General features: G+C 38.2%; 1 protein-coding gene across 2 annotated transcripts; it reads left to right on the forward strand.

Moving 5' to 3' along the window:
• The first annotated feature begins 7958 nt into the window (after nucleotides 1-7958).
• On the forward strand, nucleotides 7959-57451 carry SLC9A6 (solute carrier family 9 member A6). 2 transcript variants are annotated; one of them, XM_011382404.2, is made up of 17 exons: nucleotides 7959-8008; nucleotides 8143-8367; nucleotides 17454-17653; nucleotides 19077-19154; nucleotides 19436-19512; nucleotides 19817-19929; nucleotides 22204-22309; nucleotides 28439-28580; nucleotides 30090-30195; nucleotides 30486-30574; nucleotides 33255-33368; nucleotides 36519-36630; nucleotides 37535-37688; nucleotides 43083-43113; nucleotides 45374-45453; nucleotides 51178-51283; nucleotides 54764-57451. In XM_011382404.2, the coding sequence occupies exons 2-17, from the start codon at nucleotides 8199-8201 to the stop codon at nucleotides 55034-55036; spliced, it is 1950 nt and encodes a 649-aa protein (XP_011380706.1). In that variant the 5' UTR covers nucleotides 7959-8008; nucleotides 8143-8198; the 3' UTR covers nucleotides 55037-57451. The 2 variants fall into 2 exon arrangements, with proteins under 2 accessions (XP_011380706.1, XP_011380705.1); XM_011382403.2 differs by having other exon boundaries at nucleotides 7964-8367.
• The last annotated feature ends 14638 nt before the right edge of the window (nucleotides 57452-72089 follow it).

Here is a 72089-nt window from a genome sequence, read left to right on the forward strand (position 1 = left end):
CCTTACAAATGCAGTTCTATTTAAAACTTCACGATCAAGGAAAACCAGGAAATAATCTCTCTGTACTTGACAGGAAAGTACTTCTTTCTCCACCACTGGGAGGCAACAAGATAGAACAGATAGTTGAGCAAAAAAAAATCTTAAAGCTTTGTTTTAGCTTCGATAATGGTCAAATTGAAATTAACCTTTTCGGGTAACCTATTAAATTACCTTTTCAAATATTAATTTATCTGAAGCAGAAAATGATTAGGAGGTTTCTTAAAGGATCTGAGACCTTATTCCTTTTTTTTTAAAAGATGAGATTGTGGGAAAAAAGATAGAGCCAGTAAGGAATCTGATATTTGTATAAGCCACTGATATGTTATCTTAGTGTTCAGGGAAATAACCTGTGTATGTCCAGGCATTAAATTTTGTTCTCTTCACTACCTTCTTAAAATGCATTCCCCACTCTCTTCCTTTGACTCTTACTCATGTACTGAGAGCAAAAGAAACTACACTAGTTTCATATTTTCTAGAAATAAGTGGTTAACTCATATTTATGGAATGAGATTTTGTCTTACCTGTGGATCCCAACCTAAAAGGAAGCCAAGATATTTGTAGTCGCAGTTACCACGGACCGGACCATATCGTTCAAATAAGTACCTTGGGTACACTCACACATTGTTCTCTAGGTCTGAGTTAATTTCAAAGGTGCAAAGTACAGCTAGTGGCAGCACTGTTTTCATGAGCTCTTGGAACGAAAGTCAAACCTCATAAGAAAGAGCATTTAAATTCCTAGGTAATGCCAGAAATACCTTTAGTTTTCTCAAAGAAATGGCCATTTTCCATATGCACAGGAGATAATGATGTGGATATTATTAAAGGTGGGAATAATGATCTTTAAAGCATGTTTCCTACCCAGATGTTATTTATGAAGACTCATTTCATTTCCCCAGGATGGTCAGTTGAAAAGAGAAACCAATGCAATTCCAGAATTGTCTTCAAGTTAATTAACTTTTTTACATGCCACCAAACTACACAACTTCATATACCACTCATCTATGTCTCCATTTTCCATGCTGATTCTCCCTCCACCTAGCACACTCTGTTTCTTCCTACCTGGTTCAAAACTCATGACTACGATAGGCATATATTTATTGAGGGTACTAAACCTTTCTTCAAGGTACTTATATTTATTACAACCTCCCTGGGTAACAAATTCAAGATGTTTACTACCTTTTGGGTAAACTAGTATTTTCAATTTTGATATTGAAATTGCATCTTCTCATTTATTTTCTTTACAAAAGTGATGTGTGCTCACTGTAAGAAATTCAAATGATAAAACAATGTATTCCTCTTAAAGAAAGCATTAAGTGGTTTCTTGGTGTTTCGAGATTTGAATCTTCATAAACAAAACTATGGTACTTGATTCAGATCTTTAAGGTTTGTTTGCTGGAAGGTCCGTAATACCATGGTTAAAAATATATACTCTGGAATTAGATTGGGTTTGAATCCTTGCTTCTCTATTACTACCTCTGAGAGATTGGACAATTTACCTAACTTTACTCTACCTCAGTTTTCTCATCTGTAAAGTGGGGATAATAATAGTACTTACTCGATAAGATTGTTGTCAGGATTGAGAGGATATATATAAGCTGTTTAGAATAATCTTACACATAGCAAGCACTCAATAAATGTTAACCATTATTATTATCGCTGTTTCTGCTGTTGACTCTTCTGGCTGTTTATCTATACTGAAGTTCTTTATTTCTTTAGTCTTACCTACAACATCATTTGTTTCTCCCCTTTGATTATTTTAATTGCTCTCCTCTGGACTATTTCTAGCTTTACTAATATCTCTCTTAGGGTTTCATTACCACATCTGCACAAAGTATCTTAGGTTACTTGTCTGAAGTTAATATAATTATTCATTTCAAATAGCCTGGATACCAAAAATGACACAGAAAATCTTATTTGCTTTTTTTTTTAGCACATTGGGCTGCTCTGTTTGGAAAAGAAACTGGAAACTCCAGTATAATTATGCTGGGTTCTAACTGATAGTTGTGACCTAGCCTTTATTCTACTTCTTGAATATAGGCATTCTCTGTACTACTGCCTTAAGACTGGGTCTTTTTCTACCCTCTCTTCTTTGGGAGATGATTGTTGGAGTAGAAACAATCTTCCTCTGCAGGAAAGAGGCATGGAAGAGATGATGGAATGCAGAGTACCCATCGAGGCATTAGTTTCATAAGGGAGAAGAAAACATCTCTTCCAGTGAGGCTGGAGGGGAGGAAGAAAGAATTGACACTGATGAGATGTTTAAGTAGATTGCAGGGTAAGGAAAGTGAGGACTATTTTTTTGAGGATCTTGATTTCCCCAGTGAAAGAGGAGGCAAGGTTTGGATTCCAGGCGACTTGTCTGTATGAGTATGGAAGTCACTCAGGGTGATGGCAGGGCTGGGGTGGAGGGAGCTGGTGGTGGGGAGAAAAAGCTGTGAACCAAATGCCCAAGTCCTCTGTGAATGTAGCGGAGCGACTAGGGAGCCATCAGAGGACAGCAACAAGGATAGGAGACGTTGTTCACCTTCTGTGAAGGGTGGAGGAGTAATGAGCTTGGAATAACAATGGGGAGTAAGCCAAATGCCAACTCCTCTTTCAGGCCACATGATACAGGGCGTGAGTTGTGTATATGTGTGTATGGGTGGTGAGGAAATGACTTGAAACAGCTTCAGAGAATGCAATGTCCCTGGTGACATTCAGGTACTGTTAAAAGAAAGAGACGGAGGGAGCATCAGTGCAGCAACTGAGAGGGTTGGGTAGTTTGTTCATAATGGAGGGCATTCCAGAGAGTACACAACAAGGATTGGCAAGGAGGACAGTAGTGAGAGGAGAAAGTGGTAAGTGAGAGTCAGAAGAAGCATAAGGCAGTGTTCGGTTGAAAGAGAAGTATATTCTGAGAGGAGCTGAAGGCTCACGAGGATTGGCCCTCTTGATAGAATATTGCCATCTCAAGATTCCTCCTGGAACTCTGATGTAAAGAGGCTGCTGGTGATGCCTACTAAGTTGCTGTAGTCATTTAAACAGAGGTAGAGTCTGGGGTGTGAAGACTTGCTAACTATGGTCAGGAAAGCAAACTGTGACTTTGTTTTTTTTCAACTTCCAAACACTGGGATACCAGAGGGGGCGGGGGAGGTAGATGGGGTAAAAGTGGTCAAATATGTGGCAACAGAAAGAAATATAACTATGAGAGGTGAACATACAATGTAAATAAGTATATGCCTTACTGTTAAAATGTGCAGCTGAGACTTGCTGAATTTCATTAACCAATGTCACCATTAAATCTATCAATCAATCAGTCAGTCAAGACACTAGGAGAAGGAAAAATGGTTTTGTGCTGAGTCAAAACAGGATTGGGTGGTTAGGTCTGAAGAAGCAGGTAAAACTCTTTGCTAGTCTTCTGGGGTGACCAAGATAGATCTGGAAGTGGGCAGTGGGGAGACTGGGGAGGATCCTCACCTGGGGTTCTTGCATCTACAAAGCCTAGCCCTGTGTGAACAGGCCAGTGTGGTTAGGCAGGAGTCAGGGCATAGGGCACATGTGGTAACAAGTTTTCTTGAGAAGGCACAGACAGACCCAGGTACTAAGAGGAGAGAATGGGATGACAGTCACTGGGACAGTTCTTGAACCAACTTGAAGTTGAACACCATTCTAGCACTTTTTTTTAAACTCACTGTCCTCACAGAGCTTGTTAGTGGGAGTGAGTTTACACTAGGGCAGCTTGGAGTCGCCCGAATGTTACTTGTTTTAACCAGGAGGTTATATCACCATGAGATGAAAATGTTTGAGAATCATGAATTCTAGGCGGAATGATAGGAATTGGATTGATAGTGGTACCATTGATGGTATGAAAAATTTGAGAAAGAATAAATGTTTGCAGGGAGAAAATAATGAGCTCATTTAAAAACATTTTTTTTAGTTTTTGAGATAGGTAGGAGCCTGAACAGGATATGTATCCAGTATCTAACAGGTAGAGGCCTGAAGGGAGGATGGCAGGTCGGGCTTGGAATTTACGGTTCATTTATGTGGAGGTAGAAACAAAAGTCTAGAGAGGACAAAAAGCCCACATAATAAGGAGTGATCTGAGAAGTACAGGGAAAATAGGAATCCACTGTTCTCAGAGAAGTGAGAACTGTGAAAATTCTGGTATGTGAGATTCAGAGGCTGAAAACAGAGAAAATATCCTTTGAGGAAAAGAGCTGAAAGATGGTGCCAAAAGTGACTTCTGTCAACCAATGATGATTGTTGGTGCCATTTCAGCATCGACAGGAATCCCTAATTTGGGGTGTGCCAAAGAAGGAAACAATTCAGTGCAAACAGCTCAATTGTGATAGAGTACAGCTATGGAACAGCTCAGTAGCATTACAGCTCAATTATGGATGTGAAGCTGGCTATGGGGTGGGCCCTGGGGCAAGGTCTCTCTCTGGCTAGACTGCTTGCTTAGGTCCATTCCCCAGGGAAACACAATCTTCAATCTTTGGTGGAAAATGGAAGTGTGTTATTTGAGCCAGAGTAATGCTGTCTATACAGGGAGAAATCCCTCCTCCCCAGGTCCCTGATTGGCCTGTCCTTATGTAAATGAGGACTCCAAATCCTCTAGTTTGATTGGTACAAAAAGCACTGTCCTGACTGGTAAGACGAAATGCTAATCAGGAATGACACGCCCAAAGGGCAGACAGGGCAGGCACCAGAGCTTTGCTAAAGGGAATCCTGCTCCACTCCATAGAGTCAGCCCCTGCACAACAGCTTCTTCACTGCAATCATGGCCATTCCTTACAAGCAATCAGCCCAAGGGTCAATCTCTTCCACTGACATGCAAATAGAAATCAAGGCTCAACTATAACAGGAGGGGCACACACAATCCACACAAGGGACACACCTGGAACACTCAGCTCAGGTGACCAGGGAGAATGTGCCACTGGGCCCCAAGTGCACCTACTACATAAGACCACTCTGCAAAGACTGAGAAACATAGCAGCTCTACTTAATATATAGAATCAAACATAGGAAGGCAGCTAAAATGGGAAGTCAAAGAAATGTGTTCCAAATGAAAGATGAGAACAAATCTCCAGAAAAAGAACTAAACAAAATGGAGACAAGCAATTACCAGAGTTCAAAACACTTGTTATAAGGATGCTCAACAATCTCAGTGAAAACTTCAATAAAGAGAAGGAAACATAAAAATGGAGATAGAAAACATAAAAGGGAATCAGTCAGAAATGAAGAATGCAATAACAAATGAAGAATACATTAGAAGAAATCAAAAGTAAATTAAATAAAGCAGAGGAACAAATCAGCGATTTGGAAGAGAAGGTATCAGAAAACATCCAATCAGAACAACAAACAGAAAAAAAGAATCCCTCCTAAAATGAGATAGTTGAAGGCACCTCTGGGACATCAAAGGTATCAACATTCACATCACATGGGTATGAGAAAGAGAAGAGAGAGAGCAAGGAATAGAAAACCTATTTGAAGAAATAATGATGGAAAATTTCCCTAACTTGGTGAAGTAAATAGACATACAAGCATGGGAAATGCAGAGATCCTAAACAAGATGAACCCAAAGAGGCCCACACCAAGACACGCCATAATTAAAATGCCAAAGGTTAAAGACAAAGAGAATCTTAAAAGCAGAAAGAGAAAAACAGTTCGTTACCTACCAGGGAGTCCCCATAAGACTGTCAGCTGTCTACGGCCATGCCACCCTGAGCATGCCTGATCTCGCAGGTTCGGGCCTGGTTAGTACTTGGATGGGAGACCACCTAGGAATATCAGGTTCTGTAGGTGTTAAAAAAAAAAAAAAAAAAGACTGTCAGCTAATTTCTCAACAGAAACTTTGCAGGCCAGAAGGGATTGGTAGGAAATATTCAAAGCGATTAAAAGCAAGGACCTACAACCCAGATTACTCTACCCAGCAAGGCTATCATTTAGAATCAAAAGACAGATTAAAGAGCTTCCTAGATGAGAAAAAAATGAAAGGAGTTCATCACCACCAAATCAGTATTACAAGAAATGTTAAAGGGACTTCTTTAAGAAAAAGAAAAAAAAGATAAAAAATATGAATAATACAATGGCAATAACGACATATTTGTCAACACTTAAATGTAAATGGATTAAATGCTCCAATCAAAAAACATAAGGTGGCTGAATAGATAAGAAAACAGAGACTCATTTCAGATCGAAAGGCACACACAGACTATAAATAAAGGTATGGAAAAGATATTTTATGAAAATTGAAACAAGCAAACAAAAAGCTAGGGTAGAAATACTTATACCAGACAAAATAAACTGAAACAAAGGCTATATCAAGAGACAAAGAAGGATCTACTAATATCACTTGTAGGTATTTATCTGAAGAAACCCAGAATACTACTTTGAAAGGTCATGAGCACCCATATGTTCATTGCAGCATTATTTACAATAGCCAAGATATGGAGGTAACTTGGGTGTCCACCAATGGATGCATGGATAAAGAGGTGGTACATATATAAAATGGAATATTAGCCATAAAAAGGAATGAAATCTTGCCATCTTCCACAACATGGATGGACCTAGAGGGTATTGTGCTGAGTGCAGTAAGTCGGATAGCGAAAGACAAATGCCATATGGTTTCACTTATATGTGGAATCTAAAGAACGAAATAAATAAAAACAAACAAACTCATAGAGACAGAGAAACATTTTGAGGGTTGTTTGGTGTGGGTGTTTGGGGAATTGGCGAAAAAGTGGAAGGGATTAAGAAGTACAAATTGGTAGTTACAAAATATGGGAATGTAAAGTATAGCATAAGGAATATAATCAATAATATTGTAATAACTATGTATGGTGTCAGATGGGTACTAGATTTATTGGGGCGATTACTTCGTAAATTATATAACTATCTAATCACTATGTTGTACACCTGAAATTAATATAATATTGTATGTCAACTGTAATTGGATAATAAAAAATTATTTTTAAAAAAGGAAAGAAATGCTAATTAGGATAAAGCTGTGCAGCCTGATTGGACAGGGAACAAATCAGTCCTATTGGTTGAAATAGGATACCAGGACCTCCTGCTCAGATGGCAGAAACACAGTGTAAGCAGGCAGTTCAGTGCAAGCGGCAGGTGGCATGCGTGAGAGGCCCTGTTTAGAAATGGCTTCCAGGTTTTAAAATTTGAGCCCAGTTAGCCATCAGGACTCCTTCCTGGTAGGCGTCTTCTTTCTTAGGGTGACCCTTCTGAGCTGGCGAAATTTGCTTTAAGACAGAAGGGAAACAGAGCAAGAGGAGAAGGAAAGATGGGCCACACCACAAAAGATTTCTTCTTCCAGGGGAGTGTTTTGGAGAATGGGTAAATTTTAGTACAAACCAGTTGAATCTTCTCTGCGAGATTGATGAGTTTTTCTGTCAGGTTCCCAATGTGAGAGATAACTTTTATCAGATGTTTACATCTAAGGAAAGCTCAATATACAGACACATTCATAATCCTTGCCTTCGAGTCCATTCTTCTACGAGCTACTACAGTGTTGTTTTTCCCAATGAGGACAGAACAAGGAGAATCCGATTTAAATTACAGAGATGGAGATTTAGACCACCCCCAAGGGAACAACTTCTTATCCTGTTAAGAGACACTGGGGCACAATATTGAGATGTGTTATGAAAGATTCCCCCGAGAGCTCTAAGAATAGAATCAAAGTAGACATAGTGCAATTTGTAGCTGCTTGATTACGCTGAGCCGAGATTTCTTTTCCAGAAGACAGTGGGCTAGATTCGATGGCCTTCATTCCCTGGCAGTGCCTGAGTGTGCATATTCGGTGCTGGGGCAGCTGGTGCGGAAGGGGTGGACAAAAGTTAGCTCCATGCAGAGCTAACTGGAAATGTTGCGGCCCCTTTAAGAGCGGCGGCAGAGGCGCGCGTACCGCCGGCTTCCCTGGGGCCCCGCCCCATTCCCGTGAGCCCTCGGGGAGTGGTCTGACCGCGGGCGGCGGCGGGTGAGGAGCGGGGCGGGAGGCGGGGGGAGTCATGGCTCCGCGCGGCTGGCTGCGGGCGCCCCTCCGCCGCGGTGTTGGTGGCGGCGGCCCTCGGGCCCGCGGGCTCACGCGTCCGCTCTGGTTGCTCCTCGCAGTGGGCATCTTTGGCTGGGCCGGGGCTTCGGACGGCGCTGACAGAGCGGCGAGAGCCATGGACGAGGAGATCGTGTCTGAGAAGCAAGCCGAAGAGAGCCACCGTCAGGACAGCGCCAACCTGCTCATCTTCATCCTGCTGCTCACCCTCACCATTCTCACAATCTGGCTTTTCAAGCACCGCCGGGCCCGCTTCCTCCATGAAACCGGCCTGGCTATGATTTATGGCAAGTGCCTCACCTCCACGTCCGTCCCTGGCGCTCCCCCTTTTTCTGCCCGCCGGTTGCTTCGCCTCCTCTCCTCGCCCTGCTTGTCCTATGTTGGGCTCCCTTTCTGATTCCTTCCATTTTCTGCCTCTCCCCCTCCCCCACCCCATTGCTCTGCCTCGCCCCCATTTTTTCTGCTACGCCCCCCGGTTCTCTGCTCACCCTGTTTCCTCAGCCCCGCCCCCCATCTTTCCCTGCCTCGCACCCCCTTTCCTTTACCTTCCACACCTTTTATTCCCCTCTGACCCCACCCCCTTTATTCTTCCTCACCTACATGCCTATGCCTACCTAGCTTGGGACCCACGACTGAGGATGGGAAGGGAGTGGGTGCGGTGTCTCAGATTGGTCTGAAGACTGGGGGAGGGGAAGACATTTCTCTGGGGTGTCAGTTTGTTTAGGGTACACTGAAGCTGCAGTAGTATGTATCTCTACTGCTCAGAACCTGTGTTCCTTTGGAGCCAGTGTCCGCCTTTACCCATCACCCAGTTCTTGCTACGCCCTGTCCTTTCGAGGTAGAGAACGAAGACCTCACTCCCATTTTATTTAGTCCAAGTTAAAACCAGAACGCGAAAGAAGCTAAAGAAGGCTTAGGCATTTTTTAATGACGTTCTGATGTATTATTTGTAATATCTGATATGCATATGTATGGTTGATCCTTACAATTCAGGAGTACCAAGGTGAGGACAAGGAAGAGTTAAAGGTCTTCCAGCAGTGTGTTGTACTATACGATGGACGGTTCAGCCAAGCAGACATTAGGAACCCGCATATGCAGTATGACTTGCTAGTGGCATGAGGTTATTGACGGATCTTTGAGTAAATGGCTTCCGTTCTTGTGCCTTGGTGTGCTTTTTTTTTTTTTTTTGAGGTTTTTTATTTGTTTGTTTATAATTTTTTGGTCATGAGGAGAGACAGGCAATCAAACCACAGGCTCAGAGGCATTTTGGCCTATGCTGGGGGCCTCATGAGAGGAAAAGATGCATATTGCCGACTCTTAATCTAAGATGCCTGTGAGGGTATACGTGACTGAAGAGATGCCGGTAGACAATCCTTTCTGTGCAGTACAGGGGTAAAGATTATCTTCATTTGGAACAGGCTTAAACTGATGAGCTTGTTGAGCTTTATGTCTCAGACTTGCAGATAGGTACAAAAAGACATTTTCCCACGTACCTACCCCCAACTCTTTCCAGTAAATACAGGTTTCTGAAATGTGCATCTCAAGGGTAGCAAGGAAAATGCATGAACTCAGGCTTATTTTTCATTTGTAAGGTAATACAATTCTAAGCCTCTCTATTCCCTAGGATTCTTAGTTTTTAGACATATTAGTTTTCATTTTTTTTTGAATTTTATTTGCAGCACCCCTTAAGCTAAATTGACTGGAGAAGCTATGCATCTCTATTTAATTTCTCTGGATAAGAGTTTGTGGTTTATTTACTATCCTCAACAAACGTTTGCTAATCAGCCTACTATGTATTGTGCACAGAAAATACAAAGAAATATAAAATCCCCGCCTCCAAGGAACTTATCCTTCTTGGGTAGACAGATCATAAAAAGAAAATAATGGCATCTTAAATTCAGTTAAATGCCAAGTGAGTATTATGATGTTAAAATAACCGATCACAGAAACCTCTTTCCTATAGAGAGAGATAATGTGATGTAGTGGTTTAAGGTGCAAAGAAGTCTGAACTTTTTTCCTGTTAAGGGCCAAATACTAAATATTGTCAACTTTGTAGGTCACATAGGTCATAGGTCTCTGTGTCTCTGTTGCATTTTCTTCTCTTTTTTTTTCTTTTTTACAAACCTTTAAGAACATAAATACCATTCGTAGCTTTTGGACCACATTAAAACAAATTTCCAGCACCTGCTTTAGAGTCAGACTTGGGTTCCTGTCCCACTGTTCTAATAGCTCTGTGTGATCTAGGCAAGTCCCTTACCCGCATTCACTGTCATCTATAAATTGGGAACAATGAAAGTAGGATTATTTTGAGGATGAAATGTTTTTAGCTTAGTACCTGACTCCTAAGTAAATGCTCAATAAATGATAGCTATGATACTATTATTATTGCTGTTATATTGCTGCATTTTCTCAAGTTTGGCTCAGAACAGTTCTTTTAATTACTCAGTCTTGTAAGTTAAGAGGAAAACCGTATTTTTTTTTTAAATCAAACAGAAACTTAGAATTGCTCTGAAAATATTTGCTCTTTGGTAGTTGATATCACTAACCTCATCTACCTCTTGAGCTGAAGTCAAAAAGTAGGATTACTGATTGCATTTCCTGATGCTTCTTAGTTAATAAAAAGTGATGGGGCACCTTGTTAGTATTTTGTGAAGGAAAAACAAGGGTATCTCTTGTGAAATATAAAGTGGAAGAGTGGTTGATTTGCCACAACTTGATATTCTTTAGCCTGTCTCATTTTCTTAGTTTAGGCAGTGGGACCTGTGGACAAATAGCCGCCTGACTAACTCCCAAGTTCAATTTGAGAAGAGGTGGCATTGGGTCAAAGTAGTTTCAGTACCATGGAAATTGGCATTTTCTAATTCTAATTACTGCCATTTGCCTTTTCTTACGACTTTTATACCATCATGGCTGTTATGGTAATATATGATTTTAAGACCTTTATTTTTCAGCTCGACTTCCAGGTGAAAAGGCTTCTTACTCTGGGAATGTCCAAACCTCCAAGATTCAGCCCACTGAAGATTTTATTACTGTGCTGTTGATTTAGCTACCTAAATCCTGGAAACATGCTATTTAAAATAAGCCTCTCATCTTTTTTGAGAAGCAAGGGTAAAAAAAAAATACTAAATCGTCATCGTGGTCAGTTTGTACAATGTTGAAGCACCAAGCATTCTCATTGGAGTAGGTTGCTTAAGCTTAAAAGTGAGTCTCTGGTAGTAAAAATTGTCAGGATAGTTAAGTAAGTCTGAAAAGTGACCACTGACTACAGTGTGCTTACAGATGGAATAAAAAGCCGGACAGGGAAGAAGTATTTGTTTTGCCTTAAAGTTACAGCATCCAGAGTCCTAGGCTTAACTAATATGATTCATCAATAAATATTTACTAAGTTCCTTTGATATATGAGCTATGGGAAATACAGATGTGAGTCATCATCCTTGCCTACAAAGCACTTACAATCTAGTGATTTAAGAGGTAATATTTATTGAGCCTTACAATGTATTAGACACTGCTAAGTGCTCTATAAGTATCACTTCATTTAAACTTCATAACAACTCTGTGAGATAGGTACTACTACGTCCCTGTTTTATAAATGAGAAAATTGGAGCACAGAAAGGTTAAATGACCTGCCTGGAGTCACATAACTTGTAAGTATTGAGCCAGGATTCAAATCTAGTCAGTCTGGCTCAAAAGCCCCATTCTCTTAGCCCCTAACCATATTGCCTCATGCTAAAACGATAAAACTTAACTATGAAGAAAAACAGGTTAGTATTATCATCAGCTATGTTTGAGGAAGCTGAGATTCACTGAGGGGTTATTTACCCTAGAGTCACCGACTGGAAATTGATGGAGCCAGAATTCATATATCTATCTAAATTCCAAACTTGTGCTTTTACTCCTACACCATACAATACTAAATGTCATAAGATAACATCTGTAGGGAGATAATATTTGAAGTTGTGGAGGTTTGGAGGTGGATTGTGAGGGAGAGCTATGCGAAAATGGTGACCTAAACCTCTGGAGAAGTTAGTACTGACATGAAAGTGAAGAGATGATTAGAAAATTATAGAATTTGGAAAAAGAAAACCTGGATTTCAACCCTGTCTTTGTCACTTAATGCCAAATCGTGTTGGGCAAGTCATTTATTCTCATTATAGTTAAGATAATGACAGATTTATAGTAATATCTATTTCATAAGGATATCAGATCAAATAATATATTCAGAAACAATTCAGACAGGGGTTGGTTCAAAATCTCAGGTGAAAAGATTCCCTTGGAAAAGAGGTTGATCTTTCCTGAGAGGGGAGCTTAAGAGAAATGAGTTCATTGAGATGGAGAGGCATGGAATTGAAGTAGCTTATATCAAATGACCTCTAGCTTCTCAGAAACATAGGCAGTGAGATTGGAGACCTGAGAAGGAGCATAAAGGTTGGAGGAGCTGTAGGAGACAGATGATTGAACACGTAAAATTAACCAAGGGTCAGCAGAAACCTTGACTTTTTGGCTATCTTGAAGTTGAGCTGAACAATCTAACAGCACTGTTCAAGAAGTAGATAGATGTTTTATATATATGTACATATACACACATGTACATATATAAATATATATACATGCATTTTAATATGTAGAAATTTTATCAATTTTGACCACACTTAATACCCCAGTGATGTTTCTTCCATATTTTTGACTATCAGAGGCTTGTAGTGTGATAAGCTGGAAGAATGTGTTGAAATCTATTAGAAAACCAGTTCTATTAACTGTAAGACTCATATAGTGGTGAGACTTGGGAGATACTGAGTTCTTTATCCCTGGGAGGGTTTCTAGCACAAGAGGGTCAGGAATGTGTAGAAAGGGTGGGACCTCTCTGTTTCATGAAAGATCTCTATGGTTGTATTCTTTGTTGCCTGTAAGTGGTCATTTTAAATTTTATGATATCAATATTGTTTGTGCCTCTGCCTACGTGGGAAGCTAGAAGTTTCTGCCTTGTCTGCTTAACAAAGCAGTCTTTTTGTGTATGTTCTTTTTACTGAAAATTGCTTTAACTCCATGATTAGGATTTGACATTTCACAGAATCCAAATTAACTTGACCTGTCAACTTTATTCAAAGAAATTCCAATTTTTCAGATGTCTGATGCTGTAATAAAAGGATCTTGGTTTTTTCCAACCTATGCAATTATTCTCTTTGCTGATGTTTTAACTGCCAAGGTGTATGTCTCAAATTTGTCCAAGTGCTGAGTCCTCCTCAAGGCACCCAGTGAAATTTCAGCATCAGGTCCCAGTACAATAGAACCAGTGGGTACTGTTCCTTACACAGTTGGGCTTGGGGACATGGGAAGAATTTTGCTGCTGTTAGTGTTTGTGGTAGCTTAACTGTGGTTTCTGCACATATATAAGTGGGCAACTTGTACTGAGCCTCTTAATTAGAAGCTCTTATGGGGTAATAGAGAAAAGAGTTGTTACTATATCATATAGGCAGAATGACTGGATCTATAGCTTTTTCTCTCCCAAATTATGTTTATCAAATACAGTAGATACTCAGCTGTCACTTTTTAATTTTTTTTTTGTAGTGAGATATGTTCAAAGTGTATCTTCCACTTATATTAAATTTGAACCTTTGTTAAAACATTTTTTAAAGTCGATGTCACTGTACTGTTCACCAGTTAATCATTGCTGCTCACTTAAAAAAAAGTATGGCTATAAATTGACTAGAAGGATCCCTCATCTTCCTTTCCCCCTTCCTGACCAACTAGTGCTCTTACACCCCCTATTTCTGTTTCATCACTTCCCACGCCGGTCTGCCTTCTGTCTCCACTGTTCCACTGAAACCGCTGTTACCAAGGTCACTTATGACCTCTTTGTTGCCATCCCCAATGGACTCTTTTTTTTTATTATTTATTGGGGTAACATTGGTTAATACAATTATATAATTTTCAGGTGTACATTATAATTTGGCATTTGTATATTCTGTTGTGTATTTACCACCCAAAGTCTAGTTTCCTTCAGCATCCATATATTTGATCCCCTTTACCCACTTCACCCTCCCTCTACTCCCCTATATTTGACCCCCTTTAACCATCTACCTTCCCCCTCCTCCCCTACCTCCTACCCTCTGATAACCACTAGTCTGTAATCCATGTGTCTCTGTTTGTCCTGTTCATTTGTTGCTTTTAGGTTTATATCCCACATATAAGTGATATCATGTAATTTTCAGCTTTTTCTGTATGGCTTATTCTGCTTAGCATGATTATCTTGAGGTCTATCCATGTTGTCGCAAATGGCAGTTTTTCATCTCTTCTTATGGCTGAGTAATATTCCATTATATATATGTACCACAGCTTCTTTAGTCAATCATCTATTGTAGGACACTTCGGTTGCTTCCATATCCTGGCCACTGTGAATAATGCTGCTATGAACATCGGTGTGCAAATATCTTTTTGGATATGTGTTTTCAAGTTTTTGGGGTAAATACTCAGTAGAGGGATTGCTGGATCATATGGTAGATCAATTCTTAGTTTTTTGAGGAACCTCCATACCGTTTTCCATAGTGGCTGTACCAATTTGCAGACCCACCAGCAGTGTTTGAGGGTTCCTTTTTCTCTGCATCCTCTCCAACATTTCTTATTACTCATCCTGTTGATTATAACTATTCTAACAGGTGTGAGATGGTATCTCATTGTGGTTTTGATTTGCATTTCCCTAATAGCTAGCGATGTTGAGCACTTTTTCAAATATTTGTTGGCCATTTGCCCAATGGACTCTTAATGCCTGTCTTCCTTGACTTTAACTTTGTCGGAGCATTTGCTTGTTTTCATCACTTCCTCCTCTTTTCTTTCTATTCCTGTATCTTTTCCTTCTTAGACTCCTTTATCAGCTACTTCTCCTCCACCAGGCCTTTAATGTTGGCTATTAAATATTGGGATAAGCCCAGACCTATATCTATAGCCCTCTTCTCGTTTGCCCTCCAGATAATCACATCTGTACCTGACACAACCATCTTATGACTGCCAAGTGTGTATCGCCAGTTGAAATAACCCTCCTCCTTCCTTGAGCGCCAGATCCCACATACTCAACTGTGCATGTATCACAGGTATATCAAACTCAGCAGGTCCAAAACTGAACTGCACATTTTTCCCTGTAAATCTGTTCCCTGTCTCACTGAATGGCCCTGCTATACACCTGGTTGCTCGGGCCAGCTTACCCACTGAGTTGCCAGGTCAGTTTAGGCTCGCTTAGTCTTTCATCCCCCTTCTTCCCAGTCTACTAAGTTACCAAATCCTTCTAAAAGATAATCCCTTCCAAAAATCTGTCTCCCTACGTCTACTCTCTTAAGTTAGGCCCTAACCTCATAATGCCTGAATCACTGCTGTGGCCTTCTATCTGGCCTTTTTGACCCTCCGTAGTCTAGACCAGTCTTTCTAAAAATAGAAATCTGATGTCAAGCCCCTGCTTCTAACCCTTCTATGACTTCCCTTTGCTTTCAGGATAAAATCTAAACTCCCTTCCTCAACATGCGAGGTCTTTCATAGTTCAGCTCTCGTGGATCTTTTGCACCTCAGCTCTTGTCACTTTATATCCCAGCCATACTAAACTCCGTGTGATTCCTTGAATGGGCTGCGTTCTTGCAATCTTCCTTGACTGGCTATGTACTAGTATTCCGTCTTCCTGGAAGACCTTTTCTTTTACTTTACCTGCTTAGGTAACACCTTTGGAAAGGCTTCTCTAATGTCCCATTCCTTCAGCCTTGGTTAGGTACCTCTTTTCTGTCTTTATAAGACCTAGATACATATGTATCTATCATAATTGTTTATTTGGTCTGAGAGCTACTGGACCAAAGAACATTGATTGTTTTTACCTCTGAACCCTGGGAACCTACTTAGCATAGTACTCCATTCACATATAGTAAAAGAATGTCTGGCTGGTTAGAGTGAAAGGAGACAGGAAGGTAGAATGTAACTACTAGGGATATACTGTGCATCTTGGAGTTAAGGAAAGTTCCAGAAGTTTCAGATTAATTTGCAGTTGAGGTATACCTCTATAATGGCATATTATTTGACCATAAAAAGGAATTAAGTTCAGATTCATGCTATAGCATGGATAATCCTTGAAAACATGCTGAGTGAAAGAAGTCAAACATAAAAGGTCACATATTGGGGGGTGGCTCCATAGTAGAGTGGTTAGCACATCTGCTTTACACACTGAAGGTCCTGGGTTCGCACCCCAGGTGGAGCCACATACCATACCCCAGGTGTGGTGTGGCAGGCCCCAGCTTCACACCGTGAGCATGTGGGAGGAGACGCCCTGCCTTCAGAGATCCAGTTCTTAAGGAGAAACGGCAACATCCATAGGTCAGAGGTGGAAGTGAGGGGGGTGGGAATTAAAGAGTGGGGAAAAAAAGGTCACATATTGTAAGATTCTATTTATATGAAATGTTTAGAATAGGCAAATCTATATATAGAGAAAGTAGATTAGTGATTGCCAGGGGCTGGGATTTAGGGTGGAGAAAATAGTGACCACTAGTAGGTACAGAGTTTCTTTTTGGAGCAGTGAAAATGTTTTAGAATTATGTAGTAGTGATCAAGATACAACTTTGTGAATATACTAAAAGCCACTGAATTATACAGTTTAAAAAGATAAACTTAATGGTATGTGGATTATATCTCAATAAAGCTGTCAGTAGACACTTTGGTCGGTGTAGCTTTATAGTACTTAGAACATTGTATGTATTTGAATATCACTATGATGATACAGGTAAAATTCTGGCAATATATTGACATCATAGTTCCAGAATCAGGACTTTTATTCCATGTTTTGATTTTGAAGCATGTATTTTAAAATTGAAATTTGACCTTTAAATGGAACTCAATCAATCTACAAGTGTTATTAACTTTCCAATTTGTTAAATATGTATTATTTGGCCAGCCATGTGCTTTTGGAATAACTTGAGACATGTATGTGTCTTGTGTGAGTTGATGGATGGGATGGTTAACACATTTCTAATGCGATTATACTCTCAGGTTGGGATATGTTGGAGTATATTCTGTGTACAGATGATTCAAAGGTATTTTCTCATTTTGTTACTTTCCTAATCACTTATTCATATCTTGATCTAGAAAAGCAACGATATGTGCAGTTACCCTAGAGAATGTTTTCCTCTCTCCTGTCTCACAGGATTATAGGAATATTGGACTCTTAGATTTGTGAATTTAGTAATACTTTAAAATGTAACTGCATTCCATCTAAAAATTGATTCTGAACCACAGGCGACTATTTTAAGAGATTTTTCTGTTATTATCAATCCAAAGGTATTGTGTTGGGTACAAAAGAATAGTTTCTGCTTAAAAGAAGAACTAATATTGTTCTTTTATTTTTTTCCAGGTCTTTTGGTAGGCCTTGTGCTTCGATATGGCATTCATGTTCCAAGTGATGTAAATAATGTGACCCTGAGCTGTGAAGTGCAGTCAAGCCCAACTACCTTATTGGTAAACGTTAGTGGAAAATTTTATGAGTATACGCTGAAAGGAGAAATTAGTTCACATGAACTCAATAATGTTCAAGATAATGAAATGCTTAGAAAGGTAAGTTCTTAGTTAGAGGGAGTCTTTGGGTTTTTTTAAAGTATATAACTAGCAGCAAAGTGATTCAGGAGAAAAATAATGAATTTTTAATGATATTTAATATAATTAGTCTTTTAAAATGGAATAAAACTTCAACGAATGTAATGCTAAGGAAATGGACATGTCTGCACATTTCATCTTCTAATTGAGGCTAAGAAATATAACCCTTTTTTTTTTCACTCTGTGATGTTTGCAGTTGTAATAAATGGTGACCAGTATAGAGTTAAGCAGAATTTATAAGTATTTCTTTTAATTTGCAGGTGGTCCTTGGGAGTTTTGTAGTACTTCAGCACGTTGAGTTTACTTGATAATACCTAAGATATTCTATTAATATTTCTTTGAATTTTTTCTTGCCTTGATGGTATTCTGCACTGGGGACAGTTTAATCTTTCTTTGATTCACGATCTGGCACAACTTCAGGGCTGCAGTCTGAGCATCAGTTGTTGTACCATGCTGTACATAAAACTTTATTTAGGAGGTTGGGGTGCAGTCTTACTGGCTCCCAGACATTCTTGGAGCTGCTTTCTCCTGTCCCCCTCATAGTTTCTATCCTGAAGCTTCTCAGAGTCTCTTTGTTTCTACCCACCCTTGGCCATTTGCCTCCACTTCTGTCTTCTGCATTGGTAGTACTTGACTTTTATAACTACTTGCTTGTGTTCCCGACTGTCTTGAGTGCTTTTTAAAACTTCATATGAACTTCACATTTACTTTGCAGCAAGAGTTCTTTCCGCCTGTGGAAAATTCCAGTTCCTTAAGTTCTAGTAAATGAACTTTTAGCATAGGCATGTGTGTAGCTGCTTTGTATTCATGTCAAATCCCACTACAGCCTTATGAACAGAAGGGGGCGTCTGTATTATTCTAGGAAATAAGTATTAAAAGAAATGGTTGGATTTCGTTAACCAATGTCACTATAAAAAAATAAATTAAAAAAAATAAATAGGCTGTCAGGACTAGAAATCTGAGCTGTGCAGAAATTTTTTGCCATAATATTATGTTATATACCTTTAAAGATGTAACCTAGGCAAGGTCTGTTTCCTCTTGCCAACAATAATGCCATACCCCCAAATTTTGCTACCAGTTTTGGGTCTCTCTTATTTAAAGCAAAGATATGTTCATGCTTTCTCCTGTTTTTAAGGTTTTTAGTGTCATAATATTTTAACACACTTTCCACAGATCTGACTTAACTTGTTCCAAATATATCTCCTTATCGTTTGGTTGAGAAGTGGAACAACAGCTATCCTATATGAAATATTTTTCAGTTACCACAGTAAGAGTCTTCCCTTTCACCAGTTTAACATTTCATCTTTTTTTCCTTTTGATAGTGTAATAATGTAATATGAGGTATTCAAGGGAATTCATCTAAAAGAACTTTTTCTTTTAACAGGTTACTTTTGATCCGGAAGTATTTTTCAACATATTACTTCCTCCTATCATATTTTATGCAGGATATAGTCTGAAAAGAGTAAGTACTTTTGTATTTCATATACTTTGAACAACTTAAACTCCATGGGCTTTATCATCCTTGACACTTCAGAAACAGACAGTTCTTTCCAGGTTTTCCCCCTTCTCTCTTTATCCTTTTTAGATGCCGAAATTTATGCCTGTATGAAAATTCTTTCTCTTACTTAATCCCTTTAATGAATAATGCATTTACTATTAGCACAGCACACTAGACTAGAAAGCCTTTTCTATGTCAAATAGTTGGTAAGTATTCTAACACGGTGTAACCTTTTCTTTTGTCAGAGACATTTCTTTCGAAACCTGGGGTCTATTCTAGCATATGCTTTTCTTGGGACAGCAATTTCTTGTTTTGTAATTGGGTAAGTACTTAAAGCTTAAAACACTTTTCAGCCTTCAAATTATAATTTTAAAATAATGCGTATTTGATTTATGCAGTATTGTGTTTCTGAATGTGTCTAAGGACTTTTTCAGTAAAATGCATTCACATAGATAAATTGTTTGAATTTTCCTTAAGGCCAAGGTATTACCATATTTATGTGACATGAAATGAACTTGAGATTAGTAACAATGTACTACTGTAGACCCATGTTCTTATTCTTACTATATTCTGACTTCTTTAACAGTTGATGTTTTTTCTAAAGTAGAAATATGTTCATTGAACAGGTCAATCATGTATGGCTGTGTAACACTGATGAAAGTAACTGGACAACTTGCAGGAGATTTTTACTTTACAGATTGCCTTCTGTTCGGTGCCATCGTATCAGCAACTGATCCAGGTATGTTTTACATGAGAGTGGAGCTTAAGTACTTAAGGAACAGTCTTTTGCCAGCAAAGCACATGTGGGTATGTCTTCCTTTGGGGTGTAGAATTCATGAGCAGGTACTTGCCTTAGTAGTGTTCTTTCTCATTGTGAAGGAAAAAAACAAAATTCATATTTCCTTTTGGCTTAAGCACACATTTTTTTTTCTTTTACATTATTACATTTGCCTGTTACTGGTCCACAATTTCATGCTGTTTAGACACTGGCTATAAGGTACTTTCTTCAGAATTCTAGGTTGGTCTCTATTTCTAGTAATTGGGTATAGGAAATGAACTAGATTAGTTAAAATGGGTAATAATTATATACTTCCTTTCAAATTTCTAGAAAACTAGTTCCCTAAAAATCTTCTGTTTGCATTCAGCTATCTGCATTTAAGAGTAAGAAAAGAAGTTTCTAAATGATTGTTAGAAGGCAGTTGTGCTACTTAAAGTGTAATTTGGGGTCATTAGTTGATTTAATATTATGTTAAAGGATTGGTTTTATAAAATTGGCCTTATGCTTATAAAATAGTTTTGATATTAGCACAGCTGGAGAATGAATTTAATTGTACTGAGTTAGGTTGTAGTTTTCAGACTATAGTATTGGTGGATTTAACTGCTACGTTCAAATTATGGGCACTTAGAGAATATGTAGGCTGAGGAGGTAGAGATAGGAACATAGACTGCAGTTTTTGATCTAAGGATTCAAGTTTTCTTTTACTAGACTTTAGGACTTTAGTAGAGTTTTGTTCTGTTATACCTTTTGACCTTGTAAGTCAATCACCTTCTTTAACTGCCCTCCAGCACAATTAAAAATAGGATCCTAGGTTATCTCTAAATTTCTGTGTTAACTCTGATAACACAGGGTATTACAGGAAGTAGGAAAATATGTTTTACACTCCATGAAAGATGATTTTAAAAGATCAGAAGACATTTTATTTTTATTTTTAATTTTTTTCATAAGACATTTTAGAGAGACATTTGTGTAGTTTAGCATTTTTAAAACTGAAAATCAAGTCGCTTCCTTAAAGACTTTCAAAATTGACCCCTTATTGTTTATAGCTGCTCCCATTATCAATATGAAGATAGGATGGTTTTCTCTGTTCTCTCACTAGAAGCAAGTCCCTCGACTTTTGAAAGTCTGTTAGAAATCTAAGTCAATAGGACTGGCAACATTGCTTCAACCTGTGGTAGGAGTATTGTGTTTTGGTAGGAGTATTGTCTGAATGGCTCAAGCAAAAATCTTTTGCTTATGTAAAGTTAGGCAGTTACATTTCTTCTGAATTATAAAGGCATTAGCCCCTATAATAATGCTTTTATTTTGCAATCGTTTACTTGATAGAAGGGTGAGCCATTCTCTTTTCAAAATTCTGCAGCATCACTTCTGCCCTCCTTTTCACCTTCTCCTGGTAAGCTTTGATATTAGTATATTCCAAATAAAATGCTTTGCAGTAGAAACTATATCTTTTAAATGTAAGTTTCCTGTTTTTCGGTTGGCATTTGAAGAGGCTCTCCCATCTTCAGTTATGATAATCTTTTGTGTCTGCCTGAGTTTATTTAGTGAGTGAGCTGATGGAACTCAGCAATTAAAAGTTATAATGCAACTTCAATCTCATCTGATTTTCTAAGAACTCTTGTATAATTGTTTCCTAAAATAAGGTGTTTTTTTTTTCCTTCTCAAGTGGTAATAGCTGGATAGTTGGTTTCTTATTAAGTTAAATATAGCATCTGTAATCCTGATCATAAATTTTATCCCAACCAAAAACTAAACTTGTGTTTTCATTTCCTACCGTCTTTGCTAAACCAGTGTGCTTGAAATTTGCAAGTCAAATAGAAGTGAGTTGTAAGGCTCCAAGGAAAAAATGAAATTTGCAGCAGGAAATGCTTTTCATAATATTCTTCTTCAAAGATTAATGTTCACCCGGTCTGTAGGAAGTTCTGAATACATTCTTTATGAAAAAGAAATTTACAAGACAAGATTACTAACATTCGCATGAAGAATGTAGTCCAGCTCAGTCTTCCAAGTTTATTTTCAGCTGTTTACAGGAGAAAGGAGATATTGCCTGTACACATTTAGGGAAAAGAAAAATATTGACATAAAATTACTGAATCTTTAATATGCTAAGAGAATGTTTAAGATTGAATTTTAAGACAAATAAATGAATTTCTACATAACTATTGTAATCATCTATGGAGGAGAATGTTATATTTGTAATATCTAAATATTCCTCTGACTCTTTCTACTTGCTAGTGACTGTTCTTGCCATATTCCATGAGCTTCAAGTTGATGTTGAACTCTATGCACTTCTTTTTGGTGAAAGTGTCCTCAATGATGCTGTTGCCATAGTGCTGTCTTCGTAAGTGTTTGTTTTCTTATTATATTCTGTATATTGAATGTTACAGTACTAGGAATTGAGTCACTTACTAAATGAAGTTAATTATGAATGGAAACTTTTGAAAGAATGAGGCATTCTTTTTCTCTTGAAGAAATGCAGACTTACGGATAACATGGAAAACGCAAGGAAGAAAAAGGAAGAAAAAATATGTGCTCTTAACACCTAAAGACAATTACTAGGACATTTCCTTTTATTCTTCTTTCTGTGTGTGGTATTTTTACATAGTTGTGATTGTAGTATATATATGTAATTTATATTCTATTTTATCGTTATAACGTGAACATTTTATTTTTTAAATTAAAGTAGATTTTTAGATAGATAATATATTCATATTGTTCAAAAATCAAAATTATATAGAAAGGTAAATGTTGAAAAGTCATATTCTTACTCTTCTCATCTACCTGTCCCCCAGCCCCTTATAAGTAACTATATTTGTTAGTTTCTTCTGTACCTTAGTATTTCTTTATTCACATACATGCACACACATGAATTAATATTCTTATTTGCTTCCTATTTCTTTTAAAAGTAGCATGCTCTGTATGTTCTATACCTAGCTTTCTCTCACATAATTGTAATCTGGAGATCTTTCCATATCAAAACAGAGGGTTTTTTTTTCATTCTTTGTTTGCAGCTACATAGTGTTCTATGTACTGTACTACGAACTGAACTATAGTTTATTTAATCAGTCTCTTATTGTCGGAAACAAAGATTTTCAGTCCTTTGCTATTCCAAATAGTGTTGCAGTGATTAGCCTTGAACTTACCTGTTTTAGAAATGCGTAGGTATATTGGTAGGATAAATTTCCAGAAGTAAGATTAGTAGGTTAAAAGGTAAATACATCTGTAATTTTGTTAGACATTGCTAAATTGCCAGCCAATGGGGTTATGCCATTTTGCATTTTGACCACTAAATTATAGGAGTGCCTGTTTCCTCATAGCTTCACCAACAGAATATTTGTCAGACTTTTGTACTTTTGCTAATTCAATGATTGAGAAATATCTCGTTGTAGTTTAATTTGTATTTATCTTGTTTAATATATCAGTTCAGAAACATTTTTAATTTTTAGAAGTGTTAAATAATACACTTTTTAAAGACAGTTATTGAAATGAGCAATATTTCAATCTAATTATAAAAATTACTATACATTTTATTGGAAGGTGCTTGCAGGTGAAAGAAGGGAGTTTCAACCTCTGAGGAGCTCAGTCCTTCTAACCCAATCCTACTAAGCAAATATTTAACCCTATAGACAGTTACCTTTACTCCATACCAGACCTTTCTATGAAAATAAAGTTAAAGCCCTTCACATTTTCTCTTTATTTTTATTTGTCTCCTTAATTTCCACTTTCTTAACTATAAATGAGCAATCAGTCAGTGACTGGTTTGCATAGCTTGAGTGCCCCTATTGCCTTACCGCAGAGTGGAAAATTATCCTTTCTGAGATGTAACACTAATTTCTTAAATGTGTATAAAGATCTGCAAAAGGTCAAATCCTTTTTTGTGAATGTGATTTATTTAAATTCCACCCCCTCTGTCATATTTATTGCAATACTTTTTTGCAGCTGCCTAAAACTAATGTACATTTAATTTAAGAAATAAAGCCTAAAGGCTAGAACTAATATTGATACTGAACGTATGTACCTTTGATGACAATAGGTGCAAAATAAAAGTTTGATAGTACTTGAGGGAGGAAGAAGTGCATAGTGTGGTTATAATTTTGGTGTTATTTAAAAAATGAAGCTACAAAGATCATTGAAGCTTTCAGTACATAGGAATGTTAAGATCACCAGTGCTACCAGATGAAGAGAGTAAGGTATAGGCAGTTACTTATAGCATCAGTTCTCCATCCTACATAATTATTCTGCTACTTAATCATCTTGCTAATAAGTGTTCCTTTCTCATTGACCTAATGGATGAAGGGTTAGAAAAAATCTGTTTTGGCCCTATGTTAAACTGAAGTGCCCTGTGCCTAAGTTTTTCCTTTAGTAAAGTAACATTTCCTGCAACTTGAAGAACAGTTGAATAAATATTAAAAGCAAAATAACTCATTAAAAAATTTGAGCTTGGGGGTGTACATATCAGTGCTGGTGAAGAGTAAATGTGTTAGAAAAGGAGTGCCCTTTCTATAACGCTTCTCACAAAGGACTGTGCTCATCCTTCTATTGCCACCTTTCTCAAACAGGGTTCTGTGAGAGAGAATACGCCTTATAGAGAATGATTCAAGCGCTGCTTTTCTCAATTCTCTTAAGGATAGTGCATCACTAGTACTATTCTAGATTCATAGGAGATCAAGATTACTCATTACATACTTTGGTGGAACTCTGGTGGAGGTGAGAAGGACTATGTCTGGAAAGTATCATATCAAGGAAATTGTTAACTGTGTAAGTATCTTAGTGGAGGTGAGCAAATGAGTTCCTGCTCAGAAGCCAAGGGGAAACCAATTGTGTTGCAGCCATGGGAGGTTACTAGCTGGAGTGCTCGGTGATATGTTTATCATCATCTTTCATTTGCCTTTTAAAGTACATTAGATAGAAATAGTCTACTTTGTGTTGAGTTCTGTTGATTTGATGATTTTCTAGTGTGGATATTCTTTAGAAACAACCTTGCATAAAGGGGTGATGGGCACCTCTTTCTGAAGGACTTGTGTTTGGCAGTGAATGGGTTAAAGCAACCTTTCCTAAAATCGAGGTTGGAAGTTGTTTCTGTTTTTTGACCTGTTAGATTAGCAGTACTTTTTTTGTTAATGTTAATACTTTAATCTGGGGAAAGTGGAGTGAAAACTGGTTCGTTCCCTCATACACAGCTGTATGAGGTAGATTGGTATGTACTGATATAGTGTAGTGTAGATAGTTAGTTAGAGATAAAGTTTAAGCTTCATAGTATTCTGCCAAATAGATATATCATAATTATCCTGGAGAGACTGAAATTCCTACTAGTTTAAAATATGTTTTTCAAGATCATTTACATTTTTATAAAAGAGGAAATACTCAAATATCACAGACAAACTGTTTAACTTAACTCATTACCAGAGATTTACATATTAAAATATGTGGTCATTTTTACCTATTCAGTTAACAAGAAAAAATTGTTAATGAAAGTAGTTACTGCTGGTAATGGTCTACCGTAGTCTTTCTTAACCAGGGACAATTTTGTCCTTCCCCCCCGGGGGATATTTGGCAATGTTTGGGAACATTTTGGTTGTCATGAATGGGAGGAGGTTGCTACTGGCATCTAGTGCATAGAGGCCAGGGGAGCTGCTAAATATCCTTCAATACAGGACAGCACCCATTATCCAACAAATAATTATTCAGCTCCAAATATCAATAATTCCAGGATTGAGAAACCCTGGTGTCATAAAATGAGATCACTCATACATTGGTGTTAACATTGAAATTGATATTACCAGTACTCTTTTGTATTTTATCTTTTGTCATTATTTATGATATTAAAATTCATGTTTTTGCAATAAAATTTCAAAGTTTTTGACTTAGAAATAGGAAATTCCTGAAATTTCAGCTCTTCAGAAATAACCACTATTAAAGTTTTCATCCAGACTTTTTCTTTTAGGATATTAACATACATATAAATATATCAATAATTTTTAAGCAAAGAAAAAAGCACAGTAATATACATGCTGTTTTCACTGAGACATTGTAGTATATTAATACCTCTATTATCCCATTGTACAGATGCACTATAAATTTACCTCTCTAGTCACCCCCCATTGATTAATATTTGGCACTTTTCTAATATTGTATTGTGAATAGCACCACACTGAACATGTGTATTTGTAAATCTCCGTGACAATCATCGAAATTATTTCTGTATGATTATTTTTAGAACTAGAATTTCTAGGCCAATGGATATGATCACTAAAAATTTGAGAGATCTAGTCATATTTCCCTCCAAAAATGTAATGCAGATCTATTTTAAAGCAGTTGTGCAACATGTAAAAAGAGCCATAGGAGTAGTAATACCCTTTTTCTAAGAATGTAGCACAAAGGAAATAGTCCAAAATTTGTAAAAAGCACAAATATGTTCTTTCACACTGTTATGATTAGGAGCAAAAAATTGAGAAGCAACTTTTAAATGTGTAACAGTGGGGAAATAGTTAAATAAATTATGTTATTTCCATTTGGACCACTTTTGAAGTCTTAAAAAACCATGGTTAGTGAGACTATAATACTTCTTACATCATTGTCAGTCAAAGATGCAGAATTCAAAACCATATGTTCACTATGATTACAACTAAACATGCAATAGCATGTAACAAAAAGAAGAGAAAGAAAGAGAGAAGGAAAATAAGATATATCTGTCCGGGCAGTAGAGTGGTGGGGTGATCCCCCTGAATTGTACATTGTATTACTTTCAGAATAAAAAAAAAAAGTATTCATAAAAATGTCGCTTCCTCAGGATAAAATGTTGATTGATGTGGAAAAGGTGAGTTAAGTAAGATTTCAATCCAGAGGCTAGCATTCGACTAAAAAAAGAAAACAAGTCTCTCATTTGTTCTCAGCCCACCATGGTTTACATGTGTTCTCGTACATTTTAGTGATTAAAGCATAAAATAATGATTAGTGTGAACCTTGAGTTTCCATGAACTAATCCAGGGAAAGCAGTCTCAAGAGGCATGGTGTTAGATACTTTGTTCCAGCATTTTGAAGACTATCGCTAGAGAGAAAGGAAGTTGTCATAGCAATATCCTTTCTTTTCTCCAGTCAGTTACTATATTTTCATGTTACAATGTGGTCAGATCTGATTTATGGTGGTGGGACCCCTTTGTATGTAGATAAGAAAGCATGACATTAAAGGACATTTCATATTTATTAAAACAATATCAAATCTACTGGTCCTAAAGTGATTTGGTCACTTCGAATATTTAAATGCAAGTGTTTAAAATTTTCAGTTCAGATTGAGTCTCAGAAATTTCTAGATGCCATTACTAGAAATTAATGTTAGTGCTATATATCAATAAAATAGGTAAAATTAGGAAATTTTAGTTTGGTCTTAGATTTTTTGTAAACAGCTGAGGAGGTATGAAAGGAACTTGGTGTATGCAGTATAACAAGCCCATGTTATCGCCTTGAACCAGAAAAACATTGCAGTAACCACAGGGGGAATTCATTATATTCTTAGGAATGTGTTTTTTCTCCTTCTTTGCTTTGACATGACTTGTATGATGTCTTTGAGTCTGGAACTTTTATAAAAACACTGGTACCTCAATTAACTGAGATGAGAACTGATTTATTAATGGTAGGCACTCCTGCCAGAGACCTGCTGGCAACAGTGATTTTCTCAGCCATTTCTATTTCTTGGGGTGACTTTTCAAAGAAGCATTTTAGACCAGGTTTGGACTATGAGTTCAAGATGGGGGAGTATCTCCTGTAATTGCCTGTCTTGGCCTCTTAAAGAGTGACTTTCTTTCAGAAGCTTGAGGTGGAGGATCCAGCTGGGTATGCTAAAAGTACCATTGAGTGGATTCTAATTCCTTGGAAGGCCTTTCAAACCCTTTTTCCTATAAAAGTCCATTTCAGTTAGTGATTAGATATTAGATATTTGGCCCATTCTAGAATTCTAAAATTCAAAATGGTACTTCGGTCATCTTTTTTTTTCCCACATAGAAAATGTGGGAAATGTGACCAGGTTGAATACTGAACAATATTCTTTATATTCTTATGCTTCTGCTGGGAATAAATGGACTTTTTCATTAGTTTGTTCACATTAGTATATTAGGGCTTTTAGACAGTCAATACTAGTAAGTCTTCAACAGAGTCCAAGAAAAATAGTATTGCACAATATCTTAAGGCTGGAGGAAAACAGTTTCATATAATGGACCTTAAAATGTTCTGCTTGAAACTGTCATTTAATAAAACCCGAGTTTTCTTGCTAGCTGGATTCACTGCAGGGTGTTTAGTAACCTTTTCTCCTTACTTTGGCAATTTGGATCCAAAGATTTTATGTTTTTCCCCCCTCTGATTTCCTCTTTTAAGCTCTATATTAGATAACGTTTTTATTTATTCATTTTATTATTTTTAGATAATGTTTTCGAAATAAAAATTGTATCTAGAAGTAAGAATAATCTCTCTTTTGTAGCTCAATAGTGGCATACCAGCCAGCTGGAGACAACAGCCACACCTTCGATGTCACGGCCATGTTCAAGTCTATTGGGATTTTCCTTGGAATCTTCAGTGGATCTTTTGCAATGGGTGCTGCTACTGGAGTGGTGACAGCTTTAATATCCTTATATTTATCTTTTTTTGTTATCCTAACAAAGTAATTGAATGTCGTGTTCCGTAGTCCCTCCTAGTTCCATAGTTGCCATTGTGTTACTTGGTGTGAAAACATTAGGCAATTATCTTTACCAATAAATAATTTAATTGTTTTGCGTAGAGTTCCATGCCCTCAAACTTTCACAACAAAGTCTGATTAGACAAAATGACCCTTTGGGGCCAATATTAAGGTTGTAGATTAAATTAATATAAAGGTAGATATATTCTAAAGAGCCTCTGGGTGTTCTGTGCCACTGTTCAGCCTGGCAATTTTTTGCTCTTTGTTTAAAAGGACAAATAGGAAACATATGACCATGATGCCAACTGAACAAGACAGGGTTCCTTGGTTAGGATAGATGGGAGTTCATCTCGCTCTCACTGATTTACTCCTTCTGCTACAGAGTCCTAGGTACGCCACTAGTTTGCTATTCAAAATATTGGGCAAGCCATTCTTGTATTCATCCAAAAAACATTTCTTTATTGCTTGCTACATGCCAGTATATCAAAGATAAAAAGGCAGATATAGTGTCTGCCTTCCTGGAATTTATGGTGTAGAAGCATTGACACTTCACCTCATGGGACCTCGGTATAGAAAGGTGGAGGGTAGGGACAGCTGGGAAGGTAGGTGGGACTGGATGATCTCTAAAGAGTTTCCAGCTCTAAAACTTCTAAGATACTTTCATATAAAACAAATATTTTTTTTTTCTTTCAAGAATCTATGAGTTTTCAGCTTTGTGCTGGAAGAGACTTGTCTTAAGGCTTTTTATAGGTAAACTGAGGAAGAAAGGGGCAGTAAAAATAATTCTTATGGCTTTTTATAGGTGAACTGAGGAAGAAAGAGACAGATAGTACCTCTTCCTCATTATAAGTTCCTTGCGTACAGGGCGTATATCTTATTAACTTTTGTTGTAGTACATGTTTGTTGAAGTGAAATAGATTCCAGCTCAAGATATGTCGCAGCTTGACACAAGACCTTCCACTGTCAACTAACAAATACTTTTTATACTAGTATAAGTGAGTGATGTGCCTTAGATTCTCATTGTGGAATGCCCTGCATCACAGAAGTGTTGGAAGATTAAGTAATCATAAAATCTCATCAAAATGACATTTTTAATAAATGTAAATTGCTATAATTATGGAAGCTATCTTTCCTTGAGTCTCAAATTAATAGTCAGAGTTGGCATGTTATGTATCTGATCTGTTATTCCTGTCCTTTACTTCATGGTTTCTGGCAAGGCATTGATACCCATAAAACAATTGGGTTGACTAAGCTGTAAGACTTCCTCATGGAAGGGATGACTGCTCACTCCTCAGTAAAATGCTCATTTGAAGAGTATCTTCACTCTGGGGCCTCCTTGTGTTAGAGAGGCTGGAGACACCTTTTTTCACTTTCATGATTGGCTTGCTTTGACTATTATTTTTCCTTGTCATACTTCTGTACTCTGAGGTCTTGTTACCAACCTTAATGGTCTTACGTGACCAAGTTCACCAAATTACGGGAGTTCCAGTTGTTGGAGACAGGCTTATTCTTCTTGATGTCCTGGAGTACCTTCCTCTTGGCTGAAGCATGGGGTTTCACAGGTAGGTATTTCCTCCTTTTGATTGTAAACCTGTATAGGGAGTGACTTTGCCAGTCTTTTTCTACAAGTGGACCAACTCTTCTAGTATTCGAACACACTCGTTAGGGTTAGGATTTATGCTGTCACTTTAGAATGTAAAAAGGATTTTCAGTGGAAGTGGTTCCTCTCAACAAAGTAAGTCACAACTGGAAATGTCAACACTAAGCATATAATCTACCTCTGTTAAATAAGAACCTCAGTAGAAAAGTCGAGAACTCTCCTTTCACGTGAACTTGGAACTTGTCTTTACAGGTGTGGTTGCCGTGTTGTTCTGTGGCATCACACAGGCCCATTATACATACAATAATTTGTCCACGGAGTCTCAGCACAGAACTAAACAGGTAAGAGAAACTTTATGGTTTGTGAATAAACTTTTCCTTCCTGCAGCAAAACAGGTCTTTTCATACAGAAAAAAACAATCCTTGATCTGTTCAAAGTTATGTCTATTCATGTCAACTCCTCTTCTTTTGACTCCAGAAATAGATGGGATTGGCAGGTGGAAGGGTGACAGATATTAGGGTAGAGTTAGGTCAGCCAAATAGCCAGGAACTATTGATGTTGCTCTAGTGAGAGGTCAGTTAAGCTTCCTTTCCTGTTTTTCTAACAATGGCTTTTAAGAGGAATATTGTAGAAGCCCACTCAGGTCTGACTAGAAATATTGCTGTGTGATAGAGGTAAGATTAACTTCTGATCCAACTAGATCTACTGCTGGGTGATACAGAGATTAACTTCCTTCAGTCTTCCTTCAAGCACTTCAAAACTGTTGTGTTTCCAGAAATGTCAAAACATCGATGGTTGGCCACTGAATGGTCAGTTGTGCAGAGTACCTGAAGGAAACTATAAAAGACATAGGCATAGCGTTTTCTAGTCTTATGAGGTATATGGGACAAAGATATGAATAATATGTGATGTCAAGAATAGAAACTGATACATACTTGATTATGATCACATTGAGAAATAGAAACTTTAAGTTTTGCCTATGACTAGAACACAGTAAGATTAGCATGGAAAGGATAAAGCAGGAGCAAAGATACTTTTTCTTTTCTTCTTTTTTCTGAAGCCTCAAATTTAGTATATGACTGATGTTTTTTCCCAACCCCTCAAAAAATATTAGGCTCTCCCCACCAAGCATATACATAAAGGTTACAAATCTCTTTTACAGATTAATTCAGTGCAGTAAGTATATAGAAAATCAGCTGGTGAGGGGTGCATTTTTCTAGACAGATGGAGAATGAAAAGTAAAAAGGCAGGAATATCCAGTCTTATTGGTAATATGAAGATTGTATACATTTAAAAAACAAGACTAATAGAATTCCTAGTTGTGTTTCAGATTATATGTCATACAAGAGGTCAGAGAAGGAGGGGAATGGTTTGAGGCGTGAGGAGGTGGAACACTATTGTAGAGGAAGTGGTAAGCCTTGAAAGCTAAAAAAATTCAGAAAAGCCTAAGGGAAACAATACGGATAAAGGGAGAAATAAAAAGGCAGCTAACATTCTTGAATGGAAGGCAGTGAATTGCAGAGCAGAGGTTGGCAGACGTCAGCCAGGCCTCTCTGTGAGGTTTGCAAGCTAAGGATGGTTTTCTAAGCGGTTGGAAACAAATCAAAAGAAGAATATTTTGCGACATATGAAAGTTATATGAAGTTCCAATTTCAGTGTCCATTAAGTTTTATTGGCACACTGCCACACTCTTCCCCCCCCACGCTCATTTTTTAACGTATAGTCTGTGGCTGCTTTTGCACTATATCGGCAGAGCTGAGTGGTTGTGACAGGGACCATGCGGCCCACAAAGCCTCAAATATTTACTCTCTGGCCCCTCACAGGAAACTTTGCTGACTGCTGGTGTGCATTAAAGCAGGGACTCAGGATTCACTGTATTGTTCCAGATCCTGGTTCCACCACTTGCTGGCTGTGAGACCAAGGACAAGTTACATACCTCCTCTATAGGACCTACCTCACAGAATTATTGTGAGATTAAAACGAGATAATGGAAGTTAAGTCCTTAGCATAGTATCAGGTACATAGTAAAACTGGATAGAGTTTAGTTATTATCATTAAAGAAATAATAATAATACTATATTAAATCATTTAAAATAAATTAAATATATACTTATTTTCATTTTTCCCATTTTTCAGTAATAAGGCAACTCCAGTTTATAAGCATTAACTAACTTGTCCAAAGCCACACAGCTAGCAAGTGGAGAAGGCATTTTGACTTCTGAGCCCATGTCATGACTTAACCACTACCCGGTTTTGTAGGGCAGAGGGCTTATGTTAAAGAGCAGTGGTAGATAACTCTGATGGACAGAGAGACGTGGGTAATGGGGCCCTTGAATTCATTCAGCAAGTCTTGTATCTTTGCTCTGTTAGTAACACTTGATGAGGCATGATGTTGATTGTGTGAGGGGTGGGCAGACAGCTGGGGAGGGTACAGAGCACAAGACAACGTATAAGTCCTTTCTCTCTAAATGAGGGCCAAGACCCATGTAAAAAGTGAAATCACATAGCAAGGCTGTGATATTGAGAGTTGTCATGAAGTACTCTGTAGGGTAAAAGAATTTGGACTGGATCTTACAGCCTGTGAAGAGGAAAGTATCTTGAAACTCTCATATTTAGCGATTTGTTGGGTGGGGATGTAGAAGATGGGTGGCAGGGATACCAGTTCGGGTCCTTTTGTAGCATTATGAGCAGGAAGTGATGAAAGGTAGACAAAGGCAGTGGCAAGGACAAGGTACATTCCAAAAGAAAAATTGACAGAGTTTGGAGAAAGAGGATAAGAATGACTGGATGTGGGGTTAGAGAACAGAAGCTCATTGGGGAAAGTGACAGGCAACGTTTCTGGCTTTTTCTGTGAGACTGGAAATGCCTTCTGTACACTTGCTCCCCTCTGAATCACATATTTTTGGGGATATACTTGAACTGTACATATTTGAAGTGTCTCATTATCTTAGTAATATCCGTGTTTTCATATCATGTACCTTAATTTATTTACTGAACTAACCTTTTAAAATTTTGTTTCAGTTGTTTGAGCTTCTCAATTTCTTGGCAGAGAATTTCATCTTTTCCTACATGGGACTGACACTGTTCACCTTTCAGAGCCATGTCTTTAATCCAACATTTGTAGTAGGAGCATTTGTATCCTTTACTATGTGTTCTATTTCGAAAAGTTTTTTGAAAATTGAGATTTACATGTGTTTTCTGGAGGGGTGGTTTATAAGAGTACATTTAAATTTATAAATTTTTTCTCTTAGTATAACAAGTAAGTATTTTAACTTTTTTCTACTCTATTTTATTCTATTTTCATTTTTTTGTTTATTACACAAATAATAGTGACAGAGTGAAATGACAGAAAAAAGTCTCTTACCATTCTGACAATCTGAAAAGATAATATTGTCTGTCCTCTATTACTAAAGGGAAGACAAAGAGAGGAGATACTGGGGAGCAGTGCAGTCTGTGCCACAAGGCAACAGTTGAGGAAAGGCTGAAGAAGGCTGCTTCTCTCTCTCTGTCTCCTTGTCTCTCTGTCTGTCTGTCTGTCTCTCACTCAGTCAAGCTCATGCTCTCTCTCTCTTGCTCTCTTTCGTTGAGTTTTAAAATTCATTTCAAAGGGAGAAGCTGAGTACATGAAAGGGAGCAATCAATAGTGCCAGCCTCATGAGAAGGCAGAAGGAGTTGAAATCCAGAGCATGTGGGGAGGGACTGGCCTTCAGTAGGAGGAGGCACAACTCCACCATGGTTCCACGAGAGAATAGGTTATGCAGAGATGAAAGTATATTTGCAAGATGGTGTTCCTGTCTGATAACCTCTATTTTAATCTGTAAAGTAGGAGGTGAGATTATCTGCTGAAAGTAAGGTAGGAGCAGATAGCCCATCAGTTATCTATTATGTAACAAATTACCCTAAAATTTAGCAACTTGAAATAACAGTCAGGTCTTAACCTCACAGAGTTTCTGAGAATCAGGAATCCAACAGCAATTTAGCTGGGCTGTTCTGGCTTAAGGATCTGTCATGAAGTTGCAGTCATGCCCTGGGCTGGAACTGCACTCTCTACAGACTTCACTGGGGCTGGAGGATCCAGCCCAAGCTCACTTGCATGGCCGTTAGCTAGAGGCTTCAGTTCTGCTCCACATGGACCTCTCCATGGGGCAGCTCACAACACAGCTTTCTCCAGAGAGAGTGAGCTGAGAGAACCTCAAGATGGAAGTCAAAGTGCCTTTTATAACCTCATCTTGGAAGTGATGTACCATCATCCCTTCTACCGTATTCTGTTGGTCACACAGATGGACCCTGGTATGGTGTGAGTGGGGATTACACAAGGTTGTAAATACTTGCAGGCAGGGATCATTGGGGATCATATTGGAGGCTAGTTTCCACAAGTGACAGGAGTTTTGAGGAGAAAGTTTGGAAATAGTTCTTGTAGAGACTTGGGAGAATGAGTTGACCAAAAAAAAAAAAATGCGGTAGGATTGCTGAGTAGTATTAGGGACCCATTTGAGTCTGAGAGATAGATACTAAAAGTAGAATCATTCTGCCCTGTTGAATGACTTTATCCTGGAGTACTTAGCTATAAGCATGGAGAAAAGAGATAGTTGGGTCTAAGTTTGGGGTTTTGTAAAGTGAGTGCAAAGAAAGCACAGAGAGAAGCAAGTGAATGTCGGATATTAGAGAGTATTATCATTATGTGGCTGAAAAGAGAAGCAGTAAGAGGACTGACTGACTGACTGACTGACTGAAAGAAAGAAAAGCAGTGGGATCTTTGGACTGGAGGTCCCAGTGAGGTGGAAGAATTTTCCAAGTGGGATAGGTGAACATGAAACATGAAAAAGGAACAATTGTGGTTAGAAGGATGTCTGAATTAGTGATATTTTATAAACCACCTCAGAACACAGATTCTGCCAAATAGATTGGTAGAAATATTTTTTTAAATTAAAACTCTAAGTAGAATCTCTGTTAGAAAGTGAGTTATTACTGAAATGCCATTCTGCAGAGTCTTAATCTTCTGGGAATGAACTTCAGGCCAAAAAAGATAAAACCCCATTAATAAGAGAAGAACTTCAGCTGGAAGACTCCCATGAGATTGGTAACTTCATATCCTGCTAGTCTTTGAGAAATTTTGGAGCAGTCAAGTGGCCTGAGCCACTATAGTTAAACAGAAACAAGGCAAAAAATTCTGCCTAGGTTTCTGAGTCTGTTAGGTGAAGTTCCTCGATACAAAATCCTACCCTGATAATTGACCCTTACCAGGGAGAGTTGTTCTCTTGTTGACTGTATTAGTTAGGATATAGGTTTGGTTTCATGTGACAAAGACCCAAATTAACCAAGGTTTAAACAAGAAAGAAATTTATTGATGGGCATATTCTTACATACAGATCCTTTTGCTTTAGTCTTACAGACTCCACCCATTTCCAAACGTACTTAGGTCAGCTCTGTTTTCACCTTGTTTTGTTGTTAATCTTAGCTTTTCCTTGGTGTTCCTTTCAGAAAATGGGGTGGAGGCTATATTATAAACCTTGAAATAAAAATCGTAATTGTAAAGCAGGAGTCTCTAGACAGCAAACTGGAGGGAAAAAACACTAAAGTTGGTTTCTAGTTAAAACTATTCTGAATTCCCATTCAGCCTTCCCTTTGAAGCAGAGTGAATATTAGAAACTCGGAGGAACACATTGGGACTAGCAGCAGTGTCAGTGGTATGAGGTGTTTGAGCTGTCCTTTTCTTTTTTGTAAAGGCCTTTTTACTTTTCAATTTCAGTTGACATGCAATATTATACAAATTAGTTTTAGGTGTACACGAGCTGCCCTTTTCTTTGTTCTGAAGAAGCAAGGCCAAGCTTAGCCAATATTACTCTTCCTCCTACCAACATTGACAATTAATCTGAGTCGGCCTACTATAGTAATAATCTTAAGATTACACCAAAGAAGCTCTGCTTTTCAGTGTTTCTGTTCATCTCATGAATTTCCTATATGTTAGATCTGCTCTGTCCAATTTGGTAGCAACTAACCACTTGTGATTATTTAAATTTAAATTAACTTAAATGAAATAAAATTAAAATTTCAGTACCTTAGTCACACTATCCACGTTTCAGGCGCACGGCATGTTGGACAGTGCAGACATAGAACATGTCTATCATTGCAGAAAGTTCCATTGGACTGCTCTGTGTTAGTGCGATCAAAAGACTGTGTGTTAGAAACTGAGCTTCCTAAGATAATCTTTCACCCTCTTGAATGTAGAGTCTAAATAATATTAATAGTAAAAAGAGATAATCCTTAACCTATTGATAATTTTAGATTGCTATTTTTGTGGGAAGAGCTGCCAATATTTATCCTTTGTCACTCTTACTTAATTTGGGTAGAAGAAGTAAGATTGGATCAAATTTTCAACACATGATGATGTTTGCTGGTAAGTTATAATTCCCTCTTTGCCCACTCCAAGAAACTACTCACAATGCAAATGCCAGCTTCATTTTAAACGGAAATGATTTGCTACTGGTCATATATGACTCCCTTAAACATTAAAGTTGCAACCTCCAATACAATATTTTTTTTTATAGTGACCCATTTCCTTCACTGGGAATTTTTTTCATGTTCCAGTTCCAAATTCCCAGTTCAGAAATATGTCACATATAGTGGAGAAGATAAAGATTAATACATTTTTACACAAAAACCTGTATGTGAATGTTTACGGCAATTTTATTCATAATTGCCCAAATCTGGAAACAGCCCAATTGTCTGTGTTCCAATGGGTGAATGAATAAGCAAAGTGTGGCACATCCAGTGGAATACTACTTAGCACTAAAAAGAACAAATTGTCGATACATACAACATGGATGAAACTCAGAGGCATTGTGCTGAATGAAAGGTCACATACTATGACTCCATTTATATGACATTCTCCAAAAGATAAAAGCATCACAGTGGAGAATAGATTAGTGGTTGCTAGCGTTTTGGCAGGGTGACGGAGAGGTTGGACTAAAAAGAGGTCACGCAAAGGAAACTATTCTGTGTCTTGGTTGTGGTAGTGGTCACACACCTCTATGCATCTGTCAAGACTCATGGAACTGTACACCAAGAACAATGACTCTGACTGTAAGTAAATTTAAAAATAAAATATTGTTAAATAATCAGTGCACGTCATTATTATGTGCTAGTTCTCTTTCTATTTAGTTGTATATACTTGTGTATGTTAATGTAACGTATTTGTTCACATGGTTCTAAGTTTTTAGAATGTGCTTTATTTCTCTGAATTTATGAAGCTCACCTCGATAATGAGTAATTGAAGAAATATCTCTTCCGTTCCCTTTTAGGCCTTCGTGGTGCAATGGCATTTGCCTTGGCCATTCGAGATACTGCCACTTATGCGCGGCAAATGATGTTTAGCACCACACTGCTGATTGTGTTTTTTACTGTGTGGGTGTTTGGTGGTGGCACCACTGCCATGCTGTCGTGCTTGCATATAAGGTAAGTAGTGACTGGGGACCTCATTTTCGTATTAAATTATAATTCAGGTTATTTTTCTGTTAGTCATGAGGAAGTTTTAAGTTTTAACTAATATGTTTCATTTTTCCTTTTAAAAAGTATATAGCATGTAGTACAGAAAAATGGAAACTATGCCGAATAAAATTTTAAAAAATGCTGTTAATACTTTGAGGGATGTCTTTCCAGACCTCTTGCTGTATGTGATATATTTTTAACAAAAGGGGACAACACTATAGGCACACTTATAAACTGACTTTTTAAATATAATATAGAATAGGCACCTCTGTTGGTAAATATCATTGTTGTAATGGATGGATGTATTATGATTTATTTAACCAAATTCCTACTGTTGGACTTTTGTATTGTTTCTAGGATTTTGTTGTTACTATTGCCATTAACAATGTGAACCTTCGTACTTTCATACAACATGTGCATTTATTTGATTATTTCCTTACATTCCTACAAGTGGAATTCCTTGGTCAAAGGATATGCATATAACTAAGGCTCTTGATCTGTATTACCAGATAGGATTAAAAATTTTCTTCTATCTGAAGCCTATGAGACAATCCAGTTTATCCCAACCCTAATAAATACTAGATATTATCATTCTTTCTCATCTTTGTGATCACCATGGTTTCTACCCTGACAATCCAAGGTTGAGATTGTAAGGTCACATTCCTCAGTGCACACTAGTTAATGTATTTAGTTGGAAAGTTCCCTTGTATCTTAAGAGTTCTGCATCGTTTACATAGATACAGTAGACTATGTTGCAAAAGCCTTTGTAGATTTTAGTTCTGTGTTTGGCTGAAATGTCATTGACCTCAAGAGCTACTGAGCTTCCAGAATGTGTAGGGTTCATTAGAGAAAACAGTATTTCACATTTTATAGATTCTGTTCTCCATTTTTTCATTCTATTATGCCTTTCTTTTTCTAAAGACCAGCCAGCCCTAAATAACACTTCAAATGTTGTTGTTATTGTCTTTTTTCTCTTTACTATTCAAATCCCTTTCTCACAGTTTCTGTGTTGTTATAGTATATAATTGAAAATACACTAAAAAATATATTGTGTAATTTGTATAACCATGATTATTACTTCAGGGAGGACCTGGCATTTGTTGAGCACCTACTATGTGCTGGGCATTGTGCTAAGTGCATTTTACACATTTATCTAGTCACAATAGCTCCATTTTACAAGTGAGAAAATAGAGGCTTAAAAAATTGCGATGTTGTTCAAGGTCATATAGACAATTAAATAGTGGACAGAGAAGCCTCATCAAGAAATGAGGGTGGTAAATTTTAGAAGGGTTAAACTCCTTCCTTTTCTCAAGAGCTTGCAAATGAAGACTCTTCCTTATTCTACTAAGAAAAACTAAATTAAATGTAAGATAATTTAGGAAAAATAGTAATCCTAGCGGAGTCTCAGTGTTTAAATAGAACCAGTTCCCTGCCGTAACTGCCCTCCACTCAAACCAAACAAAATACCCACACTTACTCCCCCCACAAAATAAAACCTCACAAAAACCCCCTACTTACATAAAGTTGAATCCACCTTACCAACTTAGCAAGCTCTTTGGCCCCATCTTTCCTGTCCTGTAGCATAGTTTGGCTCTCAGTTGTATACATTACTTTACAGTCTTAGATTACTTGTTGTTGTTGTTGGGGGTGGGGTTTGGGCCTCTTCACTAGGAGAGGCTGGCATTTAAGTTTCTCTTCCTTCCCCCCCAAATTTGTCTAGTACAGTTTTGAGGATGCCGATAAGTCCTTAAGTTTAAGATTAATGTAGGCGTAGACTTCACTTTGAGTTCTTGCCCCTTCCTTTACTAACTCTGTGATCTTGAGCAAGCCCTTTTTTTAAGCCTCAGTTGCCTCATTTGTAATGTGTGTGTGGTAGTACCCACCTCCTAGGGTTGTTGTAAGGATTCAGTGAGCTAATGTCTGTAAAGCTCTTAGACAGCATTGCAAATGTGCCTTTTCGTCATTCATTCGATAAATACTGATTGAGCACCAACCATGTGCCGGGCACTGTTTTAAGCTCTAACTTAGTAGTTATCAACTAGGGATGATTTTGCCACCCCCCAAGGGATATTTGGCAATGTCTGGAGACATTTTTGATTGTCACAATCAAAGATAGGAGGCTGTTACTGGTATCTAGTTGGTAGAAGCCAAGGGTGCTGCTAAACACCCTACTGTGCACAGAGCAGCCCCCCACAGCAGAGTGATCAGGGTCAAAATGTCAGTAATATGAATGTTGAGACCCTGCTCTAGAGAGGTACGGTGGTAGTAATCAGATAGAAAAGGTCCCTGGTCTCATAAAGTCTATTCTTTAGTGGGAGAAGATGGACAATAAACTAGTAAACAAATGAAAATGAAAATTTTAGATGATATTAAATGCTATGATGACAAAATGTTGTGACAGTGACTGGGGATCAAGTATATTTTATAGGCAATGGTCAGGAAAGGTCTCTCTTAGGTTACATTTAAGCTCAGTTTACCTGAAGTACAGGTATTGCCAATTAAACTGTGAGCAGGAAGAAGAGCAATCCAGGCAGAGGGGAAAGCAAGTGCAAAGGCCCTGAGGCAGGAACAAACTTGGCCCGTTGAATGAACAGAAAAAAAAAAGTCCTCATAGCAGAAGTATAGCGATTGAAGGGTAGGTAGTAAATGAGGTGAGCAAAATCCTATAGTGGCAGGGGTTGGCAAAAAACATCCTATAAAGGGCCAGAGAGTAAATATTTTAGGCCTTGCAGGCCATAATGGTCTCTGTCTTAGCTACTCAACTCTATTGTGAAGCCCCACAGACAGTGTATGAATCAGTTGGTGTGGCTGTGTTCCAGCAAGACTGCATTAAAAAACAACAACAACAACAACAGGAGGTGCACCGGATGCGGCCTGTGGGCCATAGTTTTTGGACCCCTGCTTTCCGGTCTTGTAGGACATGGTAAAGAGTTTAGATTTTAAAATCCAATTGGAAATCTTGTAGTATTTTAAAGCAGGGAGTGACATGATCTGTTTAGCATGGTAAAAGCGGCATTCCAGCTGCTGTGTGGACAATGGATCCTCAGTGAGTTAGAGCCAGCTAGCTGTCCCTGCGTCCTTTCATAATTTGTGACAGTCACATTTGGCTCCCTGTTATTTACCACATGTACTTTGCACTTCTCTGTCTCTGAGCCTTTGCTCCTACTGTTCCTTGCCTGGAATTCTCTTTCACTCCCACGAAATGACACAGCTCAAGTGCCTCCTCCTTTTTCTCCTCTTCTTTTGTATCAGAACCACTCTTCCATTTACTTAACATTGAGTATCTCTATTACAGCGCTTACTTCAATCAGACTTGTACTAATAATATTGTTATAAGAGCTACTTAATGATGTATCAGATATTCTTTTTAAATCTTTAGATACATTTTTCTCATTTAATCCTTGCAGGAACTCTGTGGTGGTATAATCCCTGTTTTTCAAGTGATAAAATCACAGTTCATCGGGCTATGTAACTTGACTAAGTTCACACAACTAGAAAGGAACTGTGGCCAGGTTGGAACCCAGCTCTTCTAGACTGCAAAGCGTTGGGGATTATGCTCTAGTTGTTTCTGTCTCCCCCAGGAGTCTGAGAACTCCTCAAGGGCAAGGGTTGTGTCTAATTCATGTCTATGCCTTGTGCCTAGTGCAGTGCCTGGAAGATAATAAGTGCTCTCCAAATGTTCATTACATCTAATTGGCTTCTGAAAATGTTCTAAGTATTACAAACGTGCTCTCCGTAAGACCACTAGGTGTCACTTTAGATGCACAAATGTGGTTAGAGTTTCATGTGGCTAAGAAGATATTGAACAGCTTCTGGCCATTTTAACAAAGAAGAACTGAGCTTTTCTTGAAATTAAGAATCTAGTCATAGCCATCTGTTTTTAAGTACTTGACAGTGATTCACTTGCCTTCCAGATGAGGTCTTGCATCATTTTCCTCCCTTCAGTGTTACTCGTATTCTGAGATGCTACTGCTACAGCATTTCACACTGCTGTTTTTTCTGTGTTGTCTGTAGTAGTGACCTTAATCGATAAATATTTGAGCACCTATTGTGTGTCAGGGTAAAGGCCATGTCTCGATTCACCTCCGTATCCCCAGAGTGTAGCACTAGGAATACAGAGGTGAATTGAGACATGGCCTTTACCCTCACGCTCACAGTCTATTTGGGGAGACTGACAGGTAAATAACTATACTCTACTGTTCCAAGTATTATAATAGAGGAATCTAGAAAGTGCTGTAAAAGGACAAAGGAAAAAATGATTCTGCTTCAGAGGGTCATAGAATGGCTCACTTGGAACTCAAAAAAGGAGTAGAAAAAAGTGAGAGAGTGCATTTTGTTTTTTGAAGGGACAGTGCATTTGAGATAGAAGGAACAACACAAGCAAAGGCATGGAGGCACGGGAGAGGACAGGGATTTGGGAGAGGAGTAGTCAGGTATGGCGAAGAGAGGGTGTGTAGAATAGAATGAGGGGAAAGGTAGTTTGGAGTGGAGGGGTACTAACTTGTAGGGAGTATTGAATGCCACACAGACTTGACCCTCTGGGTTATAAGCTGCTCTTAAAGTCTCATCATGGGGATAACCAGTGAGTGCTGTGCTTCAGACAGCTAAATCTAGGAGAGAACTTGGCATCTGGAAAACCTTACATCCAGTTTCTACAGACACCAAGAGTCAGAACGAGGCCTGAGCTTGAGTAATTAGAATGGAAAGGAGAGAAGACCTGAGAGACAGATTAGAGAAAGAATTAACAGAGTTAGTGTGTGCTCATGTTGAGAAGGTAGAAAGGAGTCAAAGAGAACTTCATAATGAAGCTGTTCCCTGGGATATGGAAAGCAGGAATTCTAAGCAGATGAAAAAGAATTACGAAGAACCAAGGCTAATGTCTATCCATAGCCTATGAAAAAAAAAAAGCTGTAATTGGACCCTCTCTTCAGTCATCACAACAGAATGTTACCATGAGAGCGGAGAGGTCCGAAAACATGCAACTCCCTCCTGGAACTGCATTGTGCCAGCCTTGTTTTGTAACTACCCAGTAGTTCTTATTCAGTAACGGGCAATGCTGCTTTCCCAGACTCTGCTTACAGTGGACTTATATTCAGAGGAGCAAATGTTATTTTGCTGAAACTGGTAAGTGAGATTGCAGAAAGAGAATCATTAGTAGACACTGCTTGCCTGAGGATCCAAGCTGTTGCTAAAGAAAGTGGCAGGAGCCAAAAATTTATATCAACAACCAGAGAGAAGCAAGAAAACATTAACCATTCCATAGCTTCTGTTTTGAAAAAAGTAGCTGCCTGACTACATACATATGTGGATAGACTTTTTTTGGCTTCAAGATCTTATTTGCCTTTTGTGTTTCTCCTTTAGGGTTGGTGTTGATTCAGACCAAGAACATTTGGTAAATATGCGTTTGTGTTGTCCTTGGCATTTCTGTCGAATGTGCAGTTGTTTGAAAAGAAAACAGTCTGCCATAGACTTCATGCCACCACTATCTAGATCCTCTCCTGTTTGCATCAGCTTTTAACTAGCATCATTCCTGGCTTTTTTCACTGCGCAATAAAGACAAAACTGAATTTTAGACAGCATGTAGTCATCAAGGGTGACAGCTCTCATATCTGTGGGCCAACCTGGGCTTTGGCTACAGAGCAGAGCTGTCCCATAAGCGCTCCTGGATTTGCAAGTGACTGCTCTGGCACAGGGAGCCTTTTTCCATTTTGGTTTGCGCATGAAGACTTGTCTCTGATGTAAGCCCCACTCCAGCTGCTCTTCCTGTGTAACTTTCAAATTGGATGACCAGCAGCTGCCCTTGAGAGCTGCCTTGAAGCTTTGGAATCTTCAGCCAGTCTTCCCTGCCTGTTCAGGAGAATGCACTTTCTTACCTTGTGCCTCAGCCTTGCCCACATTTCCATGCCTGCTTCCATGTGTCACTTTCTCAGTTGTTCCTCTGCACCTGAATCTGGTAGATTGACTGCAGTGTAACACAGTGCCTTCTCTAGACTGACCACTCTTTTCTGGTATTTTCCATCTGCTTTTTAATGGTTTCTGAGCACTACTGAATACATGACTCTTTCTTAGACATTAGATGGGAAATCACAGAATTAGGTTTTGGAAGATGGAAAGCATCTCTTTCAAAACAATTCTTTTTCTTGTTTGAAACAAGCACAGGTCTATTTGTCTTCAGGGTGTGGTTCAAAAAAACATACAGCAGATTCATTTCCTAAATGTTAATTTTGTTAGCTGTTGAGTGATGAACGTGTATGTGATATAATAAGTACTTGCCTCTTTTGTGGTCAGACCTTAAAGTTTAATTCCATGGGCTTGAAATACCTGAACAAACCAGGCTGGATAAATTCCCATGATGCTGAGCTGCTGGCCAGGCGGGTAATAGCTCCTCAGTGCTTCTACCCCATGTCCAAACAAGAATAAAATTATCATATAGCTCAGCAGACAAATGCTTGATCACTATCTCATAACTCTCCACCTATTATGTCACCTCTATCATCACAGAGGAGAAATGGAAATGAAGTGACAGGGAGAGAGCCAGGTTGGTGAGTACAACCTGTGACATACAGAAAAAATACCATTTCTCCCTTGCCTTCAAAGCCCTATGGATGCCTTGGTTTGTTATATTGCTTATTCAATGTTTTGTGTGACCACTGGGAAGCACAGAGGAGTAGTATAGTAAGTACAGAGAATGGGGGGATTGGGTGTACAGCTGTTTATGCAATGAGGAGATCATGAGATTTATAGAGTAATTGTTCTTTAAAAAATGAGACACATATACCTACTGATGTAAAAGGAAATACTGGTGTTCTGGAGGGCATTTGTAAGCGCATTCAGTGTTCTCAAATATTTTTATATCGTGTATACATGTTGAAAGGAAGATTCATTTATTTTGAGGATCATGAAGGGTAGGAAGGAACCAAAACCCAGAATCTAAATTCTCTGCTCTACGAAAACCGTGGAACAATAGAACATATGTGCTAGAAAGGGCCTTCAAGATTCTCCAACCCTCACATTGCATGAAGAAATTCAGGCCACAGAGGGAAGAGAACTTGCCAGCTAGTTCACACCAGAGCTGAGATGAACCAGGTTGCCTAACTGCTCCACTACTGACTACACCATATTTCAATAAAGACCCACTTTATGTTTTTGGAAGCTATTTTCGAAGAGGCCTGCCTGCTATATTAGTTTTCCCTCCTAGCCTGTCAGGCTTACCATGGAATTTCCCTGCTTGCTTTCATTTTGCCAGTGTTTTAAGTACACAGTAGCAACTTTGCAAATGCCAGTTACTTTTGGGACCCATGACAAACTCCCCAAGATAGGGTTGTCAGTATGATGTTTTCTATTTAAGATGCAATTCACATTGTGGGTGTAAGCCTTTCAGATTTAAGGGGTGAATTTTCTCACATTGATTTTTTAAATGACAGTAGACTCATAAATCAGCAAGCAGCCTTGGTCATAGAAGTTTTCAGAAAAACATTTCAATTTCTTATTCCAAAGCCACAATATGTAAGCTATTAAATTTCTAATGTTCCCCATGTTGGAGAGTTTCTTATACATAATAGGCTATATTTCTGATTCTATAAAGAAACGACTGTAAATAAATGTGTTTTTATCTTTGTGTTTGTATTGATTTCTTTATTATTTGTTTGCAGGGTATTCCTGAAAGTGAAAGAAGAACTACCAAAGCAGAGAGTGCCTGGCTCTTCCGGATATGGTACAACTTTGATCATAAGTATCCTTGAAAAAAAAATGGTAGTCCGGACATGGACAATTACAATTTAATGGAATGACTGTTTTGACCATTCTCTTCCTGAAGCAGAATATAAAACCTACCTTTGGTCTTCCCTTTCCCCTTCAGTGTTGTAGAGGAGGTTATTAAAGGAAACCCACACAAATGAATTCCTCTGAAAATCCATGAAAGCAGTAGGGACTGGTTATTGCAGAAGCTGGCTGTATGAAGAGACTCAGGAGCCCTTTTGACAGACTCTTTGATATATAGGTTTATTTATTGAGCAGACTTTTAATATTTATTGTCCTTTAGCTAATTTAGTGAATCCTGAAAAAAGTATTTGTTGGCTCTTGTCACTGTACTTGCTAGAATAAAAGATGAAAGGCTGCCTTAGGAAAAAGTATGAGAATAAGATTTAAAATGTAGACAAATATTTGGTGACAGAAGGAAATCTAACTTTGGTAGTGAACTTACCGTTGAATTATACACTTGAAACTTATTTGATTTTATTAATGTCACCCCAATAATTTTTAATAAAAAATAACAAAATAGAGTGCAGTAATGTTAGATACCTCAATAGGCAGTGATATGCCTTTTTTCTCTGACCTTTCCAAAGACTGGCAGATTCTCCTCTCTATTCAGAATGCCAGTGTTTCATTGTTTGCCAAATTTCTTTCTTGTCCTATTGTAACAGTCTTCTTCACAACTATATGTTGAGTCATGTTATATTCTGTAACCTGTTTAGATCATGTCTTTTAAAAAACATTTTATCACTTACTATTTATTAAAATTAAATATTATTTGAAAATTGAACTAGGAAAAGGGACCATGATGCCCTTTCTGGATGAGATTTATCAGTAAATGAATCAAAACCTGGTTTATGTTCCATTGAAACAAATTTGGGACAACCACATAACATTTTTTTCCTTGCTTTCGCCTTTCTGGTCAAAGCCTTGTATATTTAAGAAAAATGTACTTAACACTTATTATTACAATCTACTACTTACTATATTCTGTTGGCTAAATTTTTATATTCACTTTCTGTATTACTCAAAATTAAATTACTGTATGAAAATGAAAATATAAGAATATCTGTGGTATTAAGACTCCTATTAGAGGGAGAGAGCCTGGCTCTTTAAAATTGTTTAATGATCATATCATTGCTTTTGGCTCCATTATCAGCATTTTGGGCATAAGCCACTCCCATATTTCTTGGGGCTTTTTCATCCTTCTGATTTAACAAAAATTGTTTAGTGTTTCCTTCATTAAATGTTCTGTATATTTTCTGCATAATATAAAAAATAATTAAATGATCCTAATGTAAAGAGTAGAATAATAGCTTATTTTTCTGAGTATTCTTATAGAACCAAATACCAAGACTTGTTTGACTCAGTACTACCCTATTAAATACTACTAGCCTAAGACCTGGTAATTTTTTTATTATTTTTTATTTTTCAATTGCAGTTGACATTCGGTATTATTTTGTATTAGTTTCAGGTATACAGCTTAGTGGTTAGACGTTTATCTAATTTATGAAGTGATCCCTCCGATTAGTCTAGCATCCACCTGGCACTCTACATAGTTATCACAATATTATTGACTACCTTCCCTGTGCTGTACTTCACATCCCCATGCCTATTTTGTCACTACCAATTTGTACTTTTTATCCCCTTCATCTTTTTCACATTGTCCCATACCCCCCTCCCATCTGGCAACCATCTGTTTGTTCTCTGTATCTATGAGTCTGTTTAAGACCTGGTAATTTAAAAACCTAGTGCCCTAGTAGAATTAATCATTCATCATTCTCGATTTTGTATAGCCAGATTGTTTGTTATAATTGAGATTCAATTTGAATACAGTAATGTATGTAAATCTTAAGTGTACAGTTTAATCAGTGTTGACCTATGTATACATACATGTGTGCTTGCCACCCACATAAAGTATATAGAACATTTTCAGCACCCAGAAGACATACTGTGTTCCCTTGTAGTCAGTAATGCTTTCCCCTTCCACCACCAAAAGAGCAACCACTATTCTTACTTCTGGCAACATGGATTAGTTTTACCTGTTTTTATTCATCATTTAAATGGAATCATATATTAAGTATTATTTTATGTGTTGCTTCTTTCACTCAATATTGTACCATTTATCCATGTTGTTGCCTGTATCAGTAATTCATTCTTTTTCATTGCTGTGTACTGTTCCATAGTGTGAATATATGACAGGTTATTTTTTTAACCATCTACTGTTGATAAACATTTGGTTTGTTTCAGCTTTTGGCTATTACAAATAAAGCTAAACATTTATGTATATATCTTTTGATAAAGATAGGCACTCATTTCTCTTGAGTTAGATACCTAAGAGTGGAATTTAGGGCAAGCGTATGTTTAGCTTTAATAGATATTGCCAACCAGTTTTCCAGAGTGGTTGTAACTGATTTACTCCCCCACCGGCAAGTTAAGGGAGTTCCAGTTATCTCACATGTCCACCACTACTTGGTATTTGTCAGCCTTTTAATTTTTAGCCATTTTGATGGGTGTGTAGTGATATCGCCTGTGCTTTAATTTACATTTCTCTGATAACCAGTGAAGTCTAGCATCCTTTCATATGTTTATTGACCTTTTCGATATCCTCTTTTATGAAGTGTGTCTGTTCAGTTATTTTGCCTGTTATTTAATTGAGTCGTCTAACTGATTTGAAGTTCTTTTTGTATTCCTGAATTTGGTTCTTTGTTGGTTCTATGTATTGTGAATATCTTCTCCCAGTCTGTATCTCACCTTTTCATGTTCTTAATCCTGTCTTTTAAGGAACAGAAATTCTTCATTTTAACAAGCTTTATTTTATCAATCTTTTCTTTTATAGTTAGTGCTTTCCGTATCTTAAATCTTTTATATCCCAAGGTCATGAACATATTTTCTTGTTCTAAAAGTGTGATTGTTTTAAGCTATCACATTTGAGTTTGTGTATGGTATGAGGTGTAAGTGAAGATCCACTTTTTTCTTTATGGGTATTCAACTGACCCAGCAGCATTTATTGAAAATACCATCCTTACCCTACTGAATTGCAGTGGAGCATTTGTTGTAAATCACTGAGCCATGTAAACGGGGGTCTGTTTCTGGACTCTCTTTTCTATTTGTCTATTTTTACATCAATACCAAACTCAATGTCTCTTAATTATTGTACTTTATAGTAAGTTGCTATCCAAAAGGAGAAATCTTCTTAGTTTGTTATTCTTTAGTATTGCCTTGGCTATTTTAGGTTCGTTGCATTTTCATCTAAATTTTAGAAACAGCTTCTAATTTTACACACACACACACGAAAAAAAAATCCGGTGGCAGTTTTATTGGGTTTGTATTAAGTCTATAGACGAATTTGGAGAGAACTGACATCTTAACAACATTGAGTCTTCCAATCTGTGAGCACAGTATTTCCCTCCATTTATTTAGACCTTATTTAATTTCTCTCATTAATGTTTTATAGTTTTCAGTGACAAGTTTAACAAATCTTTCTTTATATTTATCCCTAGGTATTTGATATTTTTGATGCTATTACAAATGGTTTTTATTTTATTTTCTACTTGTTATATTTTAGATCTACAATCGAATTTTTAGATATTGACCTTGTATCCAGCAATCTTGTTAAGTTCACTTATTTTTTTAATTTTATTTTATTATTAGTTTCAAGTAAAAAGTACATTGATTAGACATTTATATAGTTTATGGAATGATCTCCCTGATTACTCTATCTTGCCTCTGGCTCTACACATGGTCAATACATTACTGCTGACTGCATTCCTATGCCGTGCTCCCCATCCCCGTGACCATCAACTACTAATTTGTACTTTTTTAACCCTTCACCCCATTCTCTCAGCCCCACAAACCCCCTCTCCTCTGGCTGTCACCAGATTGTCCTCTGTATTTGAAGTTTACTTATCATTTTTAATAGTTTGTGGATCCTTTTGGGTTTTCTGTACATAGAAACAAGTGAATAATGATGTTTTATTTTTTTCTTCTTTTCCAATACCTTCTATTTCTTTCTTATGTCTTATTACACTGGCTGGACCTCTCCAGTACAGTATTGAATTTAAGTGATGATAGTGGGCATTTTTCTTATTCCTGACCTCATGGGGAAATCTTTCAATATTTCATTAAGTATGTTGTTAACTGTAGATTTTTGAAATATCCTTTTCAAGTTAAGAATATTCTATTTCTAGTCTGCTGAGAGTTTTTATTTTTATCGTGAACAGGTATTGAATATTATCAGATGTTTTTCTGCATCAATTGAGATGATCATGTATTTATTTTATTCTCCAGTAATCTGTTATTGGGCTGATTTTCATTGATTATTTGAATGTTAAACTAGTCTTGTGTTGGTGGAACAAATCTTACTTGGTCATGATGTGTTATTCTCTGTGTATGTCACTGGATTTAATTCGCTAATATTTGTGTGTCTGATTTTTGTGTCTATTTTCATGAGAGATACTAGCTTGTGATTTCTTGTAATGCCTTGTTGAGTTTCTGTAACAAGATCATGCTTGCTTTATAAAATGAGTGAGGAAGAATTTTTCTCTTTTTCCATGTTTTGGAGGATTGGTGTTATTTCTTAAGTGCTGGGAAGATTTTATCAGAGAAGTCACCTGGGCCTGAAGTGTTATGTATAAGAAGGCTTTAAATTTATTTAATAGATAGAAAACTATTCAGATTTTCTTTTGTCAATGTTTGGTAAGTTTTGTTTTTTAAGGAATTCGTTCATACAGAGCTAAGCACCAAGACTTGTTAGCCTCAATACTACCCTATTAACTACCACTAGACTAAGACCTGGTAGTTTCTGTACTCAGTGAACAAGTAGAATTTATCATTCCAGGTTTTCAGTGGTTTTGTGTAGCCAGATATTTTATAAAGTACATAAGTGCATTTATATAGAGTACTTTAATCTTTACATAGTATTTATAAATATGAGAATTCATGACTTTTCCTCTGACTTCCTCATTTTAAATTGAGAACAACCTTAGGTTGTAATTTTAGAAATTGGGAATATGTATGTGTCCCCCTTTCTCTACTTTTTCTTTTGATTTCCTCTTTTTTTTCCCTTTTTTTTCTTATTTTTTGGAGGCTAAATGAATACTGAAATGAGAGTCTATGATTGAGGAATTCATGATATGTAATTTTTTTAAAATGTTTTTAGAATTGAATTTCCTTTGATACTGAAGTTTCAACTCTTCAAGAGGCCAGCTGAGTCCACAATAAATGATTCAAACTATTAATTAGTGTATTCTACTACTGGAATATTTAATCTCTTTTCTGTTAATCATTGTTTACTTTCTTTGTATCTCCTTCAGTGCTAAATTGAGAGTAATTTTGTCTTCCTTTTGGTTTTAGTACAGTCAGAAATACTGTGCTCAAGGATTGAAAATATCATGTGGTCGAAAGGGCAGAGGATTTGGAATCAAACCAATCTGGGTTTGAGTTTTGGTCCTTCGTTTACTTAATTGTGTGACTAAAGGCCAATCATGGACCACTCTGAGCCTCAGTTTCTATGTCTGTGAAACAGAGATAATAAAATCTCCCCTTGCTATCTCACTGACATAATGTGATGAAATGAAACAACATATGTGAAAGCCCTTTGCTATCCTCTGAAGTGATTGGTACACTGTGACCATGGTTGTTATCAAATGAGTTGTTTTAAATTTGTGAAGAAAAGAACGCAGCTCTTCCTTAACTACCACAGCTATCTGAAGCCTCTGCTGACACATAGTGGGCCTCCTCTCACGACAACACTCCCTGCCTGCTGTGGCCCCATCGCAAGATGCCTAACCAGCCCCCAGGCTTATGAAGTAAGTGGGTTTTATCCAAAATCTAAGTTCTTCATTAGGTTAAATTTATCTGCTCTGTGGCTGGGTTGCTTATTTTGTTTTGCTTGTCTGTAAGGTATAAAATCTATGAGAGAAAATATAAGCATGTTTTGCTTAGCTAGAAAATACACTGAAATCTATAAATAGAATTCATAGGCTTAGCAACATCATTTGAAAACAGATCTTGAATAGTACTTCATCTTACCGTCGGTGATTTTAGTAAATAATTCTATTTCCATGCTGGTTTTCATTGATTTGTAGTGTGCTAAATATGAACTTGGCACTAAATATGTATGCTTTAATTTATAAATTATGGTTGTCACTGTCATGTTGAGAGGATTAATAAAACAATTTTTGAGTTTCCTAAAGTGCAACAGATAGTCTTTTATTTCACACTTGTAATCTTTTGAATATTAGGAAAGGTTTATCTACTTCTGTTTTTGCATTGCTGGGAGGTGTGAACACATCTAGATATAATCTAGATGCCATATTTTTTTTCTTGGCTACCAAAATATGATTGGTGATTTGGTAAGTATTGCAACAAAGAAAGTAGTCAGAAATGCTAACGAGCTTTTATTTTAAAATATGAACATTTTATTTTTCAAGTTCTTTTAAAAAATCTTTTGCTTCTAACCTAACTCTTCAAAATAATCTGTGGCATCAAAGAAAGTGCTCATATTAACAAAACCCACCCATTTTGAATACTCTGATACAGTACCTTGAGTAGAGAGTTAAGGCTGTGGTGAAGCAGTGTAGGTATGCACCCCCCAGTACCCTATGACCTTTTATGTGGTGGTGCGTTAGCACAGACCCCACAGAGAATGGGTGGGGAAGAGTGGACTTAGTGAGGGTGGCACCTGGGGCAGGGAGGAATACCCTACAGCTTTGTGTTACATTAAGTCATGCACATTTCAGACAAATTGTGCTGGTGGGGTAGGGGAAACACCCCATGTTGTCTTGTGTCTCCCTCCCACATTGCCAAAGCCCGCCCTCTCAAGCACATTCTCTATCCCCTCTGTGCCCTGGTGGCTCTGTGCAGAGGGGTCAGCCAACTTGATTGATAAGTCAGGCTCAGCTTTTGGATTCCAGAGACCCACTTGGCCATCACCAAAAGTGTGTCCTGTAGACTAAAGCAAAATACAACATTATTGTACTAGTTTCCTAGTACTGCTGGAACAAAGTCAAGCTGTTGACATGGTTGGTTCCTTCTAAGGGCTGTGAGGAAGAATGTGTTCCATGCCTCTCTCCTAACTTCTGGTGGTTTACTGGCAAGCTTTGGCATTCCTTGGCTTATAGATGTATCACATAGATCTCCGTCTTCATCTTCACATGATGTTCTCCATCTGTGTTGTGTATGTATGTGTCCAAATTTCCCCTTTTTATAAGAACAGCCACTGTATTGGATCAGGGCCCACACTAATGACCTGATGTTGACTTGATCATCTGCAAAGACCCTGTTTCCCACATTCGTGGGTATTGGAGGTTAGGATTTCAACATCTTTTGTGAGGACACAGTGTAACCTGTGACGGCCATAAAACTTCATTTTTAATGTTATTTTTGTTAACTACTTATTTTAATTATAAAAATAATATGCTGTGATCAAATATTCAAACAGTATGAACGTATAAAGTGAGAAATAAAAGTCGCTCTTCTTCCACCTACATCCCCCAGTGGTAGTCTTTAGTAAGGTTTTATTGTGGGTGCTTCCTGATATGTTTTATCTTCACAAACGTGTTTTTTATTGTTTTACACAAATGAGATCATAATCAGTATGTTGTCTTGCTACTTCTTTTTTTCGCTTAATGATACATCATGGATACCTTTCCATGGGTACACAAGATGAGATTCGTTACCTTCTCTTTATTCATGGCTGCACAGTATGCTACACCAAGATTGATTTAATCAGTCTCCTATGGCTAGATCTTTAAGTTGTTTCCTTTTTTGTTATTATAAGCAGTGTTTATGATGAATATCTATGCATATAAATTTACTCAAGTATATAAAGGTATACAAAATATATTTTAAAGGTTAAATTGCTGGGTCAAAAGGCATATGCATTTTAAAATTTGATAGATATTTCCCCAAGCCTCAAACTTAATAAATACATTAGAAGGTGCTGAAGAGCCCCTGCTGACATGTGAAGGTGCCACAGAGCTTTGTTGTACTGCGAGTCAAGTGATAGATACTAGTCAGACTTAGTGTTTTAACTAGTTTGGGCAGGAAGGGATTATGGCTGGTTGGTGGTTATGAGTTTGTTTTTTAATTCATGTGTCTTTGTCTTTGAATCAAATTCCTAGGAACCGCAAATTAAATTTTTAAAACTTTCGTCTAATAGTCTCCTCAGTCTGTTTGACTATCTTAGACAAATCTAAAATTTTCAAACACACATAGGATTGGAGAGCTGGATATAAGATGTTTCTATCAGCTCTGCTTCCCTCAAGGAGTATTAGTCACAGACTTTTTTTTTTTTTGCTAAGTGTTTAGAATGATTCTTACTCTTTTCATTTAAAAAGTGACTTCCTGATTTTTAAAAGTAACATGTGTTCATTATAATAAAATTTCAGGTAGTACAGAACTATAAAGAAGAAAAAAATCATTAGCAATTCTATCATCATTTTGTTGAATACCTCTCCAAACTTCTATGTACACGTACTTTTTTTTTTTTTAATCAGAATGGCAGTATATGTTCTTGACTTTTTTCCATTTTTGTAGAACTTTATTTAATTATACTCTTTTGGCCACAAAGTTTCCATTACAACCAAAGTTTATCAAGCTGGGAGACAAGTATGCAGTAAGGGTTCAATATGTTTGGGGATATTATATTTCTAGGCATTGTTAATACAGAAGGAAGAGCTTCGTTTATATAAACGTATTTAATAACCAGTTGAACTTATGTTTAGTGAATACTTTCTGCATGCCCCAAACTGTTAGGTTGTTGAATAGAAGGGACTTAGTCTAGTGGGGGGCAGGGTACAGAATAGACCAGTACCCATGCAGTTATAATACGAGGGTGAGTACCACTCTAGGGAGATGGGTAAGTACAGGATGCTATGAGAGAACACAGGAGGGACACCTCCGCTAGCCTTGGAAAGTCAAAGATGACTTCTAGGAGAAAGTGACTTTTAAGCCGAGACCTCTATAAGTAGGCATTCATCACATGAAAGAGGGTGCAGGGGACAGGAGGTAACAGAAAGTTTAAGAGATGTGAGCAGCTCTCAGCAGTTCTGTCCAGCCAGTACACAGTGGGGCTGTTGGGATGAGGGAAGCAGATTGTGGTGTGAGATGAAGCTGAAGGCCCAAGTCAACAGTGTCTTTTAGGCCGGTAGAAGGACTTTAGACTTTATCCTGAGGGCACCAGGCCACCCCTGAGGGGTTAAATAGGGAGTCTTTGAAAATTTCCCTGTTGGAAATGTTTCTTGAATTTCATAACCATTTTTAAAACTTATTTTATTTGCTTTTAGAACCAGGAACAATTGAAAGATGATGACTCCGATCTTATTCTCAATGACGGTGATATTAGTTTGACATATGGGGATTCTACTGTGAACACAGAATCAGCAACATCCGGTGCCCCGAGGAGATTTATAGGAAACAGTTCTGAAGATGCCTTGGATCGCGAACTTGCATTTGGGGACCATGAACTGGTCATTCGGGGAACACGCCTGGTTCTTCCTATGGATGATTCTGAACCCCCGCTAAATTTGTTGGATAATACGAGACACAGTCCAGCCTAAACTTACTAATATTCACTTAGTGATTTGTAAAATTTGCACATGTGATTGTGAAGAAATTCGTACTACCTAAAAAGTCCCAGTGCATGTCTCTGAATGTTTAAGGTATATAAATGCTATTTATATGGCATTGAAAGAATATAAATATCCTGTACAAGGCAAATTGTGAACAAACTCTTACATTTTATTGGCTGCACTATGTAGACTGGATCTATTTTAGAAAGTTATTTTCACAGTGATGTATGTTTCATTAGCTTTATGTCTCAGTTAAAGTGAAAAAAGTGACAGATTTACTCTTTCTTATATTTACCTGACACTTAATCGTATCATGTTCTTGTGATGTGAATTAATTTTGTTTTGTGGGAGGGGCGGGGGAGAGGAAAGGAGGAGTGTCATTTCTGGAGGAGCCCAGGGAGGAGCTGTTCCTTTGTTGGGAAACTTGTGTTGATTGCTGCTGCCTTTGTCACAACCTTTTTCTTTTATTTTTCTTTGGTGGCCTGTTGTGGTACGAGAGGCTGTTGGCATTCAGATCTTGCCCTGTTGAGGTTGGGGTGTGAAGTGTGGGGCCCTTTTTCCCCCTTGCTGTCAAGGAGCAGGTTCATCGACTACAATACACTGCTGCTGGGAAAAGAAGGCTGCAGATGACTTCCAAGACTTAGTTTCTTTGCTTCCAGATCAAGACCATAGAAGGAGACACATCCAGCCAGCTTAGCCAAAGTACAGGAGTATATAGTTCAGGGTACTTGATTTCAATCTGGAGGGGCTGGGTGGGTGGAAAAGGGCAGAGGGCCGGAGGGGAGTAAAGAGAATGGTGGTTTTGGAGGTCTCTCTTCCCAAAAATGTAAATATTCTATACCAGATAAGTTTAAATAAGAAACTCAATTGCTGCTTACTTTTTGATTCTGTACTTTATCTGTATAGTAAGCTTTGTGGTCAGAAGTTTTTATATCAATTTAAATTGCTGCTCTTTAGCAGCCAAACAGGAGCAAAATGTAAAATTTTTGAACTTACTGTGTCTAATTGTCATTCGTTAGTCTGTAGTTGATGTTAAAAGTTAATTTATGAATCCATGATCATTGCACACTACACCGAAGTCAGTCGTCAGAGAATTCAGTGCCCTGGAGAGCTTATCATAAGAGCAGTGACTTCTCTGTGCATGCCGGTGTAATCTTCATTTTCATGTTACTTTTTAATATGAAATACCTAAGCTGCCATGAGTTTTTGTTTTTTTTTACAGTTTTTAAGGAAGAGTACACAATTTCCCATTTCATATTGAGAATATGAAAGTGGATGCTATTTTGTAATGGTGAAAATATCTAAAGTTGCATTGAATGCTTGGAATGGGGATACTTTCTAATGTTGATTCTGACCTGTAAATGTCTCTGACGGAAAAGAGAAACTTTTGTGGGTTCTCTCCCCCCACAAGTCTGAGTAGCATTGCCTTAAATCTTACCCAGTCCGAAAACTGGTTTATTTACACGATGTCTAAATTTTCCAATGAAAATTATCCCCCCCAAAAAATGTACTTATTCTCCTTAAGATATCTGTGCTGTTGCAAACACTCCTTGAGATTTTAAGGGAATTCTACTGTTGCACCCTTCTGTGGCAGCTCTGTTGGCATAGCCATTTGTTATGTAGTGGTAGCGACTTTCCTGCTATGCAGGAACCCTGTGAAGTGTGCATTTTATATGATGTGTGCCTCTTCATGCAGTCAATAATTTCTTGTTAATGTATGTTTGAGGGGCTTTGAACTTGAGCATCATTTACCCATGAAGTTATTCAAGTTGTAAAACGATACACAAGAAATTACCAACTACCTTTTTTATTCTGTCAGGTTCTGAGCTCACTTTATGAAAATGACTGTAAATACTTAGCATGACAAATTCAGTAACTCGTCTGTTTCAGCATGCATAAGACTTTTTCTTAGGGAAACTGATAATGCTTGAGTCAACTAAACCTGCCTTCATACGTTATCAAAGGGTAACTAAGCTTGCTGTGCTTACATCAGCATCTGGAAGATTCTCCTCTCTTCTAATCTGTGTGCACATCTCCAAGCAAAGAAGAAAAAAAAAAACTCTGCTCATACATCTGTTGGGTTTAGACACCTGAATGAACCTAAAGTACAGTCTGAGTTGCCATCATGCACAAGTAGAACTGCTCTCAGACTTGTTTTTCTGTTCTGATTTTTTTTTGTGGACCCTACCTGTTTGAATGACTTGAACGTTGCATCTTTTAAAGTTATTTTTTAAGGTTCCTTGACATTTTATCCTAGTTGTCCGTGTTTGGCAATGTGCTGTTAAAGTAATAGACTTTTAATCTTTATGTATTTTTTGTTTTCCCTTGGAGTACTTGGACAGATGTTATAGTGGTTTCTTTTAGGAAAATCTGTCATTAAAAAAATTATAGCCTTGCAAATAACCACTCACCATATTTGAGTCACAGTTTATTCTAGTGAGGAGTAAAGAGTGCTGACTTCATTTATTTTTCTACCTATATACCTAGTGGGAAAGGAAGAAGACTGATGTTTAAAAAAGAAACAATCCTAACAACGTAACTTAATGGAGCAGCAAACTTTTGGTGCTTATGTGTAAGGCTGGATGTATTTGCTTGTGGTCACAATTGGACCATTTAAGAAATATGACTCGAAGCAGTTTCATTGATTTGTACCCTGTTAGCTCAATAATGCATAATGTCATGAAAATGTTAGTTCCATACTTTGGGGAGAGTAAATTCTGTATGCAGTTAGGTAGAACGACAGTTTCAAGTTTGGCTGAAAGCATGATCACACAGTCATTTTTCCAAGTTAAGGCTAGGTCTTTCTTTTTGTACATGAGAAGTTTTATAGGTTAGTTTCCTGACTGACAGCAACTTTGTCTAGTCTAGTAATGGCACCAACCAAACTTTTACTGTGTTTTGTTGCCATCCACTCTAGCTTCCTTGTCCATGGTCCTGCAAGAGGCCTACACACCACAGACGATCTTAATTCACAAGCTAAACCCTACATTAGATTTGAGCAAGTACATTTATTAACCTGACTCAATGCAGGAGCATGAGGTGAAAGTATAGATGTTTTGACTTAATCAGAAAGTCCTTGATAGGAAGTACCCTACACAGATGATGCAGCATGAGGTATGAGGTTTGAAATAAATTGGAAACGATAACACTCGTTCCCCTTTTTTGAGCCCCTCTTAGATAAGACAGTGTGTACATGAGGTATTTTTAAATCTGCATTTTAATTTAATCTTAATCATGCTGTGAGAATACATTCTATTCTCATGAGATTAGGAAACAGGTTCGAGGAAGTTGTCACACTGCTAGTGAAAGGAAGAGCCAGGACTCAAATCCAATCTTGACTCCAAAGTCTGTTAATGACTGACTGCTGACTCCAATGGCAGACTCCGGGCTAATCCATCTTGAGTATACCTAAAAGGCTGACGAAGGGAGTTGCACACTTCTGTCTTGCTGCACACCACCTATTTGTTATGAGGCCAGAGTAAGGCACGAAGTCTCAGTTCTGTCCCTCCACTTGCTGCACCATTTGACTGCAGACACAAGTTCTCCTAGTTGGGAAGTTTCTCAAATTCTTAGTAATTTTGAAGTGACCTCCTGTGACTCTGACTCCATGAGCAAGGCACCTGGCTAGCACCATGCCTTCACTCTCTACCTTCCAACATTTTCACCAAGGGTCCATGGCAGAGCTTGTGGTTCTGAATAGCGGCTCTGTGACCACATAGTTTGATGTAGTAGAAAAAAACACAGGCTTTGTAGTTACACAGACCTAGATTCAAATCCAGACTGCTATTTGTTTATTGTGTAATGTCGGCCAGTTACTTGACTTTGCTGAGCCTTTCTACTTTCTTATCCACAAAGTTAATTCATTCAAGAAATGTTCGACTTTATTTTGTGCCACATACGGTGGATATAGCAGCAAACTACAGTCCCTGCTCTCAGCATATTCTACAGGAGATGCCAACAGCTATCTCGGGTTGTTAGAAATCATTTATGCAAGAAAGACTGATTGCCTCCTGGTAGGGGAATACCTGCCTGTCTTAAATAATCAGTAACATCAAATACCATAATCATAAGGCTATGATGGAAAACTGGGAGGCCATGAGAGGAGACAGATCTGGTGGCAGGGAAAGGGATGATTTTCCTGACCAAGTCTTATTTTAGCTTAGCCCTCGAGAGTAAGCAAAGGGGTCAACAAGATGGAGGAGATGTGGATGAAGAGCATGCCAGACAGAGTGAACAGGGACAGCTCTGCATTCAATCAAATAGTTGAGTGACCAACATACTATGTACTGTGTTATAATCCACATAGGTTAAATAGATGCGGTCTTCCCTCATAGCACTTACATATTAGTGTGGAAGATAGGAGGTAGTGCCCAATAATCATAACGAGGAGCACCTGGAACCCAACCCTGCCCCTCAGCTGCCTCCCCTTCAGCCCTCTCCCAGTGTATCTCTGAGGCAAGTCCATGCCCCTCTTGGTTGAAACCTTCAGACATTTGAAAAGAGTTGTATGTCTTCCAGGAGTCTTTTCACGCCCAGGCTAAGACCTCCATTCTTTTCCTTCTGGACACACACCAGAAGACCATTGTTCTAGACATTTTTATGCATGTGCCTGAGACCATATTGACTTTCAGTGGCCCTCTTCCCCATCATTTTACAGTGAGCTGTCATTAGAAAGTCTGGGCCAGCCCCCACCCTCATGGAACTGACCAAAAATAAGTACACATAAAATAATAAGAGATCGGGGTAATTGACAAATAGGAAATGTGTGAGGGGGGTGTTAGTTGGGAGGCCTTGCTCAGGAGGTAATGTTAAAACCAAGGCTTGAAGAAGCCAGGCAGGCAGAGAACAGGGGAAGAGTAGTGGAAAGGACTCATTTAGGGTAGACGCCCAACAAATATTTGTCGAAAAGATGTGAGGTGTGAAATGTCCTCCTGACGTTTAACAAGTTGGATTCTGAAGGCCAGCATGATAGCATAGGAGAACTGATTGATAGGCCAGAGTCCTAACCCTGTCTGCCACTGGGTACTTGTAGGAAGTCACTTAAACATCTCTGAGCCTGTTTCTTCCTTTATAAAATGATGACAGTTTATTGATTCAGTAAATATTTGTTGAGCTACTGTCATGTGCCAGCACTGTGGTAGGTATTAGATTATGATTTCAGCCCCAAGTAGCTGCCAGGCCTGTTTAGGGGTTCAGATGAAGCGATGTACATTGAAGCATTTTGACCAGAATTCAGAAGGCTCTTAAAACTGAGATTGAGTATTCCGTAAGGTTTTGCTGATGAGATGCTACATGAATATAATATGTAAAACTCTTTGCAGATCTACTCTGGGCTGCTTTCATTCGGAATCTTCAGTTCAGCCTGTTGGAGGTGTCCCAAGTGGTTGCCATGGCAAGGACTGAACTCTGAGAACTGGCTTAGTTGGGGCTGTCATGGCTGGAGCCCGAACTCCATGAAACCTGACAGTTTCTGGCCAAACTGTGCCCGCCGAATGAAAGAGCTCCTCTTCCTTTCCATGCACCCATACTTCAATTGCGGCTTGGAAATCCTGGCCTTGGTGTCCCGGCTGGACCCCAAGTCTGCTCATTTTCCACTTGGTGCTGTTCGATGGGCACTGGGATCCACTAAAGAGACACAGCTTAGTTGTGCACGTTATTCCTTTTGTGATGATAGAAAAACACATTGAAGACTCTGTGAGCGCTTCTTGGAAGGAAAGTTTAATTTCTCCAGATTTGTTGGAACTGAAGTGGTTCACTGTGTGTTTAAATAGTAATCCTACAAAAATTGCTTAAGAAGTATTCAATTCTTGGTTGCTTTGGGAGTCACAAGGCTTTATTGCATGATTTTTTTTTTCTTTTGTTCATCTGAATTTCCTATACAGCTGTGTTCCCATGTGGACTAGGCAAAAAGCATGTGAGCAGTTTTTTCATGTGAAAAATCTGGAAGACTTTTGTCAATTAATGGGCAATGACTGTTTTTTCGATCTTAGAGCTGATTTAGTGTGAGAACACAAGATAGTAGCAGTTGAACCCCCTGATCATGCCACAAATTGTTGGGGTTTTTTTTTAACATGATCTTGAAACCTCAACAACCATAGCTCCATTTTCTAAGGGGGGACCAAGAGGTTGATACTTAAACATTCCAACCAACCAAGTTATTTACTTACTAACTTCCCGTCACAGACGCTGAACACCTCACATAGGCTGTGCCCTGGGCCAGACACTGGGGACACAAAGATGACTAAATCATGGTTTTGATGTAAAGGCAACTGTGGCCAATTAGGTAAAAGCATTGCAACTGTGTGAAAAGTATTAGAAAGAAGTTGCTCTATGGAATTCAGGTTCCTCACCCTTTGTTTTGCAGTTTACGGTGGCCAGAATAATGGCTCCGAAAGATGACCATGCCCTCATCCTTGGAAGCTGTGAATATATCAGGTCACATGGTGAAGGGAATTAAATTTGAAGATGGAATTAAAGTTGCTAATCAGCTGATTTTGAGATGGGGTGATATTCCTAGATTATTCAGGTAGTCCCAATCTAATCACACAAAGCCCTCAAACTTTCCTGGCTGTTGAGAGAAATTAGTGTGACAACAGAAGCAAGATCAAAGAGATGCTACATTCCTGGCTTTGAAGATAGAAGTAGGTGGCCCCTAGAAGCTGGAAAAGGCAAGGAAAAGTGTTCCCCCCTAGAGTCTCCAGAAGGCACACGGCCTTGCTGACACCTTGGTTTTTAGCTCAGTGAGATCTGTGTCAGACTTCTGACATACAGAACCATAAGATGACAAGTGGGTGTTGTTTTAAGCCACTGAGTTTGTGGTAATTTGTTATAAGGGCAATAGGTTACTAACACTCTGACTTTAAGGGAGAGGTGTTGTCTCTATTACTATGTAGTTCTGAATGTCTGCTCTGTGTCAGGCACTGTGCATGGTGCTGCAGATACAAAATTGAACAAGATCTAGAGTCCACAGTCCAGTGGGGGAGACTAGCAAGTATAGAGACAACATGGCACCATGATGAAGGAAAGCCCAGGTGATAAACGTATAACCTGGGGAGACTCGATGAGGCTGGAGAAGCCCTGTCATTTCTATGAATTCAGCCTAGCTTTGACTAACACTTCCACAGTACTCACTGGTGTAAGAAATTTTCTCAGGCTGCTACCCCCACTACATTGCCAGAGAGTGACAGTGTATGGGAGACATGATCAATTTGAGTTCTAGAAAGATCATTCTCATTGTGGCTACAGTGGGAAAGATAGATTATCTGGATAGGAGCAAGAGTAGACAGAGATTATGGTTAGAAGACTTGGTCAGAAAATGTGGCGGCCTGGACTGGAGAAATATCAGTGGAGATGGAGAAGAGGGAACATGCAAGAGACATTTAGTCAGACTCAACAGGACTTGGAGACTAAATCTAATGAAGGAGTGAGAGGGGCCATTTACAATGATTCCCAATAACCTGGGTTGGGCAAATGGGTAGGTGGAATAGTAGTAACTACAATTTTAGAAAATATCTTTTATGACAAAGAAATATAGTGGTAAAGGTACAAATCTAATTTTGCCTCTGGATCATATAGGTAGGTGAAGATGGAACCCAATCGAGAAAAGAAAGTTGGGAGAAGGGGATTAAGTGTCCCAAGCAAGAAAGTTGGGAGAGGATGCAAGTTTGAAAAACACCAGGACTTGTAATCCATTCTTCCATTATAACTTAATAACATCTGGAGCTTTCTGCTATGGGTGGTGTCTGGGGAAAAATAACTGCTTTAACCAAAGTACAATGGATAAAGGGAAAAATAAATTATTTTCCCTCCTTACGAAAAGCAGAAAGCTTCCAAAGTTCACAGGGAATGATGGGTGGCGTTATTAGGAAACTTTTAAAAGTGTATCACTCTGGACTTTGGTGTATCCTCCACTGGTCTGGTCAGAAGAATGACCATATATTTTGTAGGATCTCTAAAATGCAGTTCTTATCATTTTCTGGAAGGGTCAAGGGCCAAGGGATGGATACTGGATCTGAAAAGGAAGCCACGGCTACTTAGCCAGGCCCGTCCTGGTTTGTGGAGGTTTACATGCAAGAAAAGAGACTGTTTCATTTTGTGCTTTTCCCCAAAGGCTGTTGCAAGAGTTCTCTAGTAAATCCAATCTAGCATCCCAAACCCTATGGTATGCTGTTCTCAAACACTGTGTGCTATTAGCTTGCAGGAGCAGTCTGCGCCTGAGCTGCAGTCTTTGTGGACATTCGAGCCAAATAGCAACTATTGGGGCAGAGTTCATAAAATATACAGGGATTCAACCTTTTTCAAAAATTGATTTTTGCCTCAATAGAAGGAAATCAGCAATTGACAATGTAACTGACAAAATAAACCATAGAGGCCTATATTAAGATGAGGGGAACATCTGGTTTTTGTTTTCTTAACTTTTATTAATTCATTTGAGGTGTGAGTCACCAGCTCGCCAGCCAATGTTTCCAAAATGAAGTCTTCGTTGCCTCTAGAGTCTTTGGGAAAAGTCACTTCAGAACTACCTTGAGAGAAAGATGATCCATGGAGAGATGTCACTTTTTAAAAATGTAATATTGGTCCAGATAGGTATTTCCTAAAATTGCTCTTATATTAACCCATAATTACATTCCTTCCTCAGCAGTGTTTTATTTCTACACCCAGAAATTGTAGGACTCATGTGCTGAACTAAAAATCTATATTCAACTCAGAACCTCACAAAGTATGCCCTTCACCTATAAAGATAACTTTATTGGCTCACATTAGTTTTTCCCAGTAGCGAGTGAGTTAGATCTGTATCCCCTAGGAATGCCAGGGAAGGAAACATTTCTCCTCTCCTTCTCTCCAAGATTTTCTTGAACCAACACCAATCTCGCCCAGGGAGCTCAGGTGGAGACACCAATGAGAGAGGAAGATTACTTGCTGAGGATAGACCCTACCACCATTTGGGTTAGTGTTTCTGTGTTCATACCCATTCCTCTTGATGACCAACATCACATTTTCAAGATGACTGTTCAGAGTTCACAGTTGGTCTATGGTTACTATCCAGGACAAAGCTGGCTGGTTTGTGTAATGATGGAACCAGCAACTTTACTCTCATTACACTGTACTCTATCCAGTTGAGCTCTACTCTTTCTGAGCCATTGGTAGAGATATCAGCAGTGGAATTCAAACCTCTGCCTTTTATAGGAGACTAGTTATTAGATTCTGTAATCATTCATTCATTCAACAAACTTTGTCTGAGGGCCTACCTTAGGTACTGAAAATTCAGAAGTGAACAAAGCATAGTACCTGCCCTCAAGGAGCTCACTGTTAGGTGGTAGAGAGAGAGTTGTAATTAGATGTATTATTATTCTATGGTTCCTGAAGAAGGTGGTGTTGAATTGAGCCTTAAAGGATAATGTATGTGTCTATAATATATATATATGTATATATGTATATATATATACATATATATACACATATATATATATATATATATATGATATAGATATATAAGCCTGAAGTACAGAAGAGACCTTGACTTTGGAAATGGATGAGATCACCAAGAGAAAGTATATAATAGAAAGAGTCCTAGAAACAAAAAGCCAAAAAAAAAAAAAAACCAGTGACATTTAAAGGGAAAGTAGAATAAAAAGAGACTGAGAAGAAGTAACTAGAGAGGTTGGTGGAAAACAAGAAGAGACTGGTGTTACAGATATCAAGGGAGGAAAATCATGTTTATAAGGAAGGAATGGCCAGTAATTTCAAAATCAGTAAAAGATCAAGTAATACAAAGACAGAAGAGCATCCATTGCATCCAGGAATATGGAGACATCATGGACCAATGACAGTAAGGGAATGGCAAAAGCAGGTTTAGGTGAGACCTATTAACTGCTTGGTTATAGGAAGTCTGGGAGAATGGGGTGTTAAGGATGACTACCAGGTTTCTGGACCAAGTGACTGGTGAGTGGCATTTCCTCTCCCAAGGTGTGGAACCCAAGGGGAAAAATAGATCAGGAGAGGGAAAGGGAAGGAGTTCAGGTTTGGACACATTGAGTATGAGGTACCTGTGGGATAGCCAAGTGGAGACATCCAGTAGGCCACTGGCTATATGGATTTAGAGCTCAAAATTTCTTGTTTGTAAATAAAACAGACTACCATGGCCATTTTTTTTCCTGTAGAGAACTCCATGCCATCTTTTTATGATAACCTTTACCAGGAGCAGTCACTTAAATATTTTCTAATTTTCAGTATTTCTCTGTGATTTCTCAACTGATTTTATTTGAACCAGGAGCATCTGTACACAGTTTCTGCACCACACATTTGGAGGCACTTCTAAGGAAAAACAGAAGCACTTACAGATAAGTTTACTAGAACAGCTTTTCTCTCTGTATTGAGCTAGTTGCCCACTTCTTTTCCAAAAGTGGTAGAACTTTCTCTTGTTGTTAATCTAAGGAATAAACAAAAGTTAGTTTCAGTTTCTACCTCAATTATACAGCATCTAATATCAGTACTTATGGACAATGATTCGATCTACATTAAATAAAGTATAAAACGGTCTCAAATATTTACATGACACGACTGAATTTGAAAACCAGTGCAATTCAGGACAAGAAATGTACCTGAATTGCACCTGTTTCTATGCATAAATACAGTAGGCCCTCAAGTTCCTATGTATGAAGGAAGGTCTTCATCTAGGTATCTGTCTTTCCCTCAACAGATAATCTTAATTTCTTGCCAGCTTCTGACTCATGTAGTCTCCTACTCTAAAACAGTCATTATGTTGTGTCCCTTGCAGTAAATGAAAGCCCTAATCTTTAGAAAGAAAATGAAGTCATTAGCTGCTTGCCCTTTTCTCGATTCTCCATCAGACTGAATCGAGATAAGATACTGGCAAGAGAAACAGTATAAATTATCTATTTGTGATGTCTCTGGTCCAAAGTGGATTATTTTGATAGTCTGTTCTAAATATCCAAGCAATGTTTCCAATAAAAAGTTTTATTAGGTGTTGTCACAGATGTAAGTGTTTCATAAAAATATCATTCCAGTTGTAAATCATATACTTGAATTCATACTAAAGTCACCTCATTAAATACCAAAAAAAAAATCACAGCGATATTTTTCACATAAATTCTGGTCTCAAGTGACTTAATAAAAAGGAGCAAAGAAGAAAAAACAAAACTCAAGCTCCCGCCAACTAAGGCCGAACTTGGAAAAACTGACAGGAATATGACATTTTCTCTATCTGTTTACTTAATCTTCCTTTGGAGATCATATACTCTAAAATTTTCATTATCTTCCTAGGTCCATTAGATTCTCCAGAGAACTGTGTGTGAAGAATAGAACTGGAGAAATGATCCAGATTCTAACATTAAAAACAAAAAATTATTGAGGTATGATTTATATGGAGTAAACTCCTTTTTACCATACAGTTCTGTGAGTTTTGAAAAACACATAATGTCCTATAAATATCACCACAATCAAGATACAGAACATTTCCATCACTCCAAAAAATCCCCATGTCTCTTTGTAGCCCCTCCCCAGTCCCATCCCAGACTCCTGGCAACTAGTGACCTATTTTTTGTCCCTACAGTTTTGTCTTTTCTAAAATGTCAGATAAACATAATCATATATAGCACATAAGCCTTTTGCAGACTCTTCACTTATAAAATTAACATGATTTTTTCAGATAATAAAGATTAATACATATTCATTGTAAAAAAAAAATAAAATATTTAAGAAACAAAAAGATATAAAAATGCTTCCCGAAGATAACCATTGTTAATATTTTGATGGGTTTCCTTCCAGTCTTTTTACTGTATATGCATATACACTTCCATGTACAGAAAATGTACAAAATTGGAATCTTACTGTATACAAGTTTGTGTGTTTTTATTTTGTATTTTGTAACAATATTTTGAGCATTTTCTTAAGGATTATCTCTTTCTTGAGGGTTGTAAGTAAGAGCCTAATCAGCAGGCTCAGGGTTGGACAAGAAATAGAAGCAGAGTCACCATGACCCAGATGAAGCAGCTCCAAAGCTGCCTCTGCAGGCTCTGCACACTCTGCATTGGTTTCCTGGGCTGCTGTGTTCCACTTGTTTTCATCAAAGCCCATTTTTTTTGTTGTTGTTGTTGCTGCTGGCTTTTTCTCAGACTAAAACAACACACTTTCATTCCTCTGGGGGCCTGACAGCACCCTGTGCTCCTCTCCCACAGAGAATTTTCCACACCGCATTAGAATTATTCCTTTACTTAATCCATCTTCTCTACTAGATGATTAGCCCCTCAGGCACAGGAGCCCTATTTGTCTCCTTCTGCTCTTCATGCCTGTGGCATAGTACTCAGCAAAGAGTAGACACTTGAAGGATGAAATGAACAAACAAATGAACACAAAATGAAACCTACCCTTCATTGGACTGGTTGCTGCCACCCATTTTTCCCCTCTTCTGCTTTACCCTTAGAAGAAGAATGGGGGGAAAATCCAGTTAGGGGCATTATTTTTGGTGGCCACCACAGAAGGGATGGATTTTGCTTTCAAATGCCTTGGCATTTCTGACTCACAGCTATACCGCCTGGCAAGAGAGCCAACAAACTACTTGTCACATTGCTATGGCATGACTCATAGGTTGCCCTTCAGAGCCAGGCCAAAGTTGTATTGTCAAGGAGTTGTAAAATGCAGATAATGGATCCGGCAGGGAGAAAGAAATAGGCAATCTGCTCAGAGTTGCTGTTGATGGGCACACAGACCTGTGAGTGATTGATTTGTGCTTCTCAAAGGCCAGGTCAGATCTTGCCCTGCCTGCTCTTCTGGTAGTTGGGCAAGAATTGCAAGGGTCTGTGTTTAAGAGCAAGGGTAAGTTGAAAAGAGTGAGGGTAAGGAAAGACAGAAGTCAGAGTTAAGACTGTTCTTGTTTTCCTCTTTGATCCTAATCATTTGATATTTTTCACATGGAATTAATAATAATAATAATAATAATAATAATAATAATAATAATAATAATAGTTGCCACTTACTGAGTACCTAATATGGGCAATGGACAGGGGGTTCAGACCTTCACACACATCGTCTCATTGAATCCTTACAACAACCTTCTGAGTTAAGCACTATTATTATCCTTTTACAGGTAAGCAGGAAATCGAGGCTCAGAAAGGTTCAGTGAATGTCCAAGGTTACACAGCTTCTTAGTATACTGCCTGGGCTAGAGTGAACCCCCTAACAATTGTAGCTGTTATGAATATTATCACTATTCTTGATCATAAGAAATGACTGATGCCATAGGTTCAAAAGGATCAAAGCAGGCTTTAAGATGTAGACCCACGTAGGCTTCACTGGAGCTTACAGAGGCCTGCTCAATGGGCATGAGGCCCCCTGACTCCCCTTTCTGCCTCTTCAAAACTTGAGAAGGTGGATCCTTGGGTGATGGGGTAAATGATGCCATGCTTGTGTTTGGCTTTCTTGGTTCCCACAAATTCCCTTAACATTTTCCATTTTTCTGAGCGCTTTTGTGAAACAGCTATGATGTGGTTGACAGTGTTTGTAGTCAGAGCCAAGTCAAGCCTTCCTCTGGAGGAAAGTTGGAAGCCTTTAAGGGTCTTGTCAGTGCTCACATAGCCCACAGGCCCCTTCTTGCCATCGCCCAAGACTGAGGCATTCCTGGCAGGCAGCTGCCGAGCACAGTACGCTCATTGATCCCTGTGCTGTTTCTCTGGGTGGGGAAACTAACACCATATCAGCAAGCTCAAGGCCTTCTCCCAGGAGGCCTTTGATGGAGCCCCTGATCCACGCATGATGTTCTTCGTGATTTAGAGACTGCTGTGGATAGCTTGAGATGATCTCCCTTTCTGCATTTTCTGAGGCTTTTTTTTTCAAAACCCAGGAGAAACTTTGGAATTTAAAATTACCCATGTGCCAGGAATCCCCACAGCCTCCTTGTGAGGGGTAGATGAGCACCATATGCTATTTATATAAAAATAAATGGCTTCCCCCCATGAAGCACCCAGGCCTGAATCACTGGCTAACTCTTCTTTTACCTTAGCAGCTGGAGCAGTGGCCCTCTGGATGTATATGCAGAAAGCAATTTAGTTTGAGAAAAACCCCAGCAGTTTGTGTGAGTGTTGTGTCTCTTAGGGAGGCAGGTGGTGGGCAGGCCAGCAGCCCCCTATGGGACCAGCTAAAGAAGGCAAGAGAAGAAGGCAAACAGACAGTGCTGTACAATGACCTTCTGCCTCCCCAAACAGACTTTCAGAGGAGTCTCCTCATCTTAATGACGCCCCCTACAGTATCATGAGCCCAAGGAATAGGACTTGAAAGAAGTGATGAAAATAACTTCAAACACCATAGGGCTTTGCTTAGGAAATTGGTGTTCATTCATTCATTTGTCAAGCAATTAATAAGCACTTACCATATGTACATCTTGACATTGCATAAAGTCAGCCCAGTGGCGACCCCCCAGGACACTGAGCCAAAACTAAATCTTTGAAAATGAGACAGGCCGAAACTTGACAGCCTAGGCAGTTACTGAGTAAAGGTGCCAGTTGCTGCATTTCAGTGGGATTTCATTGATTCAACAAACAATTTATGAGTATCTACTGTGGGCCAGATACTGGTAGGCACTAGAGTTATCAGAAGGGAGAATCCTAGCTCTGATCAAAGGGAATTTCAGATAATAGGAGCTAACAACGTGTGCCAAGAACTACGCTGAGTGTTTTCTGTGCCTTATCTTTTTGAGTTCTTATTCCAGAGCTGGCAGGCAAGTCTGTACAGATGGGGCAACTGAGGCTCAGATATTTTACTGACTTGCTCAAGATTACCTAGCCAAAAAGTGGCAAAAGTAGCTTGAATAATTCAAGTGTGTCCAAAGGCCCAAGGCTGTGTTCTTTGTGCATCACTGCCTACTGCAGGGGTCTGTCAACTGCAACCTGCAGTCCCCATACTGCCTGAGAGCTCAGAATGGCTTTTACATTTTTAAATGGTTGGAAAAAAAAAACAAAAGAAGAATATTTCACAATGTGAAAATTATATGAGATTCAAATTTCAGTATCCATTGATAAAGTTTTATTGAGACACAGCCACACCTATTTATTTACATCTTATCTAATGCTTTCCTACTATAATAGCAGACTTGAGGAGTCATGACAGAGGCCTTATGGCTGGCAAGGTCAAAATACTATCTAGTTCTTTGCTAGAAGAGTTTGCCTACTCCCTGGCCACATAGGTCACTAGTAGAAAAGGAAGCAGGTCTCAATCCATGTCTGAACTCAGGTGGTTTCCTGAGCTCTGTCCTCTTATCCCAGCCTCTTCCTCAGCAACTCTGGAAAAACTCCAGGGAGCCTCAAATGAGCATGTTCTTGATGGCCACCTTTGAGTTATTTTCATCACTTCTTTCAAGCATCTTTGAGGCCTGAGATGTTTAGGGTGGTTTTAGCTTTTTCCTAATGTTTACATGAAAATGTAGACAGCAGATCTGGGGTTATTTGTGAAAGCCCTGAAAGCAATCCTGTTGGTCTTTGCTGAGAGGTGCCAAATTATCTCAGGCTCCACTGAGAGCTGCCTTCAGGGCCTTATATGGGCATAATCTCCTAACTCGGGCTTGTCTCTCTCTGCACTATGGTAACATCCACTTTTAAGGTTATGTGTGAACATTTCTGGTCTTTCCATTTGCTTAAGCTGTGGGGAATTTAGCTTCTGCTGCACTTGAAGGAAACATGAATGATGTCAACTTTTGCATCTTATTTATACATGGAAGATGACAATTGCCTGCCTTTTGGCATTTATACCTTTATATTTGTCTGTAGGTTGAGGGAAGCATTTTTTATATTAATTTCAGGTGTACAGCACAACAGTTAGACATTTATATAGTCTTGTACCCACCTGGCACCATACATAGTTATTATAATATTCTCTATCCTATATTTTACATCTCTATGACTATTTTGTAAGTATCAATTTGTATTTCTTAATCCTTTCACCTTTTTCATCCAGTCCCCCAACCACCCTCATATCAGACAACCCTCAAAATGTTCTCTGTCTCTATAAGTTTGTTTCTGGTTTGTTGTTGTTGTTGTTGTTGTTGTTGTTGTTGTTGTTCCTTAGAGTCTACATATAAGTGAAGTCATTTGGCATTTGTCTTTCTCTGTCTGACTTACTCCACTCAGCATAACACCCTCTAGGTCCATCCATGTTGTTGCAGATGGCAAGATTTCATTCTTTTTTATGGCTGAGTAATATTCCATTGTATATATGTATTACCTCTTCTTTATCCAATACTCTATCAGTGGACACTTAGGTTGCAAGGGAAGCATTTTTGTAAGTGCTGGAGTGGGGAATGTATCTTCATTATCCCTGTTGTTTCCTGGGATTAGTGTGTTTGAGGAGATGTTGATATAGAAAACATTTTAAGTGGGACTATAAGCAATGGGTTCCATGCAAAGCATTCCATGTGTATTATGTTACTCAGACCTCACAGCATCCATTTTTCAGCAGACATTTATTGATGCCTACTAAATGCCATGCCCTGTGCTAGGCCAGGGTTACAGCAGTGAATGAGATAGACAGTTACTGTTCTCATGGAGCTACCCTCTAGTGAGAAAGGTAGACAATAGACAAGTAAACGAATATTATAAATCATGACAGATTGTAATGAATGGTATAAAACAAAATAATAACGTGCCAAGACAGAGTAATAGGGTGATCTAAGTGAGGCTAGGGAGTCAGGGAAAGCTTCTCAGAACAGGAGACATCGAAGATGAGACCCAAAGGATTAGAAGGAGCTGGTTGGGTGACTCTAAGTGATTGCACTGGAAGTTTTGATGTGTAAGAGTTTAGTTAAGAAAATCAATGAAAGAGATATAACAGTGACTCAGTTGATTAGCGCCTCATTGCTAAGGGACCCAAGGCTACAGATGATTGTGTTCTGGAGACAGTAACCTGGAGCCCTAACAAGGATAACCACGGAAAATACAGCTCTGGTTCAAAAGAGAACCCCTGGGCAAGTAAGGTGCCTCCACTATTGAACATTCAAGTTCACAAATGTTTTTGGAGCTCTTTCCACGAACCCAAC

The sequence above is a fragment of the Pteropus vampyrus genome, unplaced genomic scaffold (assembly GCF_000151845.1).
Source record: "Pteropus vampyrus isolate Shadow unplaced genomic scaffold, Pvam_2.0 Scaffold472, whole genome shotgun sequence".
Taxonomy (NCBI): domain Eukaryota; kingdom Metazoa; phylum Chordata; class Mammalia; order Chiroptera; family Pteropodidae; genus Pteropus; species Pteropus vampyrus.

Excerpts from the sequence above, each read along its gene's own strand:
- SLC9A6 (XM_011382403.2), top strand. The coding sequence starts at position 8,040 with ATGGCTCCGCGCGGCTGGCTGCGGGCGCCCCTCCGCCGCGGTGTTGGT. Across the intron at positions 19,155-19,435 it reads CAGGATATAGTCTGAAAAGA|AGACATTTCTTTCGAAACCT; the intron begins GTAAGTACTTTT and ends TTCTTTTGTCAG. Across the intron at positions 43,114-45,373 it reads ATTCAGACCAAGAACATTTG|GGTATTCCTGAAAGTGAAAG; the intron begins GTAAATATGCGT and ends ATTTGTTTGCAG.